We start from the raw sequence: 72,089 nt of genomic DNA on the forward strand, positions 1-72,089 counted from the left end.
AAATGGGGGTAGAGGCTTTCGACCCATTATGTGTGTTTCTTGGGTTGTCTTGTGACAGCCAGATGACAACTGTTCAGTGGCGTACCGTGGGTCAAGACATGGGGGGGGGGCACCGCGTTGAAAAGTAATTTTGAGGGTGTGTATGTTTGTGCGTGCGTGCGTTTTTATGTATATGTGTGCGTGTGTGCGTGGGCTGTCAGTCTACGTAATTAATGGGGACTATAATACATTATGTAGATGATGACTGGCGGGGGAGGGAACATACCGAATGTTCCACCCAAAGGGTTTGAAATGCCATTGAGGGAAGTTATAAGTCCCGAGGCGAAGTCCAGGGACCTATAGCCTCCCGAAATAGCATCTCAAACCCTGAGGGTGGAACGTTTGGTACATGTGTCCGACAACAAAAGTCATCATCTGTTATATTATATGGGTTAGTCAAATACGTAAAAAAAGTCAACGTCAACCACCAGCACAACGCACTCGATCGCTCGCTCGCGCAGAGCCAAATTTACTGTGCGCGCGTGGTCTTAGGCGTTCTGTCATTTGTTACGTGAAAATGTTTTCCCATGGGAGAACATTACAAAAAATGTTCGCCCATAGGCGAACATAACGAATGTTCCTCCATCACGTGACTGTGTTTAGCCAATCGCTAACCGGTATTTGACTAACCCATTTAATATAACGGAATGTGATACATTCTACAACGCAGTCATTAAGCAACATTGCCACGAATAGGACTCTTCCTTTTACTGTACGTATAGTCAGGGGCGGATCCAGGAATTCCGTAAAGGGGGGCGCGCGCACACACACACACACACACACACGCACATATATATATATATATATATATATATAACTGTATACATATATATATTATATATGTGACCCTGCATCACAAATCAACAAAAAGTCGCCAGACATGAATTTTTAGTTAAGGGCAGATTCTGAAAGAACAGGATCTAAGCTTTAAAATGATGTATAATATGAAAAATTCAAGATTGACTTAGTTGACCCATTTCACCTGTTTTGAGTCCTCACGTAAAATCAAAGGGTGCGACTTTTTGTTTGTTTTGTGATGCACGGTCACATATAGTCAGCCCTCTCCCCCCCCCCCCCCCCCCCCAGCACCAACCAACCTCATTGGCTTGCAGAATGCCGATAATGCCAAAAGGCAAACAGCAGCACACAGTGACTATGATCGCAAACCACATGTGGCTTCTGATATGCGGTTCTGCCTGGCGGGTTATTACAGTCGTGGTGGGAATTCCCTGTAATGGTAGTATACATAATTATATACATACAAATAAAACATCAAGATCAAAAATCAATTTATGATAAAAAAAATAGATATGTATATACCTCCACCTATACAAAATGGGTTTACAGGACGTAATGATGATGAAGTTAAAATAAGACACTTGATTGGTACCAATCAAATATGATGGTATCAAATTTATTAGGTGTTATCATTTTTTTTTTTTACTTGCTTATATATATATAATATATATACATATACATATATATAGGGCCTATATATGTTAGTCATGAATTGATATACTTGATTACGAGGTTTTTTTTTTTTTTTTTTTTCAAATCGAGCTGCACTTTCTATTAGAAATCCTGTATGATGATCTCTTCCCAGGTGGAAACCGAACCATTCTTATATCTAAACCAATAGTCCACAGAACCGGTGGATGTCTATCATACATAATGACTCGACATTAGCTTGCCTCGGCTAATTTAAATCTCATGTCGGGCGAGAAAAAAAAAAAAAAAAAACCTACAAAATTGCATCTGCTTGAACCATTGCGCAAGTAACTTTTTTTCTCTATAGTAGAACAAAGCTGCAATATAACAATATAAAGAAACTCTAAAACCAATCCATTGTTATTACGTTAAAAAGCAAATAAAAGTAAAAAAAAAGAACAGAAAAGAAATGCACACAGATGCATAAAAACACAATGTTCATACATTGCATAGGGTGAGAGAAGGGAAGTGATGGTTAGTATAATAGCTCTCAGTAGTCCTCTCAGTAGTCCTTCTCTCCTCACCTCCCTCATTTCCTTCTTTTCCTTCCCTCCTTCCTTCTCCCACTGACCTGTCCCTCCCCTGTTTCCCATTGCTTGTCCATGTCTACGTTCTTGTTTACTGTGAGCGTCTTGTACCTGTAGTGTGTGTGTGTGTGTGTGTGTGTGTGTGTAAGGGGGGGGGAGATGTTTCCGTACCCTTACATTTGTTCTATTGTAAGTTCGATGTATTGAGTTGCCCGCATTCCTACAAGCTTGTCTTTCAAGTGGGTCCCTCTTTACCATTAACGCAATTATTTTAAACAATTAGTTCCATTATGCATATTCATTTGTGTGTGTGTGTGTGTGTGTGTTTTGAATCTGTGTCGGTAACAAACGTGTTATTGGAAATGTAATTTGAATCGAATTGAATTGAATTGAAATGAATTGGATTGATTTGAGTTGAGGGTGCAGTGGCGGGAACTGCATCAGGTATCGGTCATCTACAAGACACAGTCAATCTAAGTAACAGCTTACCATAATCTTAAACAACATAATCGAAAAACCAATGAGGTGCAAGTGCATAAAATTGTTTTGTGTTTAACATTTACGAAGGGCAATCACGTGATTCAGCACAATGATTAGGTAATCACACAAAAAAGGTGTGAGGACTAAATGAAATTAATTATCCATACAGTTTACACGTAGCAAAATTTTTTATTATTTTCCGCCATTATACTTATCCATCGTTGATCTCTTTGGCTTCAAAGATATTACAGATATCACTGCTTTATTTTGGCAACTTGTTTGCAAAAACCGATAAGTCCATTTTTGAAGATTTTAAAGTACGATCTCTGTCATAAAGTACAAAATATTACCTTTTAAATGATATATTCGTCACTACATATAAAGGTATATTTTTGAAGTTATGGTCAAAAGAAGCAAACATTTTCTTATTATTCTCTTTATTTTTCTTCACCTTTAATCGCAAATATCTCCATTTGACAAATATGGACTTATCGGTTTTTGCAAACAAACTCTTCATATGTAAAATAAATCATTAAATCGTTTTCTGCCTAGTGATCTAAGAAAAGTTGGGTATATCATGTCATCTTCCCCATCGATGTTCTGCCCCTTTCCCTTACCTCCTACCACAGCTGTTTTGAATAGCAAATAAACACAGTGTTTACATATGTAATAAATTGCATCTCTTGCAATATATCAGATACCATATTAAAGGTCATCTAATTTGCTATGAGCTTAGTAGGTCAATACAAATGACAATTCCACGGATGAGTGAACACTTTCGTGTTTACCCTAAAGAGCACAAAAGTAAAAATTGCCACAAAAAAAGAAGTGGCATGTTGTCTTTCATTTGCAGTATATATCCTTCAGGATAGAAATGATAAGAAAAGACGAATTTAAGACAATGACAGACATGAATGAAATAGCAAAAAATTGCCTGTTTATTACCCAAAACAAATTTTAAAAAAAAATAAGAATTCTCTGTCAACTCAAGCGTTAAATGACACAGAGAGTAAGGGCACAAAGATTATCATATGAATAAATTATTTTTTTATTTCATATACTTGATTTAGTAATTTCAGAATTCATGCGATGAATTTTCCTGACTTGAAAAATCAGATTTATCCCTCATTTCATTTGAATTACGATTTGACAGAAATTCTTTATTTTCCGCCATTATACTTATCCATCATTGATCTCTTTGGCTTCAAAGATATTACAGATATGACTGCTTTATTTTCGCAACTTAATTCATGTTTTTGTTGCGTTGGATTTTTCATTTGTTCTTATTGTTACTTGGCAGAGCAATTGCGCATGATTGCTAACATGTTTGTTGTTGTTTTTTTTTTTTTTCCTTTTGTGCCTTGGCAGGGAAAAAACACAGCAATTTAACAATAAAGGTGTTCATTCATGCTTAAAGTTTCCCTGTTTATATACCTTCCAGGTTGGAAGTCATCTAGATTACCTTTCATATCGTCTATAAAACGTTAACTTTTAGCTAGATATTCTATGAGAAATAACTTGAAAAAAGTGTTTACTTTTCTGCCCGGCCAATGAGATCGACAGAAGGAACAACACGTGTATATTAGGTGACTGCCTTGTTCAAGAAAGTTTCTTCCATTCTACTATCACTACATACTACATGATAAAGACACCGTTCTCTCCACTGTTATGACTTGGAGGTCTCTGCTATATGATATACATTTAATATCCATACATGTCGATATGGAAAGTGAAGAATTACCTGGGTATTAGAAAAAACAACTTGCGACGAAGCTGGGTAGGTCGGCGATCCTGTGTACCCTACGCTGGGAGCTGAAGGTGTGGTAGACTGAAATATCTCGGGACGGGCTATCACAGAGTAAGCACTATCTATTAAATTACAATATGTGAAATAAACCTTCACTCATATATATAGGTGACTATGCGTCAAAAAATACATAAAAACGTCGCCACACGCAGATCTTTTAAGATATAGGCAAATTCTGTAAAGGCAGTTTTTAATCTTTAAAATGATTATATACAGGTAGCTCAATTCAAATGGACTCTTCTAACATATCTAGATATTGGGCAGAGAGAACACACTCTGGAAAAGTCTGCACTGAGAAAAGAGGCTCTATAAGGTCTATTCAAGCGTTTAATCTAGTACGAGCCATGCTATCTGTGTATTGAATGAGAAAAAAAAGGCAACATCACTGAAGAGATCATGAGGTTAAGCTGTCATTCAGTAAGTTGTATGAACACAATCTACTCGTAATTTTAATACTCTAGAAACTTACAAAGCAGTAACATAATTCTTCCAAAAGTTATCAGAATTGAAAGTAAAAAGCCTACAGATCATTCTTAAGAAATGAAAAGGTTCCTGTAAGACATTCCTAATTATACTATTTAGTTAGACCGTTTCACCTTGCAAACTCGGCTTTGTTTTACGAAATGTTTTCATAGACCGTTTTAGCGTGAGAGCACATTGGCACCTGACGTTCGTTTCACATGGTAAAAGGGTCTATCTTGAAGATAGCCGACTTTTACCGTGGATTTCGATCGCATTTATAAGGTTAAACGGTCTATTTGATTACATTTTGTAATAATACTGGATAAAACTAAGCATTTGAGATGACATTTTCTAAACATTTCTTTTATGTATATATTTTCATAATACATTACAATCACAAGCCATTCTCTTTATAAACACAAAAGGCAGACATACAAATCCACCAAACTTTAAGCCCGTTTTTTTTTTCTACGAAGTAACATTTCTCAAGATAGACCCTTTTATCATGTAACGGCCGATACCTGATCGCACTACTCTATCAAGAAAGGTTTGTAGAAAAACTGCTGTAAACCCACTTTCCCATCCATTTTATAATCCCAAACTCAAGAATGATGTAAAGGAACAATAGCTCTTTCAGAAAATACGGAAAACTAACAATTGATTTGGTTGACCCATTTTATCTTCTTTTTTTGAGTCCTCAAGTGAAAAGAAGGGGTGCGACATTTTGTTGGTTTTGTGATGCACGGTCACATTGTAAGATTGTAAGATTTTATTGAACTCTATCGATCCCTGATCGGTGGAGGTATGAAAGTCTTAAAAGGAGCATACATGTTATATTTACAATAATGAGTATAATGTGTATAAAACATGTAAAAAGGAACATAATATGCGATAATAGATATGTATCAAGTGACCATTACAATAATGAATACGCATATTTGCACTGTGCATCCATTACTTTTTAAATCACCACAAGCTTATAATAATATTATTGTTGTTTTAGCACAATTACTTGGAAGACGCACTGGTTGTTTAATCACCCCTTCCACTTCTATAGTAGCTACATTCACTCCGGTAACTTCATTACATTAAAAGACTTTCATCAATGAATGATTTAGCAAAATATGATACTATATTGTAATGATCTTTCCATGTCTTTATGGCACATTTTATCTGCACTAGAAATCTACTTATGTGGTTAAAAAAACAAGGTTTTGTGAAATATTACTGGGAATGCATATTTGTCTTACTGTATACGGTACTGACGGATTTCCTATCCAATTTCCTTCAGCGAACACAGTACCCAAATCATTGGGGGGAAAATTTATTTTTAGCAATATCTTTATAGCCCCATACCTCACACCAGAATGTCAGTCTTCGTTAAATCAAATAATCCACACTGCGTATCAATTTACATTTGATTTTCTTTTTCTTTCGCCAATAAACTGTTTTCCTTGCCTGGAATACCTATTTTGTGACTGTTAATTTGAACTTAGCAGTATGTTATATAAATCTAAATCCCAAACAGTCATCCACAAACTCCACAACATCGCAACTCAGGTTGAAAATTGGTATTTTTCTCACCTTCCCCCGAGGAAATATAACGATTTTAGTCTTGCAAGTATTTACGGTTAGTTGCCCCTTCTGACAATAATCATTTGGAGCTGGTCTGAATTTTACATTAGAAATATAGTGTCGTTTTCATACAACAAGCAATAGTATCCAAAATCTTGCTGGGCATCTCACTAACCACATACTTTAGACCTTCATAACATGAACCAATATACTGTATAGAAATCATTCAATGAATGACAAGCAATAATGGGGATAGATTTTCCCCTTGTCTTACACCTACATTGCAAGTAAGATACTCTGACAAATTTCCCCTCACATCTATACATGATTTTTTATGCTGGTACATGTTCTTAATCGCATTGAAAATGTTATTACTAAGTCCAATCTCTAAAGGAAAAAGGATAACGTTTCGCTTTATACAAGGCTGGCGAGGACCAAGACTGATAACGTTGAATCTATAACAAAACTTAAAACTCACTTCACACGAATCATTTTATTTTGTGGCATCAATTTCGAGCTACGCTTTAATATTATAAAGATAATAAAAAACATGCTTCAAAACAAAATGTCCAGCAGAAAGTATGCCCTTGCATCAAAAACTGTTGATATCAAGTTTGTTGTTTTTTTGTTTTTTTTTTTTAAGTGCACGATTACCTATTAGACTTCACCGTGAATATTGTTTTTGGAAGATTTATGTCTCACATGTTACGACTTGTTTTCTTTGTTTTATCTAATAGAGAGCAGAATGTTCCTCTAAAATATACGTAGGCCCTACAAAGGACAAATATATAAATAGAAAGATATATTTTAAAGCTTGTAACTTTCGTGCAATATTTAGCTGTCAAGTTCACAAAATCGGTCCCTCATCTTTCGGAAAAGACTGTAAGTCACGATAATGTCAAATTGCATTTAAGGAAGATAAAAAAAAAAACAGATGAAAAGTTGCTCATGAAAGAAGAAAGGGTATTTGAATCGTTTCATTTGAATGCTCACCTTCCATTTCAATGTCCTTATTCTCCTCCTGATGAAGATTCCTTTGTTTAAATGCTTAACTCTTTAAATTGTTTGTCGCAGGGGCTTCACTTTAATGATGTCTGTGAAACTCGAAAACTACAGTCTCTTGCAGTTTACAGGTGAAACTGAGCCCGTGATTTCCCATCTGATCCAGATTTACATGGCCCTAAACTTTTCTTGCAACTTGCTAAAGACTGGACAAGACCCTGATTGGTAGGTCACGCGCAGATCATCATTAAAATTGTTGCCTGCTTGTGCATGTAGGAGACAGTGAAAGTAATTGCAGAATACCAAGGCCAGTACTGTAGCCCAGCTGCGTTGTCAAGTGACGCCTATGAAGTTCTTGATGCTTAAGCTTTGCATATAACACAACAAAGACAGGGAAAGTAGTATTCAATGCACTTTACACTTGTCAGAACAGTGTAGGTGTGCAAGCAAACGGTGCAGGCGAAGGTTAATACAATTAGTTCATACAAGTGTTTACTTTCCGCAAATGAAGTATGTTTTTTTTTTTTCATCATTTTGTAAAGAAGAGTTTCCGCTGTGATTTACCGTTTTCATTTTTTTTTCTTTCATGACTTTCGTATATACATATCAACCCATTCCATAAGGGAACTTGATGGCCTGTGTATTAGGTCTATGGGGATTTCAGAATTAAGTATGGAAAGGTTTAACATAAATGGATTCTTGAGAGACAAAGTGTGACAACACTATGAAACCATAACTCGCAGAACTGGAGGTAGTTCTTTTTTTCATGCTTACTCGGTTCAATTCAGTTCAACACAATTAGATTTAATTTCACTTCCCATCCACACCTTATAACAATAACAGAAAAGTGCGTGTTCACATTGCTTGCTCAATGAGAGTAATGACAATATAGATAACATTTATTTTTCAACACATTTCCTCATCCATTCAGCGTACACATGCTCTAAGAAGATTGTTCAAAAGAATCCATTCAAATGATAAGAACCCATGTAAACTGCGCCATGCCATGTAAACGAAAAAAAATAAATCAAAGGAAATCAAAGCTCCCTGTAAATGATATTAAATAATATTCATGATACTGTCAATTTACGTGTTAAGTAAGAAAAGAAAGCATTCATTAAGAAGGAAAAAATATACATGAAAAAAGCACAGTATGCCTACATGACAGTAATGATTACCTTTTAGAAAACGTGTTAATTTCAAGTAGTCAGATCAACAATTAATAATCACCTTACGATGATGACGAATTCGTAACCCATGCTCGGTATCCTCCTTGGAAAATTGTACGCAAAATTTATATCATACCTAAAATCAATCAGTTTCATTATACTTTTATACAAATTACACATAATAAACATAATAAATATCGCTTCATAAAATTAGCTTTTAAGTAAGGCGGATTCTGAAAGAAACAGATTTTAAGCTTTAAATTTATGCATAAAACTCAGTTAAATGAACTCTCCTATAATCTATCGAGTATGAAAATATTGGAAAGAGACCACACCCTGGAAAAGTGTGTAAGGATTAGTCGACATTAAATGATAATAATATGGAAATTATACTACGCATGTGTTATGTAGGCACCAAAAAATGTAGACAATTGAATATTAAAGTGAGTGCACGTGTTGCATGAAAGTATTAACTCGTTGAACACCAGTCTGGAGTGTACTTAGGCAGGTGACTACGGGAAATGCGTGTTATAGCGAAGACAGCCCGTCCTGAACGGGTAAACGCAAACTTTTGATAGGGATGTGGTCTCCAGCATTTCGATAATGTTCTTAAAACTTCTTTATAACTGTTCCTATTCACCCTCGACGATGTGCAATATACGGTTCTATTTAGGCCGTGTCACACCTTTCCGGGCAATCCTTGCGTGCGACTTGCGAAGAACAATTTTTACTACCCGGAAGTCCCCGCAGATAACCCGCACATGACAGTACCTAGCATGTATCTCACCCGTTGTCGTCCGGAGGTGCGCACGCAAATCTTCTTACCCGCAACCACGTTTAGGCCCAGTCGCATCTTTCCGGGCAAGCTACGCGGGCTTGTTGCATGTTGGGATTTTTCAGCATACCGGACAATTTCTGAGGGCAGACAATGATTTGGGAGAGTCAGTGCATGTGTCTTACTTGGTGGACGCGTTCTACTTTAATTCTACTGTGCGACCTTCATACAAGGCGCGTAGGGGCTGACAACTCAGTGAAGGAATTTCTCTGACGGACTTGCAGAAGTCCCATAGAATGTCATTATCTTGGCCGCATACTGGGACTGCGAAGTACCTGCGTTGGAGTTGTCTGCGAGGTGCTGCCGCGAAGGGCCTCCTACTGGAGTTCTGTGTGGACCCCTGCGGGCAATCCCCGCGACTCACCCGGAAAAGGTTTTGGTCATGCTCAAAACTTGGCTGCGGGTAAATCGGACTTGCGTGCGCACTTCCGGACAACTACAGTCGAGATACGCGCTAGGTACTGTCTGATGCGGAACAACTGCGGAGAGCTCCGGGTAGAATTTTTTTTTTCCCCGCAAGTCAACCCGTAAAACTTCCCCTAGATACGGTATGACAAGGCCTTGAGCATGCTCAAAACTTGTTCCCAGTGAGTCGCGGGGGTTCGCCCGCAGAGGTACACACAGAACACCAGTAGGAGACCCTTACCGGCAGCACCTCGCAGACAACTCCAACGCAGGTACTTCGCACTACCCGTAAGTTGCTCGTAACAGAAAATGGATCGGTTGCAAAGCCCTCACGCAAGTCACAAGGAACTCACGTATGTAGCAGGTAAGTAGCACGCGTCTAGCAGGTAAGACACAAGTAGGAAACTCGCAAACATTCTCCTGCGTGTTGCAAAATACATACTCGCCAAAAAAGTGTGACACGGCCTCTAGAGTATGCCCCCCCCCCCTCAAGAAAAAAAGAAATACAATGAAATTTTCGCATTGATAACACCTAAAACGATTAAACTGTCTAAATGCTACTTCAGGGTCTTAAAATATAATATCTTAGCTCTATTTTGCAGAAAACCTCATTCAATTTGGTTAAGCGGTCACAGAGAAATGTGGAATGTCGGAAGGCATGTCATGATTTAGATTCTTCCAAGTTTAGCACTTCGATGCTTTTGTGTGTGAATACAATAGACAGAACTTACAGGGAAGGGATTCTTGACATCCTCTACAAAATTCCTCATATGTCTTTGACCACTGAAGCAAATCGAATTGGGTTCTGTGTAAGGTGTGGGCAATGAGTTATAGTTTTATACCCTGAATGTGTATTTAGATTGATTTACTATTTTTAAAGATATCATTGCGGAGGGTCCCGTTGTATTTTTCTTTTCTTTTCTTTTTTTTTTTTTTTTGGACATACGGTACATTTGGTCCTACGACAATTGCTCCCACGAAATATCTGCACGGTTACCCACAAAGGACTCTCATGTTTCCATGTTTTCATGTTTTCTTGGTCTGCCTGACCGTTTTTCAGTAACCAGAAACAAGCTGTCACAATAAATTCTCGTATGGCTGTCATGTATTGTCTACACGTGTATAGAGTTTTAAGTAGTTTAAGTATATTAATGCTATACGCACATGTGGAAATAAAAGACGGTACCGCCTGAACTACATGAGGTAAATGAAACTGAAAACAATGATATAAAAAAAAAAACTATGATGAACAAAACTCGCACGCGATGGGAGAAGACAATACACTGTTTTTGAAGAAAAAAAAAACGTGTAGTAGGGAGATTAAAGGGTGAAAACAAAATGATGAGAGAACCGACTATAAAGAGTGGACAATGAAATTAACGTGGGTGAATTCTATTGCTTTCTAATATGAAAATTTCGACTAGTTAAAGAAAAAGAAAACAATGATAACAGTAACCAGAAGAGCCTTCAACAAAACAGACTCTCACTGTTTTCGAGGTTTATTAACCCAGAAATAGCAAATGTGTTGTTAAAAGCAGAAAGTTCAAAAGACTTTTCTCTGTTTGTTCTTTATTTTGTTTTTGTTTTGAATGTCTTCGTCTATATTTCTCTAAAGCTTAGTCATCAACCGAATACAAAATTTAGTTGTTGTTGTTTTTTTTTTACATCTTTCTAGAAAACGTGTTTCTAATAGGAACCCTTTTCATTCTTTAAGAACCGTCTTAACACACAGTTTACTTTAAACTTCAATAAACTGGAAAAGTTTGTGATGCTACTTCCCTAAAAGTTAACAATACTTAGTCACGAATAGAATGTGTTCATAAGAATGTTTAAATTCACCTTAATCTGATATTCCTTTCATTATGTTCCAATGGTGAGTTCGACATCCTGTTTTTGTTTTGTTTTTTTTTCAACTTTGCAGAGCGCCGAGCGCAGCTTTGTAAAATTATACTTGAGTAATCTTATCAAAGCTCATTTTTTTTTTCTTCTCAACAAACACTTTGTGAACAAACGGGTTAGAGGAGTCACCTTGTCAGCTAAGTTTGATTTCACTAAGACAAACTCTAGGATCTTTCTTTTTATCTTTATAACCTAACATCTATATGCGGCATTATTGTTCGTGACAAATTTCCATAATTAAATCAGAAAAATCATACATCGACAAGCAACAATCTGACAACCCTCTGTATTAAGGAATTCCGTCTCTTGATAGGCATGCTGGCCTTCATTTTTCATTTCATTTCATTTTACTGTTTCTGTATGGTACAATATAATCAACTCTGATCACTTTCAGAAATAAACACATGATTCATAATAATTCATGGCTGATTTTGCACATGACAGGTAATCAAATCACATTGACAAAGAACGAAGACATAATGATAATAAACAAAAAGACAAGGTACCATACCATCTGGTCCTTGATATCTTTAGATATCACAACTGTATTATGACATGATTTCCAAACAATCAGCTTTTTCCTGGTAACCCCAACTGCAATGATTTTGCTTTTGCCAACTCACTTTACTCACAGTCAGATTCAGCTCTTGACCCTTTTTTTACCCATTGCTTTGAGTTTGGTAAAAGACTTCATCGTTTGGCGTATAAATTCAGCCAGTAGAATTTTATATTTTCATCAGTTGGATGACATTGAGACGATGATATCGTTGTGCAGTTGACACATGATTGTGTTGCTTTGATTTATACATTCTCATAAAGAAGAAAATTTTACATTATCATAAATTTTTAAGAGACAGGGTCTAACACCTAAAAACTGCATGATGTCAAAAATATTTATATATATATGATGAAATTTTGCAGGAATGACATTTGATCATGCCACATTGATTACTCCCGTGAAATAGCTTCATACCGAAGTCCTCGGAGGAAAATTAACAGGACCGGTTTGTTGCAGCAGTAAATGTGACCCTGTGCACCTCAAAACAAACAAAAAGTCGCCAGACATGAATTTTTAGTTAAGACCATATTCTGAAAGAGCAGACTTTAAGCTTTAAAATGATGTATAACTCAAATCAAATGGACTCTCCTAACCTATCTAAATATTGGAAAGAAAGCACAAACTCAGGAAAAGTGTGAACTGAGAAAAGAGGCTCTGAAGTACAGTGTCTATTCAAGCACTTAATCTTTACCAAACCGTGTTGGCTGTGCGATGAATGGGACAAAAAACAGGAAGTAAACCACCAGAGTAACAACAATGAAGGAATTATCAGATTAAAATGAAATTAAGCATGCCTCATTAACACATTCTGTCCATAATCAATGCCAACTTTCAAAGCAGTAGCACTATCCTTTCAAAAGTTATTAGAGTTGAAAGTGAAGAGTGTGGACAAGGTTTTTCAGAAATGAAAAAAGGGATTCTAAAGACACACCTAATCACACTATTCTACCAAAAATGTTCGAGATAAACTGCTAAAAAAAAACACACTTTCCTGCCCGTTTTATGATACCAAATTTTAGCATAATGTAAAAGAAGACCCGCTCTTTCAGAAAAATATATATTAAAAAGTCAGGTTCGGCTAGGTTGACCCATTTCACTTATTTTCAGTCCTCACGCAAAATCAGTGTGTGCGACTTTATGTTCGTTTTGAGGTGCACGGTCAAATATTGTCAACATGTTACCAAAAAATTGCACGTAGAATTTTAGTCGTGTTTCAAAAATGGAAGGATAGTATAGCTTTGTTGCATTTTGTAATATGTTCAAGTAGAAAACCCAATAAATATGAATTGGAATTGGAATGTGAAAAGGGAGAGATGAATATGATGTCGCACAATCTATTTCCCCATCTTAAACTGAGACCCTATATAGTTTCAGAACGTGTATCTGAACCTTCAGTCTTGTCTAAAGCATCAGAAATCATGAGTCATGTCATTTCCTGGTATAGATAAACTGAATGAGCTATGTGCAATACCATTTTGGCTCGTGACGACTCCATAAGATGGAACTTTAATTACCCACTTTCGATACAATGTTGTACTGGTAAAGAGGAAAAATGAACGCGTTGAAGAAGTACCGCCAGGTTTTATTTTGAAGACTACTTATAATGCCCGTACAAAGTCCTGGCAGGATAAGACCAAAATCAGCACATTAATACGAAAAACAATTTTTTTCATAAGAAGCATAACTTCTGTTGTGGTTGTTGCCGAATACTGCTAACCTTTAGATCTTTAGACATTACAATGTTGTTGTTGTTTTTTTTTTTTTTTTTCGTTTTTGTTTTCGTTAGTGTAGCGTGTAAAAAGAAAGAAAGAAAGAACAAGAGTGTAGGCATTACCGGGAGCCAACACTCTATGATCAGGCCGTGCAAATACATGCAAAAAGATACGATATATATGCTTTGGTATTAATTTCATCGTAAAGCAGGTCACATATAGCCTATCAGTTCTGTGAATGTAAGTAGCATTGTCTGTTTTTTACCTTGATAATTATAATAGAAATAATATAATGCACTAGTGTTATAAGCTTACAATATAGGCCTACTGGGTGCATTGAGTCAAAGAGGTGGTATGCTCACAAATACACAAGCACAAAAAAAATGGTTTAACAATAGTGTGTATAGTATAGTAGTAGTATGTATGTTATAGTATAGTATAGTATTATTCAAATAATACAAATTCAATAATAGGTACCGCTGTACAAAGTAACAAAATGATTTGTCACCTACATGTGTATTTACACAGGTAACAAAAGCAATGACACGCTTATTGTTTGCTTTTTTTTTCTCTTGAGTTTGCACCATGAATTTGAATCTACAACCAGTAATCCAATCAACAAAAAGGACGAAAAAAAAAAAAACAATACGTGTTGCAATTTATCAGCATGCAGATTTTTGAGAGTATGAACTCGTTGCAAGCAAGCATATTGGAGAAAAGGTTTTTGAATATGATAACGCACAATAAAAACATCATAATCAGATTGCCGCCAACTATACAGACGATGATGTTTCCTTTGCTTTGTTTTGTGTTGTTTTGTCGTTGTTGTTGTTGTTGTCTTGATCAAACAATTTTTACACTCTTGAATTTCTGACTAAAGGAAATGCACTAAAACTGAAGTATGCAACTAAACTTGTCTTTTTCTTTGCCCCTTCATACATCATTTAATTCATGATCAATTTGCATATGACAGCAATGAATATCTCGTTGTGTAGTCTACATGGAACACAAATACAAAATGAAGTCAAAGTGTGACTAGCTAATGTGCTAAAATATATCTGTCCGCATGGTTTATTCGTATGTTTGTTTAACTTGGACTAGTATTTAATTATCCCTAGCGGTACGTGCAATTACCATTATCTTTATTCAGAAGTGCAAAGTCTCGTAATAATTCAAGACAAAGGGCCTTCTCGCAGGAGTGGATTTGCAACCTGTGCTGCCTGTCACAGCGGGATCTGTACAATTCAGCAGGAGTGGCCAATCTGTTGTGTCTCATTTTGAAATTTAGCAGAAGAATTAAGTTGCTAAGAATCTCCAGTTCTTAAAGAGCTATTTTGTGTTGTTGTTGTTGTTGTTGTTGTTGTTGTTGTTGTTGCTGCTGTTGTTGTTGTTTTGTAAGGTTCCCTATACAGAATAGAAAACAAACAAAACAAAGAAGTGTCTGAAGTATTTCGAGTGTATAACACTCCATGTTCAGCCCGTCTAGTACAAATGCAAGACGATACGACATAGGGATTTCATTCTTGATCAGGTTATATACACTTTCGAATGTAAGTGACGTTGTTTGTCATTAACCCTATTCTCATTCCTCATATTTCATACTCTTTTTTTTCTGTTTCTTTGATACATTTCATTTTTGTCCTAATTTTGTCCAACACTCATTTTCATTTTGGCCGAATGCATTGACGATAAGGAAGCTATGGCGACTGTACAGCTCCCTCCCGTGCAACCAACAGCACAAGTGGCTACAACCGTCACGCCACATACGAATGAGGGGAGGCTACGGGCAACTCAAGAAAGCGTGAGGGTGAGCCAGAAGTTACAATTCACTCTTCATGAATATTAAAGCTGAGGTAGAACACTGTCAAATAGATTATTCTGAGAATACTTTGCACAGTGGCGTATCTTGCCAGGGTGGACGGATGACCATCGACGCATTTCTCATAGTGACTTCCATTTTCCTCTTTGTGGTGGACATTTTTCCGCTGGTATATTGCGCCACGTACGTCAGAATGACTGAAGGGGACTCTAGCTCGTGTGCAGCATGCTGTGCACAAAATTGTTCCTGCTGTGTTCCACCTCCACCGCCTACAACGGTGGGTTGATGTGATGTGATTTGATTTGATTAGACTTGATTTGATTTGATTTGTAAACATTATTAGTCCTTATGTTTTTTGAAAACTATCGTCTTTTCAGAGGATAATGTCCTTCACACCTAAAACTTGCTCATAGGCTTTTCGCAGCTTTACCACACAAATCTAAATTCTTTTCCCAAATTAGCGGTTTATTTGCATTTTTATTTTTTTCTATGTCATTTTGATGGTTTGTTTTGTTTCTTTCATTTACACAAGGCCATAATTACAGCTGGAGGACCACCATCTCAACATGCTGGTATATTACCACCCTTCAAGGTATGTCTTTTTTACACTGTTGATTCTGTAATCACCTTATTGACAAACTCTCTGATCAAATGTTGAAAAAGCAAAGCCTGAATTAACACCTGTCAACCTCTGTCTTCACCGCATCGTTGATCTTCCATGCCGTCCAAACAATAAACATAACCTAATTTTGAAATAGATGTGCCCTTTTGTGAAAGAGAGAAACAGAAAAAATCATTAAGTTGATAGCCATATAGTTGTAGGAAGTAACTCACTTCTTTCTAAATCCTTTTAAAAGAAAATTGAAGTTTGCGATGACATATGAATATTTTCCTTGAATGAATAATATTAGAAGAAACATTATATAATAGTATATTGAAATACAAAACAGTGTACAAGAGATTCATATAGTAATTTTGATCAATGTTTCTTTGAGTATTGCCCTTATCTAACAATCCATGTCTGGCGACTTTTTGTTGGTTTTGTGATGCAGGGTAACTTTAATTGTATTCATTATCTTTCTGTTGTTTTCCGTCTCGCATTTTTTTTTTCATTTGGATGAGCAGTTGGAATACCCAGTCAACCCCAGCCCGTGTATTACGTCGTGCAGCTAGGACCAGTTCAGGGCCAGCAGATTCCGGGAGTCATGACAACATACCCAACTCAACCGTCTTTAGGTGGGCAGCCAAAACTGGCTGAGCCGCCAGCCCTGTACTCCACCCGTCTTCTCCGAACACCGCCCCCAACGTTCACACAAGCCAACCGAACTACTCCCCTCCGCCGTACTCTTCTTAGCGACGACCATAAAAATTAAGAAGGGAGTTCACGGTTGCAATTTGCGCATGTGCAAAGTCAGGGTCAAGTCAGAACATTTGTGTTTCTTCAAATGACCAAATCAATAAATGAAAAGAACGCTAAGGCAAATTAGGATTTGGAATGTTGAGCACTGTGTTTTAACTAATCGACTGTGGTAAGCAACATTTCATTTATTATAAAGATGGCAAGCTTCAACGAGGACTTCTTCACAACAATTCTTTTTTAACGATATTCGAAAGTCTCTGGTGTATTGGTGAAATGAAACATCTGTTGAGCGTGACCTCCCTTTTTAGGATCAATTCATAACACTTTCTGGAAACGCGTGCCTGTTATAACCTCCATCCGGAAAGTCTCACTATAAGAAATAAAGAAATAGATACATTTGTTTTATTTTTTTTCTTAGTACATAAGAGGTTGTTGTCGTTATGATTTCTTTTTCTGTAGTTCACGTGCTTGCTTGCTGAATTACTAAGTTGTTTCGAAATAATATGCCATTGGAATCTTGTGAATAGAATTATTTACGGTATACTTTCAGTCCGACCGATAGCCGAGCAATGGGCTTTAAACCATTATCATTCTGTTGCCGTGCTCTTTTATCTTTTTTTTTTTATTTTTGTTTCGAATGTCACATTTTCCCCAGATATTGGAAATAGTTCAAAGCAATGACAGGAAAATAGATGTTACCAGCTAGTAATTAGTATTGATATAATGTTGACCATGCGGCCATAGGGAAAAGGTGAAATGCTAGTACAAATGATAAATTCCCATTATACCTGCTCTGCAAAAATGTAGTCATCGATTCAAACGAAACCTAAGTATCCACTCAACATATTTGTGACAGACATGTCATTTTAATTTTTCTTTCAGTTATAACCACGAAACTGTTATTTCACATTGTAATGACGTATTTTGCAAATATTTATAGAACCATGCATACAGGCATACTACTCTCCATGACATTTTTTTTTTTTTTTACTTTTGTTATTCCTTATCTTATTTCAATTTTTAAGTTCGCTAACAGCAAGCAAACATGTGAGAATGTGTACATAATTTAGTTTTGTTGTGGTTAACTTGCACTATTGGATTGTAATTTCGAATACATGTACATACGAAATCTAATGCGGTATAGATAACATATTTCATGGTATTCAATTGAACGTGTTTTGTATTATCTATACTTTCACTTTTCATGCTAAACTAGATTTAGAACGATCAAATCTCAAAAGTTTAGCCCCAAAGAAAGTAGGTGGACGGTTCTGAACTGATTAGAATCTTTTCTTGCTTTGTATTAGAATAAGAAGAAAGAAGAAAATTCAGTAAATAAGCGTATATCATATCTTCCATGCTTGATGAATCGTGACGTATTGTAAAGATTTACGTCGTCTATAATGTATTGGAACATTGATAATTTCCTAATATGACGTAATGTGCAACCACAATCTACTTCACGACTACCAAAGAAACACTTCGGTCCACTCATGTGCTTTCATTTCCGAATTTATTAATGCTCATAATGCTATTCACTGCTGCATTCGATTTTAAAGTCAGGCAACTTCTTATGTTCACAACTCACATGTTTCAAATAACCTGTAGGCACCTTTTAGTTGTTTAATATTTCACCTACGAGGACAACAGCTAAAGTGCAAATTGATGATTTTAACTATTTGCTAGGTATATGTCCGTTAAAGGGGATGGCTAGTAACTGATCAGTGTGAATCAGTGGGATTGCTGAGGGATGATTTTTCCAATCCTCCCAGTTCCAATTCCCACTGATCGATTACTAGCCATCCCCTTTAAGAAAAAGCGTGAAACGTACAAAGCCTACCATTTCAGTTGCAATGGCTTGTGGTAAGAAATCAGTTTTTACCACGGTACATCTTGTTTTACATGTCTGAAAAATCCCCCTTCTCAAAGATGAAATTCTATCAAATGCATCTAGTGTTGTCATTCTGAAGCCAATTAGTTACAAAACAAAATTAAGTAATAGCTACTTCATTTTTGTGTTTGTACGGTAAGACACTATCAGAGAACTTTGAGAACTTTTCAGAGATTATTGTGAAAACGTAGAAAGAGAAAAAAAAACTATGATCATTGGCTCTTTTTAATTCAATAACGCAAGCTTAAGTGAATGGTATGTCCACGATCCGACTGATGAAAAATATATGTAGCAACGTTATGCCTCATCAGAGAAAAGCAAGGAGAAGGGTTTGTTCCGTAATTAAAGGACAAGTCCACCTTCATAGACATGCGGATGGAGTGAATGCAGCAATATTATTAGAACACACCAGTGAGAGTTTGAGACTGTTATACTTTCTTTTAAGTTTCTGCTCAGTCACTGCTGGATGAGAACACTACTACAGCTTGTGATGTCACATGTGTACAACAATAAAAAAAATAAAGAAAAATTAATATACTTTCACTTTTCTCAAATGATAAAACAACACTTGACTTGCCTCTTTCATGAATATGGCAGGGGAAATAACATGACCTTTATCATACGTCAGTGACAAGTAGAGGAAATGTGCACTTGTTTTTGCAAAAAAAAAAAATTAAAAAAAATAAAAATATATATATATATATATATATATATATATATATATATATATATATATTGTGAAATTCTCTTTTCATTTTTCCTTATGTCGTTCTACCCATATGGCATCATACACTGTGATAATCTTCCTATCCAGCAATGACTGAGCAGATATTTTAAAAATGTATAACTTTTGAACGGATTCTCCGATTTTACCCAAACTTTCACTGATGTGTTGTACTAAAATTGTTGCAACCACTCAATTCTTATGTATATTAAGGTGGATTTTTCCGTTAACTTGCAAAAAGTGTTAGATAGATTATATAGATTAAATGTGAGAAATCGGTAAAAAAGGGATGAATATAAGGCAAGACTGAGGCAAGCTGTATAGAATAAGGTGTAGGGATTGGAGAGCAAAGGAGAAATGAAAATGTAAAAAAAAAAAAAAAAAAAAAGAAGGCTAGAGGGGGTCGGTGGCTAAGTCATTTTTCATTGAGATTACTGTTCCTGGTAATAAAAACATTGCGATAGGTATAATTTACTAGTCTCTATTCACCATTATTCATATAATACAAATTCAATAATAGGTATCGCTGTACAAAGTAACAAATTTATTGATCACCTATTCAAACAAGTAACAAAACCAAAGACACGCTTATTGTCTACATTTTATTTTAGTTTACACCACAAATATGAATCCTATTAATGAATCCATTCAATAAAAAAAAAATACCTGTTGTAATTTACCAGCACGTGGATTTTTTATGATATGAATTCAATTGCAGACAAGTATATCGAAGAAAAGGTTTTTGAATATCTTAACGCACAATCAAAACATCGTAATTAACCTGTCTCCAACTATACAGACGATGCTGTTTCTTTTGTTTGGTTTTGTGCTGTTTCGTTGTTGCTGTAGTCTTGATCAAACGATTTTTACACTCTTGAATTTCTGACTGAAGGAAATGCACCAAAAATGAAGTATGCAACTAAGCTTGTCTTTTTCTTTGCCCCTTCATACATCATTTAATTCATGATCAATTTGCATATGACAGCAATGAATATCTCTTTGTGTGGTCTACATGGAACAAAAATACAAAATGAAGTCAAAGTGTGACTGGCTAATGTGCTAAAAATATATCTGTCCGCATGGTTTATTCGTATGTTTGTTTAAATTTGGACTAACAAATTATCCCTAGCGGTACGTCGTGCCACTACCATTATGTTTAGTCAGAGGTGCAAAGTCTAGTTAGTAATAATTCAAGACAAAGAGCCTTCTCACGGGAGTGGATTTGCAACCTGTGCTTCCTGGCACAGCGGGATCTGTACAATTCAGCAGGAGTGAACAATCTGCTGTGTATTATTTTTGAAATTTAGCAGAAGCATTAGGCAGGTAAGAATCTGCAGTTATTTCAACGTTGTTGTGTTGTTGTTGTTGTTTTTGTTTTGAATGTTCCCTGTAAGGAATTGAAAAAAAAAAGAAAAGTGTCTGGAGTATTTCGAGTTTATAACACTCCATGCCCAGCCCGTCTAGAATAAATTCAAGACTATACGGTGTAGGGATTTTATCCTTGATCAGGTTATATGTGACCGTGCATCACAAAACGAACAAAAAGTCGCACGCACTGATTTTGAGTGAGAGATGAAAATAGGTGAAATAGGTCAACCTAGCCAATCTTGACTTTTTCATATTTTATGAACAGAAGAGCAAGTCTTCTTCTACATTATACTAAAGTTTGGGATCATCAAGCGAAAGGGAAATTGGGCTTTTGACAGTTTTTTCTGGAACACTTTTTGGTAGAATGGTGTGATTAGGTGTTTCTCAAAGAGTCCTCTTTTTATTTCTTAAAAACATTGTCCATGCTCATCACTTTCAACTCCAATAACTTTAGAAGAGATAACGCTACTGCTTTGAAAATTAGCAGTGATCATCAACAGAATGTGTTAATAAAGCATGCACAATTTCAGCTTAATCTTATAATCTCTTCATTGTTGTTGCTCCGGTGGTGCTCATGCTGTTCATTTGCTCCATTCATCGCGATTAAATGCTTGATTAGACACTGTTCTTCAGAGCCTCTTTTCTCAGTTCACACTTATCCCGAGTGTGTACTTTCTTTCCAATATTTAGAGAGGTTAGGAGAGTCCATTTGGATCGAGTTAAATATCATTATAAAGCTTAGAGTCATGTCTGGCGACTTTTGTTGGTTTTGTGGTGCAGGGTCACAAATACACTTTGGAATGTAAGTGACGTTGTTTGTCACTTCCCCTATTCTTAATCCTCTTATCTCATACTCTCGTCGGTTTTTTTTTCCTTTCTTTTTCTTTGGATCATTTCATTTATTCCTAATTTTGACCAACACTCATACTCATTTTGGCCAAATGCATTGACGATAAGGGAATTGATGGCGACTGTACAGCTCCCTCCCGGGCAACCGACAGCACACGTGACTACAACCGTCACACCAAGTACGAATGAGGCGAGGCTACGAGCAACTAAAAAGAACATGCGGGTAAGCTAAAAAAATATATATAAAAAAAATATATATATATATGTCAAATTCTACTCTTTGTGAATGAAAATCAAAGCAGAAGTGCACCAGCAGCAAATATGTATTATACATAATTCTCAAAATACTATCTAAATCAGTTGACAATGTGTGCTATTTAATTTTAACTCAAGTAAGGAGCGCCGGGAATACGCTGATTTCATACACCTTTCCTTATACATAAATCTGCCTAAGACCTAATTTGCCAGTGTCATGTAATGGTGGCAGTATCAGAAGTGATGTCAAGGTAACGTCCTACTTCCACTTCTTATGTGATGCATTTGCAGCATATATCAATTTACCAATAGACCGCTGTCTATTTTGACTTGAAGCCGTAATCTAATATAGGTTCCTACAATTTGAAACACAATGACTTCATTTTGTATGCAGATTCTTCAACGACTCATTTACTTGAACAAATCTCAGAAAGTGCATTGAGAAGCAAACAATAACTGGAGAATCCATGAAAATGGAACAAGATGTAAATATAAGCAAAACAAAACATGACTCTCAAAAAAGCCTATAGGCCAAAAGATCTCACACTGTTGGGCCATTCGGAACAGTCTGCATTTTATACATGTAACACAATTATACGGTCTGTTTTTACATCGAACGATTCTAACATGATTGAAGGTAGCGCAGAAAGGGTACTGCTCCATCCAAGTTGAAGTTGAAACAAGTTGAGACATGTTGCAATGATTCAAGTTTCATCTCCAAGATCGGGACAAATGACGATGTGTAACGTTAACATCTTGCTATCATTTTTTCGGTCATAGTAAAGTACGTCAAAGAGAATCATATTGAATATATGACAAAAGGAGAGACCACAATCGTTAACGATCCTTTATGCCCCCTCATTGAGAAAGATGTGAAAGGAAATCTTGAACCTCAATGAAAAATATGTGCATGAAATGTACCTCTCCAAATAGCCTACATTATACATCGAAATGAAACAAGAACTTTTTCTTGTTGAAAAAAAAAAAATAGTACGTCAGGTAGTCATCAAAGACCAAGAAATCTACAATTAAGAATGGTTTTCGGGACAAAGTCTACATTATTTGTGGGCAGGGATATAACTTTGAAAGCGACGGATACTATTAAGACATAGGTGTGAAGTACTTGCGAATTATTGACTCGAGATATAATAGCATTCCAGCATCAATTCTTCTTTACATTTTTTTTTCTGTGACATCTCAAAAATTCATACAATTGAATGGCAGAAATATTTACATGTGTTTCATTATTTCTTAACGTGTGTATAGCCAATGCAGCTATCATCCAACTGTATTAAGAATCATAAATAGGTGCCAGACATAAAATTAATAAATGTATCTATGTAAATCATGTTTCAACAGGTGCAAAGTATACTGCAGCTGGTTGGGGCAGGCCTCCTCTGCCTCTTCGGCGTCATAGCAATTATCATCATGGCAAAATATTCATACTTTGCCACGCCAATTTGGACTGCCGTTGTGGTAAAGTCACTTTCAATTCAATTTCATCTTATTTCCATCCAACGAAAGAACATGTATGGTGCACTGTAAACATTTGACAAATTGTATTTTTATATCGTTTGAAGTACAAGAAAACAAAGAAAGTACATTATTATGCACGCATGAATGTATAATTAGCGAATGAAAACAATTTCAGTTTTGACTTATATTTATTACGTTAAATTGTTGAAGATTGGATCAAATCAAAGGGAAATGTAGCAAATATCCCTTGTCCACCCACATACTCGTATCAAACAAATAAGTAAAAAGGACTCAACTGCGGCAAACATGCTTAGTTTTACACATAGCACTTCCTAATGTTAAAATAGTTTCATATGTATAGAATCTGCATTGTATTTCACGCATTTATGAGATCTCACAGGACGCAATCTATAGGCATACATCATTGAGGGAAATTAATATAATTATCATAGAATCATGGGCAGAATATTGGATGAACGATTTGAAGGAATTGACTGGGTGTTATATCTGCATACTATCGCAGTGTCAATTCATCTGATAGTTAATTTGAGATAGCCAGACTAAATACCATCTTTTGTGTTGGGAGCGTACGTGGTCTGTGGAAGTTAATTCCTTTAATCATCACATGTCAATGTGCGTATTTGGATGACATGGATGGATATTTGTGTGAGTTTCGAGGATAATCTATAAAGCAAGTTTATCATTAACCCAAGCAGAGGATCGAAAGTAGACTTTGCACTGTCAAAATTAGAATATGGACATTCTTAGGCGTGCGGACTGTAAAGTTATATCATTAGGATGTGCTTCATTACCTTTTATAAACAATATGGATATATATGAAGGGTTTGTTTGCAAAAACCGATAAGTCCATTTTTGAAGATTTTGAAGTACGATCTCTGTCATAAAGTACAAAATAATACCTTTTAAATGATATATTGGTCACTACATATAAAGGTATATTTTTGAAGTTACGGTCAAAAGAAGCAAAATTTTTCTTATTATTCTCTTTATTTTTCTTGACCTTTAATCGCAAATATTTCCATTTGGCAAATATGAACTTATCGGTTTTTGCAAACAAACTCTTCATATATATGTGGCGGTGCATCACAAAACGAACAAAAAGTCGCATAACTTGATTTTACATGGGGACTCAAAAAAGTGAAACTGGTCAACCAAGTCATTTATTGAGTTTTTCATATTTTCTGAAAGATCTACCCTCCTTCTATATTGAAATGAGATGATTGGAAAAGAGCATTTTCAGCAGTTTTTCCACAAACCATTTTTTTTTTTTGTAGAGTAGTGAGATCAGGTACGTCTTAGACTCAGAGACCCCTTTTTATTTTAAACCCTTTGCACACTCTTCACTTTCAAGTCTAATAACTTTTGAAGGAATAAGGCTACTGCTTTCAAAGTTGGCATGAATGTTTTAATGATCAGAATGTGAGCAGACTGTAAGTTTTAAAATGATGTATAACTTGATTCGAATGGACTCCCCTAACATACCTAAACACTGGAAAGAAAGCACTCACTCTGGAAAAGTGTGAACGGAGAAAGCAGGCTCTGAAGTACGTGGACAATTCAAGTGCTTACTCTTAACCAAGCCCTGCTACCTGTGCCATAAGAGGGACAAAACACAGGATGTAAACCATACGAGCAACAACAATTAAAGGATTATCAGATTATCAGCTGAAATTGAGCATGTTCTATACAACATTCTGCCCATGATACTTTCAAAGCAGTAGCGTCATCCTTTCAAAAGTTATTAAACAAGTAAAGAGTGTACAAAGGATTTCAAGAAATGAAAAGTGGCCTCTAAGACATACCTTATCGCTGTACTCCCACCCCCCCCCAAAAAAAAAAGGGATTGTAGAAAAACTGCTAAAAATACACTTTCCAATTCATGTTAAGATCCCTGACTGAAGGGTAATGTAGAAGAAGGAGAGCTCTTTCAGAAAATATGAAAAACTCAAGATTGACCATTTCACTTTTTTTGAGTCCTCACGTGCGACATTTTGTTCGTTTTGTGATGCACGACCACTTATATAATCTACTTAAATGAGTGTCTTCTCTGTCAGTTAACTGTAAGGATATCTTGCAAATTAAGATTCACACACCAAACACACAGAAAAAAAAATATTTTGGTGAAAAGGAAACACTTATTATGATTGCTTGCATAATGACCTCATTTACGTGTTCACTATTTGTTTGTCTTTATTCGGTTACCGATCAATTTCTTAAATTGCTTAGTGCATGTGTTTGTATGATATATAATGTTTCTGCTTTGTTGTTTTTGATTTGTTCTCATTCAAGCATCTCTATACATGTTTAGGTCAGTATGATTGTCTTTTTATATCTTTTCAGTTTTTCACACCAGGAGGCATCTCGGGTCTTGTTGCGTCCAAATCTCAACGGAGATCTGCGGTAAGTTACATATTTGATTTGTTATCTGCGAGGATAACCATTTTCAATTTTTGTTGGATGTTCTGGAATGTTACCAATGACTACGGTTTAATTCCTTTTGTTGTTGATGTTGTTGTTGTTGTGGTAAAATACAGAGATTTGACGTGTCCAAACCTGTTTCTGACATATGTATGAATTTCTGAAGCATTTTCCTGACAAAATAGGCAAATTAGGAGAGTAATCTTTACCTCGTGATTAAACCTGTTCTCTTTCATTTTCCAAATATATTAGCATAAACTGGATAAAAGTAATAATTGTAATTATAATAGTAATTATAACAATAATAATACATTCATACACGAAAGCTAATTAATAACATCGCTCTCTCTCTCTCTCTCTCTCTCTCTCTATATATATATATATATATATGAAGAGTTTGTTTGCAAAAACCGATAAGTCCATTTTTGAAGATTTTGAAGTATGGTCTCTGTAATAAAGTACAAAATAATACCTTTTAAATGATATATTGGTCACTACATATAAACGTACACTTTTGAAGTTATGGTCAAAAGAAGCAAATATTTTCTTATTATTCTCTTTATTTTTCTTGACCTTTAATCGCAAATATCTCCATTTGGCAAATATGGACTTATCAGTTTTTGCAAACAAACTCTTCATATATATATATATACATATATATATATATATACACACATATGTGTGACGGAGGAATGACTCGCAGACCTTGCAGTAATGATCGCTATGGCCTTTTCTTCTCCCAAGCTTTCGACTGTGTAACAAGTCTTTTTCAAGGGCTTGATGAGACATAAACATAAAAGCAGAAAAGCAACCAACTTGCATGCATTTGAACAGAATAAGGCAAAATAAGAATAAAAAAATGATAATAAGAGGCTAATCAAACGGAATATAGACAGCAACATGACATTCACACCAATGTACATACATTTAAACACAATGAGGCAAAAACAAAGGTAAAAGAAAATCAAAGAAATCAAACAAATATAAAAAGCAACGGAAAGGCAATACTATCCCATACACTTTCAGTGAAAATAATGGAACAGTATTATCAGTATAGTATAAACAATAATAGCGGTAATCATTGCAATGAAATCATTGGAAATACCAACATAAGTTAAAACACACTGGTTACCTTTTAAGGCGTTGGGATATGCTTGCTCTGTGTGGTGTGGTGTCAGAGGGATGGGTGTGAGGGGGTCGCAAACGTAATGTGGGGGTAGTGAAGTGTGAGGGGTGATGTGGCTAGGAGTATTTGGGACGTTGATGGCGCAAAGAACTTGAATCAGATTAATCATTATACTCAACTTCTTTCTTACATTAATTTGTCCAAGATCATGCAGTGAATGTGTGCGTGCAGTGAAATACACACAAACTTTATAAGCAATGTATATGGGTGGATGTGTACATACGTAAGTATGTACACACAAGTGTATACACTCTCGTGCACTTGCATACATATATACAATTATCCACGCGCTTTCAAATTATACACACGTATTACGAAAACACACGTGTGGATAATACATAGATGTGCTTTTAATACAGAGGCAGATATCCATACATGAACATATCATAATGCGACCGATCCTAGATACATAATATAATTATACAATCCTTACTCAGAAAACATGAATATTATTCCTATTATTTCATTCAACCCCTTTATTCTTGACATTGTAAACATAAGTGAATACGCAATAATCATCAACACTTTTCATAGGTTCTGGGTGCTAGGTTAAAACAGGACCTATGAAAATGATGAGAGGGTGGCGAATGAAAATTTAAAGGGAAAGCAGACCCAAAGAGCAATGTGGATTGAGTGAAAGCAGTAACATTAGAAGAACACATCAGTGAAAGTTTGAGGAAAATCGGGCAATCAATGCAAAAGTTATGAATTTGAAGATTTGGTGTTGGAACTGCTGGGCAAGGAGACTGCTGGAGGTTATGAGTGGACTACAATGTCAAGAAACTATAAAGGGAATTCAATTTTAAAAAAGTCATTTTTCATGAAAATAACACATTCCATCAACTTTATACTGACATAATGTTAGGGTTTCTTTATATTGTTGTCCACTCATACGTCATAACCTCTAGTAGTCTCCTCATCCAGCGGTTCCAACACCAAAACACTTAAATGTGTTCTACTAATGTTAATGCTTTTTAGTCAGTCCACATTGTTCTTTGGGTTTTTGTTCCCTTTAAGGATCGGCATTAATTCCATGTGGGCGTAAGGTGTGTAAATTGGATGTCCAATATAATTCTCGTTTGAGTATGATATGGCTTTCCTTCTTTTTGATGAGTTGTGATTTGTACATCCTGAACTGAATTATTTGGTAGGTTGAAGTGTAAGGTGTAGGGAAGGATTTTGCGGCTGGAGATGTTGTGGTTGATAATCTCAGAGCGTGTGTTGTTTAGGCGGGTGTACAGAAACGTTTGAGTTTTTCCAACATACTGTAGGCCACATTGACAGCATGTGATGAGGTATATTACCCAAGAGGATTTACATTTTGTATGGCCTGTGATGAAGTAGGTTTTCTTTGTTGATGAACTAGTGAATGTGTGTGTGTCTTGGATGTGCTGGTGCAGGATGCATTTTTTGACTTGCATTGGTACAAACCAGGCGTTGAAGAGCTGATGTCTGTAAGCGTAATGTGGATCTGTGGTGGGGTTAGGTGGGGTGGGCTTAGAGAAGTGTGTGAGTTGGTGTTTGTTGTGCTTTCAGAGCTCTGTAGGGCGTCTTCGTGAATTGTGTCTACAAGCATGGATATTGTTTTAGTTTGTGTATGTTATTCATGGTCTGTGGCTGGAGTGTGTTGTTTGGCTGATTTGGCATTCGCAAGCATGTCCCGTAGCGTTCTACTACGTCGGTAGGATGTGATGGGTGGCCTTGGAGAGATACTTTGTAGGGTATCGCACTCGCTGATAATGGAAAAATGTTTGTGGATGATGCGCGAGACGTTGGCTGTGGCGGGTGTGTATGTGATAGGAAAGTGTATGTTGCTTGTTGTTCTTTCTTTGTATGAGAGAAGATTTCCCCTAGTGATTTGTGATGCTCGCGAAATTTGTTGGTTTACCACTTTGGGATTGTAATTTCTGTCTTTGAGGTGCGTCTTTAGTTGTTCCAAGTGGTGAGAGGTCTTGTCAGGGTCTGAACAGATGCGGTGAATGCGTGTTGCTTGGCCATATGGCTATGGGATGCTTTTGAAGACATGTTTTGGATGACAGGATGAGGGGAGTAGGTAAGCATGCGTATATGTGGGCTTGGTGTGGAGTTGTGTGTGTAAAGTGCCTGCTTCCAGATACCTAATAATATCAGTCAGGAACTTATTATTTCTTAATAGAGTTATCACAATGATTGTTTCGAAGTAATAAACTTATCGAATCCTTCCTATTATTGCATAATTATTTTGGATCATTTCACGTCTGTTTTTTTTTTCACTCTCTGCGGCTACCCCCTCACCTTTGTTGAAGATAACGGCCTGTATCGTCTTTTCTTCACTCGGATGTGCCTGTGCCTTTTCCCTCTTTATCGTTTATATCTGCGCTGCAAGCTGGGAGCCTGTTGAGAGACACTTCTACTACGGCAATTGGTATTGCGTGCCGTCCAGCTATTGGTACTACTGTGACTACTCTCCTGTAAGTTTCTGCTAAGTTCATGTTATTAGTATCATTACATTGTTATTATTATTATTATCATCATCATCATCATTATAATTATGACTACTGACGAGGCGATATATTTTCTTCAAGACACTAATATTTTGCACTCTACTCTCTAAAAAAAAAAAAAATCCAGTGAAAATATTTACTCTTGAAGGTGTGAATAAAAAAAAAGTGAGTAAATTTAGAGTGAAATTGGAGTGAATTTTCAGTGAAAATGTTCATTTTCACACGTTTTAGAGTGCCCTCAATGACCACTCCAAAATCTTCGATTGACCCCTGAGGTCACTCCAAAATGAGTGAAAATGAACATTTTCCATCAAAATTCATTCCACTATCACTCTAAATTCACTCTTTTTTGTATTCACTCTTTCCAGAGTGAATATCTTCACTCGAATTTTTAGAGAGTATATCGTAATTGCTGATTCTAACACTGCCCGCGTCAGCGGACAAACAAATAATTTCGTTATGTTACCTGACCCAGAACTGTTCAAAATATTACGGCTTTGATCCTCTTTATAAATCTTTAACAAAATACATCTAGTACGTCAGTAATACATATATATATATATATTATATATATAGTGCATGAGGCTGAATGCACTATAACAATATATAAGCACCGACAAATTCTGAATTTGTCCCGAAGGCCAGTTATATTCAATGAGGCCGCAGGCCGAATTGAATATAACTGCCTGAGGGCAAATTCAGAATTTGGAGGTGCTTGTATTGTTATTGTGCAAGAAGAACTCATGCACTATGTGTTATATAAAATAGCATACATACCCAGGTGAATTATAAAAATAGGTAGAAATAGGGAAGTCCAGATCACTTACCAATACCAGTTTCTTTCAAGCTGTGTAGACAAAATCCGGAAGTAACAGTAGAAACTCTTAACAGTCAACAGTTAATACGTAATTAACGCTCTGGAACACCGAACACAAGATCCAAACGTGAAATTCCATAATGGCATAGTTCTAGGCCTATAACATGAGACCATGCCCATCACATCGTCATTGAGTTTGTTCGTTTACTTCTGATAATAAATTTTGACTTTGCATCCATGAAAATGAAGTTGCTGGTGAGTAGATCTACTTATGTTGGAACTGATGTTGATAGGAGAAGTGTGGGGTGACGCGAGTCCAGCCGTAACGTTAGGACTAGATGTAGGCCTAGATCTGCGAGCGACAGAGCTAACGTTAGTAGTAGTAGGAGTAGGACCAGGTCTAGGCGCAACCGGATTCAAGCACGTGCTTGTGGCAGGCATTGTAGGCGTCGACTGGACCCGAGAAATGGTCAAACTCATTCGTCGCTTTTGCTCTTCCTCAACTCGAGAATAATGCTTTATGCTTGTCTCAGATTTGTGCCCGGAGATTGCCATTATATGGCGTGCTTCGAATCCAGCATTATCGAGTTTGTGAATTGAAGTTGCCCGAAGGCAGTGGTTGGTATACACTTTAGAACAATGCGCTTCAGCAGTAATCGACGACATTTTGTTCGCAAGAGTATTCACACCTACGGGAGAATTGTCGTACCATGGATGGCCAGGCCTTGTGGTTGCTTTTGGTCGTTGCCACAATGCATCACAGTGTGGATGTAGGTGTGAGACATATTTCACGAAAGATTCAACGGGGCAGTCATCCTTATGGGTCTCATACATACGACCTTGTTGACTTTCTTCGTCATCAAGCCCTTCCCCACGGTGATTCTTGGTTTTCATGTCTCTAGCCAGATACACATACCTTTGATTCGAAGAGTCAGTTGTGACAGCAAAATCTCCCTTGTTCATGTTGCGGAGATTTTCTCTTCCTCTGTTGCAGAAATGCAACATTAGATCTAAGAAAACCTTATTCTGGAGACCCCTTGGTGTCGTAGGTGAGACGGCAGGTGAAGATTTGATTTTTGACATATCTTCGTCGGTGATAGGGTCCTTATGCCGTACGGATCCTTTCCCAGCCTCTTTCACTTTGTGTAGCACAGCTTTAAACATATCATTTGCACCTTTGAAGTCACCATCGCTACAAATGTTTACGTCAAGCGTTTGTTGAAAGTGTCGCTGAAGACCATAACGAAGTGTGATCAGAGAGCGCTTAGCGTATAGTTCCCCATTTCCCCTACGCACCTCCGCGTAAAATGTACGCAGAAAGCGGCACAAGTCTTGGGCTGACTTGCTTTCAACATCCGTCAGGCCGATTCCTTTTTCCGAGCAGTACGATTCCAAAATTCGAAGCGCGTATTTTATGACATCTTTAGTTTTCTTTGCGTCCTTATTGTCCAAGATGTCGCTTAGATCAGTCTCTGTTAGAGTAGCAAACCTGTTGTTTTCAGCTTCCATGTTTAAATCTACCGCCGAACTAGTCGAGTCCCCCATTACAGTACTACATAGTTGCTGGCGGCGATGGATCAAACTTCGATAATAACGATAGTATCGAAAAAAGGTATCGTGATTGTGGCGCAATCGCGTCGATAAGGTGCGGGATTCAGTACTTGATGATTGAAATGAGGGAGCAAAAACCGATATCAAATCGATAGTGGGTTATCGTTGGCAATCGTTATATTTTACGTGCACTATAACTTTTGTCATGCACTGCCGGCCTGTATCATAAGTATGTATGCTATTTTATATATATATATATATATATATATATATATATATATATATATATATATATATATTTGTATATGTATATAAACCCTCAACGAAAGATCAGCAATATTTTACTTAAAGGTATTAGCCCACATTTGTAAACCTGCAGCAATTGGTCTCATAGGTAGCATGGAGTTTGGGTATGATTGCAGTAACACCTGTGCAAAATTTCGTTCCAATTCGTCCGTTACTTTCATAAAAATCAATGAAAATGCACCGTAATCCGTATGCATGCGTATAACGCTCGCTAGCTCCGGTCCACGTACGTGTTACATGTACAATGTACGTAGCTATAGCCCGCGCTCGTAATTCGATTTTGGGTCGGGTTGACCCGGTTTGAAAATTGATTTTAAAACGATGATTTTCTCTCTTTTATCGAATGGTATAGACAAAGAGCGACAGGTGAGGTATGTTACTGTTATAACTTATACTTCAAGTCATATTGGACCTGTTTTATGCAGTTTTGATTTTCGTGGGTTTGCAAATGTGGGCTAGTACCTTTAAGGCGCAGTCCTGAGACCTGACTTCTCAATTTTCTGTACAAATTAAAACATGGGTCTACTGAAAATAAAATATCTTTCTGTAAAAAAAAAAAAAAAAAAAAAAAAAAGGGGGGGGAGAGGAGTTGATGAAAAACTGATTAAATATCCGGTGGAACTCCTTCAAATAGGTACAGGATATTTTGAGTGTTATTGTGTTGTAGTGTCATTGTGATTACTCAAATACTCCAACCTTATCATTATGATCAGTAAGATCAGGTACTATTTACCGTCGAGAAGTGATTTATCCAAATTCGATGCATATGTGTTGGCCAGTTACATCACAAAACATTCTAAATGTTGAAATTTTGCAATGAAGCCTAAAATATGAGGAGATATCATGATTTTTTTTTCCTCAATGACGATGATTGTAGATGGTTTAGACAGGACGAACAAAAAGTCGCACCCTTTAATTTTATGTGAGGACTCAAAAAATAAAGGTGAAATGGGTCAACTGAGTCAATCTTGAGTTTTTCATATTTTCTGAAAGCGCTACCCTTCTTCTACAATATTCTTTAGTTTGGGATCATAACATGAATGGGAAGGTGCGTTTTCAGCAGTTTTTCTACAACCCATTTTTGGAAGAGAGTAGAATTATCAGGCATGTCTCAGAGGCCCCTATTTATTTCTTGAAATCCTTCGCATACTCTTCACTTTCAAGTTTTATAACTTTTGAAAGGAAAATGCTACTGCATTGAAAGTTAGCATTATTCATGAACAGAATGTGTTAATAGAGTATCTTTAATTTCAGCTTATAATCTCTTCATTGTTTTACATCCTGCGTCATGTCCCTTTCATCATACATATAGCACGGCTTGGTAAAGATTAAACACAAGAATAGACTGTGTACTTTAGAGCCTCTTTTCTCAATTCACACTTTTCCAGAGTGTGTGTTTTTATCCAGTGTTTGGATAGGTTAGGGGATTCCTTATGAATTAAGGTATACAACATTTTAAAGCTTAGAGTCTGCTCTTTCAGAATCTGCCCTTAACTAAAAAATTATGTCTGACGACTATTTGTTGGTTTTATGATGGAGGGTCACATATACATTTCCGTTCCAACTGTTGTTTTAACGCTCGTTGTTTCTATCAGTAACTCACAATGTAGAACTGTTTCGAAGCAATAAATTTTGTTTGTTTATCTGCGTAACGAAAGTAATGCTTTCGTAGAGTTTTATAGTATATTTTAGTAATATTATCACTGTAGAAATAGTCCCTCTATGACGGAAATTATTTCTAAAAAAAAAGAGACATTGCAAAACAATGAGAGACAATTGTTATGCCATATATTTTCTGTCCGTATCTTGCCAGGGAGGACGGAAGACCGTCGACGCATTTCTGATAATGACATCCATTTTCCTCTTGATGGTGGACATTTTTTCGCTGGTATGTTGCGCCACGTACGTCAGAATGACTCAAGGGGACTCTGGGTCGTGTGCAGCGTGCTGTGCACAAAATTGTTCATGCTGTGTTCCACCTCCACCGCCTACAACGGTGGGTTGATGTGATGCGATTTCATTTCATTTGACTTGATTTGATTTGATTTGTAAACATTATTAGTACGTGTGTTTTGTTTTGTTTTTTAACTATCGTCTTTTCAGAGGATAATGTCCTTCACACCTAAAACTTGCTCATAGGCTTTCCGCAGCTTTACCACGCAAATCTGAATTCTTTCCCCAAATCAGTGGTTTATTTGCATTTGCATTTTTTTTTCTTTGTCATTTTGATGGTTTGTTTTGTTTCTTTCATTTACATCAGGCCGTAATTACAGCTGGTGGACCACCATCTCAACAGGCTGGTATCACAACACTCCAAGGTATGTCTTTCTTACACAATGGATTCTGCAATCATCTTATTGACAAACTCTCTGAACAAGTGAGTTGTTTTGCATTCGCTCTTTGTTGAAAATGAACGACTGAATAAACACCTGTCAACCTGTGTCTTTACCGCATCGTTGATCTTCCATGCCGTCCAAACAATAAACATAAGCTAATTTAGATATAGATATGCCCTTTTGTGAAAGACAGAAACAGAAAAAAAAAATAATTTGATGGCCATAGTCGTAGGACGTAATTCACTTCTTTCTAAATCCTATTAAAAGAAAATTGAAGTTAATGATGACATATAAATATTTTCTTTGAATGAAAAGGAAGAAACACATTTATAGAATAGTGTATTGAAATATAAAGCAGTATTAACATATCTGAAAATCTTATCTGAAAATCCATGTCTAGCGATTTTTGTTGGTTTTGTGATTCAGGGTCACTTATCCATTAAATTTCTGTTGTTTTCCATCTCTCTTTTTTTTTTTTCGATGGGTAGTTGGAGTACCCAATCAACCCCAGCCGGTGTATTACGTCGTGCAACCAGGGCCAGTGGTCCAGGGCCAGCAAGTTCCGGGAGTCATGACCACATACCCAACTCAACCGCCTTTAGGTGGGCAGCCAAAACTGACTGAGCCGCCTGTACTCCACCCGTCTTCACAGAACACCGCCCCCAACGTCAACACAAGCCAGCCGAACTACTCCCCTCCCCCATACTCTTCTTAGTGACGATAATCGAAATAAGAAGGGAGTTCACGGTCGAGATTTTTGCATGTGCAAAGTCAGCGTCAAAATAATCAATCGACTGTAGTAAGCAACACTTCATTTATAACAAAGATGACACGCTTCATAGAGGAATTCTTCATCACAAGTCCTTTTCATAAAATAATCATTTGAAAGTCTGCGGTGTATGCGGTCTGCGGTGAAATGAAACATCTGTTAAGCATGAACTCTCTTTTTTAGGATCAAAACAAAACACTCTCTGGAAAGGCCTGCCTGTTATAACCTCCTTCCGGAAAATCTCACTATAAGAAATAAGAAAATAAATACATTTAATGTATTTTTCTTAGTACATAAGAGGTTGTTGATGTTATGATTTTTTTTTTATGTCTGTAATTCACCTGCTTGCGTGCTGAATTTACTAAGTTGTTTCGAAATAATATGCCATTGAAATCTTGTAAATAGTATCATTAACAGTATACTTTCAGTCCTAACAACAGCCGTAGTAATGGGCTTTAAGCCATTATCACTCTGTTTGCCGCGCTTTTCTATTTTTCTTTATGTTTCGGCCACGAGGTGTCGCCGGAGGCATTTCTTTATTTTGAAGGGGGGGGGGGGGGGTTGTCCGTCCGTCTATCCATCCATCCGTCCTTCATTCCATCTTTATGTCAATAATTAACTTTTTGAGGAGAGCGCAACTTAGTGAACCGTTTGAGGTATCCAAATGAAACTTAGAATAGTATGTATGTGTGAGTGGACGAAATTGTGTCCATCAACTTGTGGTTGCACATGCTCAAAGGTCAAGGGTCAAAACTCAAGGTCAAATTCTTAAAATTTCGATACTTCCCCCATATCTATGGAATCCTGAAAGTACTTTCGTGACACTTAGTGTTTGTATGTATTACCAGATAAAGATTCTCTGTGAAAGCTTTGGGCCATTGGATTAAAGGTTAAAGGTCAAGTGAATTAAACCATGCTTGAACTTCCCCTTTTTTTCTCTCTCAATTTGTCGGAAATGACCCAAAGTATCATCATGAAACTTCATACATGTGCCTTTACTACCTGACAGTGATTCTCTTTGGAATTTGGGACCATGGGTTCAAAGGTCAAGGTTGAAGGGTCAGGTTAAAATGCTAAACTTGTACTATTTAATACTGAAATTTCCATTTCCCCCATACCTTGGAGATTACTCAGTGGATAAACTTTGAAGGTACACATGCATTTCCTTGCAATGCTTATGTAAGAACAGGTGTACGGTATGATATGGTCAAAGGTCAAGGTAAAATGTTCGAATGTCACATTTTCTCCAGATTTTGGAAATAGTTCAAAGAATCAACAGGAAGATAGATGTTACCATCTATTAATTATTATTGATGAATTGCGGACCATGGAGTCACAGGGGAAAGGTAAAATGTTCAAATCCATAATACCTGCTCTGCAACAATGTAGTCATCGATCCAAACGAAACCTGTTTTTTTTTTTTTTTTAACCATTCAACACATTTGTGAAAGACATGTTATTTTAATTTTTTGGTCAGTTATAATCACGAAACTGTTATTTCACATTGTTAAAACGTATTCTAGACATATTGGTAGAAACATGCATACATGCATATCACTTTCCATAGTGACGTTTTTTTTTTATTTTTTTTTACTTTTGTTATTCCTAATCTTATTTCAATTTTTTGTCGGTAGGCATTAACTTGCAATAAAATTCACTGAAAGCAAGCAAACATGTGAGAATGTGTACATAATTTAGTTTTGTTGACATAGTTACCTTGCACTTTGGGATTGTAATTTCAAATAGAAGTATGTACGAAAACTAAATCGGCATAGATAACATATTACATGGTATGCAATTGAACGCGATTTGTATTATCTATACTTTCACTTTTCATACTTAATTAGATTTAGAATGACCAAATTTAAAGAGTTTAGCCGCAAAGAAAGCATATAGATGGTCCTAAACTGAATAGAATCGGTCTTTTCCTGCTTCGTATTAGAAAAAAAGCAAAGAAGAAAATATAGTAAATAAAAATGGCTCATTCGACTAATTTCATTTTTCCTTTTATTCCACACAAGAACGTATATCATATCGTACATGCTTGAGGAAAATTGATGTTTTGTAATGATTTACACCTTCTATAATGTGTTGGAACATTAATAATTTCCTACATTGATATGACGTTATATGCAACCTCGATACTACTAACCAAAGAAACACTTTGTTTGGTATTATGTGTTTTCATTTCCGATTGTATTAAAGCTGATAATGCCATTAACTGCTGCATTTGATTTCAAAGTCAGGCAACAAAGCGTATCATTTACATTGCAATGGCTTGTGGTAAGACGTCGGTTTTTACTACGCTAAATTTTGTTTTACATGTCTGAAAAATCCCCCCTCTGAAAGAGTAAATTCTGTTAAATGCATCTACATGTAGTGCTGTAATTCTGAACCCGATAAGTTACAATAAAAAATTAAGTAAAAGCTACTTCATATTTGTGTTTGTACAGTAAGACATTATCAGAGAACTTTGACAACTTTTCAGAGATTATCTTAAAACGTATAGAAGGAGGAGGATACAATGATTACTGGCTTTCTAAATTCAATAACGCAAGCGCAAGTGAATAGTATGTCTACGATCCGACAGATGAAAATATATGTAGGCCCTGCCAACGTTTATGCCTCATCAGAGAAAAGCAGACGCAAGGAGAAGGGTATATTGCGTAATTAAAGGACAAGTCCACCCTCATTGACATGTGGATTGAGTGAATGCAGCAATATTAGTAGAACACATCAGTGAGATTTTGAGGAAAAAAACTCTCACTGTTATGATTTTTTAAAGTTTCTGCTCAGTCACTGCTGGATGAGAAGACTACTACAGCTTGTGATGTCGCATGTGTACAACAATATAAAGAAAAAGATATAAAGAAAAAATATACTTTCCTTTTTCTCACATAATAAAACAACACTTGACTTGCCTCTTTCATATGGCAGGGGGAATAACATTACCTTTACCGTACGTCAGTGGTGACAAGTCGAGGAAATTTGCCCTTTTTTTGGCCAATCCCCCCCCCCCCACACACACACACACAATTATATTTTTTTTGTGAAATTCTCTTTTCATTTTAATTACATCGTTCTATTCATATGAGATCATACCCTGTAATAGTCTTCTCATCCAGCAGTGACTGCGCAGATATTGAAAAAATTCATAATTTTTGAACGAATTCTCCGATTTTCACTGATGTGTTGTACTAAAATTGCTGCAACCACTAAAGATAGGAATGAATATAAGGCAAGACTGAGGCAAGCTGAATGGACGAGGATGAAGGGATCAGAGAACAAAGGAGAAATGAAAATGTAAAAGAAAAGAAAGCCAGTGAGGGATGGTGGCTAAGAAGAATAAAGCGTGACCAAAAACTTGTGAAATTGTATGTGGAAGAAAATGAAAACATTATGTATGCTTTCCGTTACGTAACGACTTCATTTCTTATGTTACCTTCAATGACTGTCCTTGTCAAGGTCAACATGCAAATATTATATTTCTCATGGATGAAGGTATGTTTATAATTGTTATGAAAAGTTGTTGTCTGTTTAGGTATTAGGACGGGTGTATGTTGTGTGTGTGTATGTGATTTTTTTTTTTTTTTCGTTTTTGGTCTACTCCTAAATACATGTAGAGACAGCATAGCTACGGTCCGATATCCCATTGCTCTTATATTGTTTACAAAACAGAAGATGAATACCAACCTCTCATTATAGCTACAATATATTATATACAATACGTGGGGGCAGAAGAGTAGCTTAAGTAAGTATGCCTAAATTTCATGGAAATTGAAAATGTATGTGTACAGTGCACAATGTCTCACTTTGCAGCCTCAAAATTTCAATATAACATGTTCTCTATATGGGAAACTACATATCTTCAAACTTGTACCCTTAGGTCTAAAAGGCAAAAGGAATGTTTAATCAACTTTTTTTCTTTCGATTGCAAATTCTAAACAAAGTGTAATTACACCCAAACACAAATTCTATCATTTTTGCCGTCAGGAGGCCGATAAAATAGCTTTTAGATTCTTTAAACTGCACAATGCTCACGTTCCACGTATCCAGATTTTTTTTTTTTTGATTCATTATCTTTATTAAAGTACTCCCAAAGGACCAACATTTTGCTAGCATTTCTGGATGAAAAAAAAAAAAATATCAGTGTAGCCTATACTAAACTATTACGAAATATACAAAACATGAACAACCGTTTTTATCAAAAAAAAAAAAAAAAAAAAACACCAAACAACATTTCTGGCATAAACATTTTAGAGTTAGGGTTTACTGAGAAAATTGATGATATCTTTCTGTACTAGGGGCTTTATTGTGAAATCTAAATATTGAAACGTGTTTGGTATTGCAATACATCATATACAATTATGATCATTCATTTTTTTTTTCAATCAATGATCCCAATTTCAATTGGCACTCGTTCTTCTCATAGAGGTAAGTATACCTATCTCTCTAACGTTTACTTACCTTTAAATGGCAAGTATATCGGACAGCCATCGTACTTTTCATCCCTAATGTACGTCTGAGGTACAAAGTATAAGGGTCTGCCTTGTCAAACTACCAATGGATGTCACAGATATTAATATCACACTTGTGTGTGTCTGTAGACATATGTTATTGTGTATGAGTGTGTGTGTGTGTGTGTGTGTGTGTGTGCAGGGAGACAATCGACCGTCGTCAGTACTCAACTCGATACACTGGCTGATGGCAACCCCAAAGAATGCACCTGGTGTTCAGGACGGATGATATTTCTAGTGAGTATGTTTTTGTCTTCCTTATTGTGTCACATTACGATGAAAACACTGGTATTTTTTTATCATTCTAACCAAGCGTGCGATCAATTTCTTTTTCACAATGACTAGTACAGTTTAATTTATTCCTGGCGTAACTTTTGTTCTTTCAATGTTTGTGCTGTTGTTCTTCCCAAGGAGTTGTTTTCATTTCAGTTTATTTTTTTTTCTCGATGATTTTCAATATAGGTAGCTTTAAAGACATTATTAAACATTCACAGATGAAAAAAAAAACAGCTTTACTAACAAGTTCAAAATAATTATAAAATGTGAATAGGGATAGAAACAACCAATGTTAAAACTTCAGTCAGTATAATCAATCTTAAATATACAAATTTATGCTATTGTGAACAACGGTAGGCCTAAAATCTTTTCTAGACTAAATCGTCTACAGCTATGATTTATTGAGAAGAAAAGGTGATATCTCCTTGTATTTTAGCTTTAATGCGACATTCTTAAATGGTACGATTTGTTGTGATATAATTGACCTAGTATATGCATCAAATGTGAGATCTCGAACATTTTCATTTTAAATCACTGCCTGCTCCCTATGGTAAATAGTACATTTAATGACCAGGTGATAGTTTGCAGAATATCATTTGCGTCACAAAAGAAAACTCGTACTGCCTGTCTTCCATTACTTTCCATCTCATATATTCCGTACCTTGTTAGCTCACTTTCGCTGTGACATACTTGGTTAGCCATGACAACTTCAGGTCAGCAACAACTGCTGACTTCCATGTCGATCATTCTAGACCGTCGAAAGATTAGACGGAATAAGTTGGGCCTACAGGTAAGGCACATTTCACATTGTTCCCTTTATTCAATTCCATTCCGACTAATGACTTATGAAATATACATTAACTAAGTCAGAGCGCGCCATGCATTACGATTGAAGCAAATTAAAGCGGTGCGTCATCGAGGCGTTACCCAGTTTTTGTATGCAATGTGATCTGGATATTTAGACCCGTTTAAAATGAGATTGAAAAAAAAATCTCACAGAACTTGTGAAATAATCATAGCAAAGCTATTTAGCATAGGGCTAAATGGATTTTGTTTCTCCTTAAAAAAGAGCAATACATGAGATATTCAACACAAAGTATTGCTCCACTCGCACGCGTGTCACACATTCTAGCAATATTATGCCAGGAAAGGTAATGTACACGCAATGCAATATGTAAACAGGGAGCAAAGATGACCGACATCATAATCATAACGATAGAGTTTGACCCTATTCCAATGAATGACAGTCTGAATATTTGATGAGCAAATTGCAAGGAAAATGATATATTTGCATATACTTCATCTTTATAATCTTATATCATATACGTATAGGTCTATATAAAAAAATTATGTTCATATTGTATTGCAAATACAATGATGATATAATTATGCATAATAAGTGTTGGATAAAAGTCATTTTGTCACAATCAGTTGCAATTTACCAGTTTGATTAGACTTTCACAGCGATCGATCTGAATAAGTCTACAGATCCAGCATAGGCGGAAGTCTATTCGATTGTGAAAAAAAAAAGAACTTTTATTCGCCATTCCAATCATATTTTTTTTCAGCCGTATATAAATGAGTGTGCATGTGTGTGGATGTGCTTTCAAATTCCGACTCAATATTCCACTAGGTATCGGGATATCTTCACATGTTCTGTGCAGTGCTCTTACTCATATGCGGCATAGCGGCTATAATACTCCAAGCATACTTCTCATACTACGCCACCCCGGTATGGGCTGCCGTTGTGGTAAGATATGTAATTCCTAACAATACAAACTTTCCTCTTCCTGAGCCATAATATAGTATCTATTTTCCATGCGGTTTAATACCAAACATCAAACAAAAGTAAACATCATCAAATCATAATGAAATTTCAAAGATATTCAGTGCAATATTTTGCTCACCATACCTGCTTACTGAGTGTGGACATTTCAAACTGATATTGTACAATAGTTCATCTTTAATTCAATATCAATCTGTCGGAAAGAGGCAGCACAATCGCTAGAAATTCAGCAAAATTCTGTCCCGGTAATTAATTTGAAACAAAATTACTTTAAATTCAGTGCCCCTTCATATTAACACACTTTTTTGTTTTTTGTTTTGTTTTTGTTTTTAATCAATGATAATACGTGTATGATTCTTTCATATTTACATAGAAATATTTTAACGAGTGCTGATGACGATTTCTTGGCTCATGCTTTGTATTTAATTCGTTTCTGTTTCAGAAAACGCGGTCTTCCTTTTCCTAAAGCATCTTTCAAGTTGAATAATCATTTTGTTGAACAAGAAATCCTTTTTTGACATTGCTGAGTTTGTTGTTCTATTAGAAAAAGCTCAGAAATCTTTAACCTTTCATCTAAACGGTAACACTGTGTATATGACTGATTTCCGTTTATGTTCTAAACGTAAATATGTTCCAATCTCTATACGTAAAATTAGAAATAAATGAGAACTGAACATCAAACTTGAAGAAACTATTACATTCATTAATAGCATTTGTTGAAAAAATGATTAAAGCAATAAGAAAGACCACATAGGCTTTAAAGATAATAAAAAGTTTTGGTACCTCAAAAGTTTCCCTGAATTTCCTTGTCTTGGTTTGTGTTTCACGTTAAAGTACGTTGTCTGTGAGAATTACTCGCCCCAAAGTGCTCTCATGTCTTAGTAATCATGCAATAATGGTTTCGTACCAGAGCCGTCGCCGTACAGCGTCGATAAATATTGTACGAAACCACTGACTGCGACCAGCAGCGTGCAGCCCATTGTACGCATAGCTAACTGCGACCAGCAGCCCCATACGCATAGCGTAATGGGGCTTCGCATTGTAACATACAGGATCATGACAGAATTAGTATCGCGGGTAAATGTCAATTTAAAATCCCAAAATTTCTTCGATTTGAAGACTTACCAATTAAGTTGAAGTATTGAAAACAGGCTTCGAACAACGTTTGGTTCTGCCAATAGTCCCTTTCTTTTCGAATTGATGACTGAATGTGACTCGGTCGAGAGGACCTTGGGAGAGCTACATACACCATGGACCGATGCATACACTGACTACTACGGCCAGCGCATGCGCACACAAACATCTTATCCGTTGATATGGGATTTGAAATTTGTGCGCATGTGATGTGTTCGCATGCACTGGCTGTGGTATTCAGTGTACATGGTGTATGTAGCTCTCCCAAGGTCCTCTCGGCCGAGTCACATTCAGTCATCAATTCGAACAGAAAGGGACTGTAGGCAGAACCAAACGTTGCCCGAAGCCTGTTTTCAATACTTCACCTTAATTGGTAAGTCTTCAAATTGAAGAATTTTTGGGATTTTAAGTTAACATTTATCCCGTGATACTAAATCTGTCATGATCCTGAATGCTACAATGCGAAGCCCGATTACGCTATGCGTATGGGACTGCTGGTCGCTATGCGTATGGGGCTGCTGGTCGCAGTTAATTGCATGATTACTAAGACATGAGAGCACTTTGGGACGAGTAAGTCTCACAGTGTTAGTTATAATATGAAAAGTACTTTAACCTGAAACACAAACTAAGACAAGGCAATTTTTGAGGTACCAAAACTTTTTATCTTTAAGACATTTCATAATACTGACTATCAGAGATGTTACTTTGTTCTTCGTGTTGCGCAAGCTATGAAAAACCATGACATTAACATGAGAAAAAGAGAGGAAAAGGGATAGGAAAAACGTAAGTCATACTTTTTTCCCCTACTCTGATTTGTAACAGGTCTACTTTCCTTGCGGGTGGCTCGGAGTTCACTCTGCACATCGCGAGGGGGTGTCACCGGTACGTCTAAAAATAGCAAAAAATGCACTTACAGACATTCCAGAGTAATTAAATTGTTGCCATTTATAATTACCTACATTTTCTGGTAACTTGCTTCAAAACGATGCAGACACGCATAAAAAAAAACGCCCTAAAAGTGCCATTTTTCATGTTTTATATAAAACAAAATCAAATCTTCGTTAAAATCATTATGTTACTTATATATTGATTACATTTATGCTACTTTGAACAAAGAGCACACTCATTGGATTAGGAAGTTAGGTGCAGATGCTGTAACAAAGAACGATTTTTTCGCCTATACAAGAGGAAGAAGAAGAACTGCTTTCCTAAAGTCGACTTAACTGTGTGGCTACGAATTCTACAGTATACCCCCTCCCCCTTTAAAAAAATAAAATACATATATGTATATATACAATCCAATTTTTACATTGATAATTTCAATTATTATTTCAAAAGTGTTCAAATGCTATTTGATGGTCTTAAGTATAATTATTGTGTATTATCATCGGAGCTATATTTTGCAGAAAACCCATTCAATGTGGTTGGGTGGTCGCAGATGAATATGGATCCTTATAAAGCGTGTCACGGGTCTGATTCTTCAAAGTTTAGCACTTGGATGCTCTTGGAACTGTATTGTAATAAGTGGGAAAAAAAATGAACAGAACGTGTGGGAAGGAATTCCTGACATGCTCTACAAAATTCCTCATTTCTCTTGGACCACCGAAGCAAGTCGGGTGGGGTTTCATATTATGAAATTGTATTTTGATTGATTCACTATTTTTACTGTAAAACGTCTCATTGTGGAGGGTCCCGTTGTATTTTTTTTTTTATTTTTTGATATACGGTATATTATATTTCAACTCCACCCGCTCTCTTTGTCTTTCTTGTTCTACAGGCTATTACCTCGATTATCTTCTCTGCCTTTGGAGTGGCATTGTCACTTTCTCTGTTAATTATGTATTCCATTGCGTTGGCTTCCGAGAATTTTGACTTGGGTGATTATCACAACTTTTGCATGCCAACGCCCTATATCTACAATCATGACTGTCATTTCTACCTGGTGAGCTGATCTCGTGATATAGGTTCATTATGATTATCCTCGATGATATTCTTGCAAAAGGGTACAAGATGAAAGGGAATAGTTTGCTGTATAAAGCTGCATAGAGTGTCTGACTATAAACACACGTTGTGTGTGTGAATGTTTGTATATGTTTTAAGTAATAAAAACAAGACCATAAACTTGATACACTTGTATTAAACTGAGACTAAGACCAAGGGTTCCGCTGAGTATTTTCACGGTATTTCTGACAGTTTGTTTGGTATGACAGTTTGTTTAGTTTCAATGTAACCTTGTTGCCAACACGGTATCCATGTCTGTGTAAATTTTATTTAGTTTCGTTTCACTTGATTTTTTCAAGTTTACACACGAATAACAATTACAACACACATCTAGAGATAATTGAATAGTAACATATTACATTCGAAAGTTCAGTGTAAGCAGACTTGAAATGGCATTTCGCGTTAGAAATTGGTTTTAAATCAGTCTAGAGTGTTTTACATTTAACGTTACATAATTAATAATGTGTGCGTGCATCCTACAATAAAGCAGACGCTATTGGGGGTAGGTCCTTAGAAAATTAGTCAAACGCAATGACTGACGCCCGCGTACATACGCTGCAGCACGCAAGTTCACGTGGGCTCTTTGGTTCTCTCGCCTTTGAAGACGAATGTAACCCAAATACACATTCTGTTAATGCAGCATTACTTCCAAGAAACATCCACGAAGTTTGAAATTAATTCAATAAAGAGTTATATGAATTGTTAAAGTTTTGGTGCTCATCACACTCTGATGAACGTCACCTATGGACAACGGTATCTATGAAATATAAGGAAAGCCCCACTATATTCCATTTTTGATAAAGAAATAATCATTCCATCGGCTTACTACTGACAATAACCCAATATCAGTTCAGTGACAACACAGACCATATTACGCTGATTCTAAGCCGACACAATAGCAGGAACTCTTATTTTAATACGTTTCTTCGTTGACAGGGTGATCGACGACTGATAGACGGGCTTATCCTGAGTGAGTCTTTTCTCCTCCTTGTCGTGGGCATTGTTGCTCTCGTGTTTGGAGTTTTACACGCTCGTTCGACGACTAAAGATGGGTGCTCTGAAAGCTGCGAAGATATCTGCTGCTTTTGCTGCCGAAGGCCGACCGTGGCTCAAACCTTGGTGAGCAGGTCCAACTTTCTTCAACAAATAATTGCACTATTCCAAGTTCCCTGTGATTTCTGATCTTTACTGCAGTGATTTTTGTTGAAGAATGAAAACAAACAAAAAAGTAATATCACACATGATATATCATAAACATTTTGTGACCGTGCAATAGGCCTACAAAACCAACAGAAAGTCGTTCACACTTTGTCGCAACTCGAAATAGGTATGATGGGTCAACCCATGTGCATTATGGTTGAATAATAACACTGGATCATAAAACGAATGGAAATTTGTGTTTTTCGAAGTTTTCCTACAATGTTCTTTTGTTGCAGAATAGTGTGATTAGGTGTGTGTTAGAGTCCCCTCTTCATTTCTTAAAACCGTCACACTCTTCATTTCCGACTCTAAAAACTTTTGAAAGGACGATGATACCGCTTTGAAAGTTGGTAATAGTCATGGATAGAAAGGTTATTAAAGAGCAAGAACAGTTTCTGTCCTATTCATCACACAGCTAGTAAGGCGTGGCAAGATAAAGCACATGCGTAGACCATTAACTTCAGATCCTTTTTTTTTCAGTACTTTTCCAGCATTTTGTCCAGAGTATGTGCATTCTCTTCATTATTAAGATGTTTTGCGAAACCAGAGTTTTACATCACTTTAAAGCTTCAAGTATGTTCAATCTGTCCTTAAAAGCAGGAATCTATATGTAACGACTTTTGTTGGTTTTGTGGTGCAGGGTTATGTATGTAAAAAAAAAAAAAATGCATGTATCAGGACAGGACATTGAAGAAAGACATAACTATGTACAGAGCTAGAACATTCATGCAGAAACCCCTTTAAATTACCATGGAACATAGTCACTTTGAAGCACAAAGTTTCTCTTCTCATTACAATTGTGTCATATGCACTCATTCTGCACACATCTCAACGCACAGGTTATACGCGTAGACCGCACACAGAGGGTCAAAAGCCATGACTAGCGTAGAAGTTTGTTTATTTGTTTGTTGTTTGTTTGTTTTTGTTTTTTTTTTTGATGTATGCATGCATGATGATGTAAAAAAAAAATTATTTCTGTCAATGTTCATGTTCATAGTGCACTACATTGTAACATATGTACTGATTTAAATAATTCATTACTGATACGCCATTTTTTTTTCATACCTACGATTATAACTACAATCTATTCAAATCAATTCCTTTGCATAAATTATTCTAGAAAAAAGTTGGAGGTGACTGCAATTTGATTAAAAAATGAAGTGTAAAGCAATATAAATCTATCATTACCCTATACATTTCTAGTTTTGACAACGGACGACAGCGCAAAGAAATGTTGAGACTTCCACTTGCATTATATTTCTTTAATATAAATAGATTCGTCATTTGTAAGTTTGGTCGGTTTTGCTAAAGGAAATTTCTTCACGTATGTTATAGACCCTGTACATCTTGTAACCATACTATACATTTCCAGAATATATTTATTGCAGAATGTAAAGTTTGAACATTATCAAGAGAAAAGATCAAACCAACCGGTTTCTTTTTCCTTAAATGTACGTGACAGCCAGCAGAGACGAAGTTATCATTTTTGTTTGTTTTATTGTCTTTGTTTTCTTCCAGGCATTTTATGCCTCCAACGGACAAAGTCATCAACAAGGTAACCATGTGCTTTAAAAGTTCTGCATGCACAGGATTTCTTCGTGTTTGCGTGTGTGTCGTTATTTTTTTTAGTGGTTTTTGTTGTTGTTGTTGTTGCTGTTTTTTAGATATTTAGATACATACGACATGGCTTTATATATAATATATACATACATTTTAATCTATGTTGTATGTACATTTTTATTAGGGAGATGTTGCCCGAGCAATATGAAATTTTGCCAGTGTATTTATTATCATTACTATGATTATCACTATTATGTTTTTGGCTTTGTTGTGTGTGTATTTCACTATGCTAGATGGTGCATGCGTCGTTACCCAGCAGGGGACAATTGACGGTCCGGAGAATATGGTTCTTCAAGAATAGCCTCTTGGCGCCCATTATCGCCAAACAGCTCGTCCTCAGCCTGACGCTAATTATACATCACATATCTCCAGACTTGCCTCCGCCATTCTTATCACATCACCTGAGACAATGGACATAACGAACCTGAATATTAACAGAAATATCAGAGTCGGTACTTTCAGTTAATTTTGACTTCTTTAGCCATGACTTTATAAACATTACTCTACTGATCATTTTCTCAAATAATTCATTATATCAAGATCAATTTCTTAGGTGTGTACACTCACAATAGGCTACTTGTCACAATCACATTTTAAAAAATCGATGGTATGACAGGATGTTGACTGACTCACAACGGGAAGGGACTTTGCTGTTAAGTCGAAAGCGTTTACATTTATGCCTTTCAATCAAATAAATACTTAAGTAACATAATAGTTTATTGCAGATCAAGTTTAATACCACATGTTTAAGTGCCATATGCCGGCATGTGTCTCTGTAGTGAAGAGGTTCGATTGCAAGCACAGATAAACACCGTTTTATTCTATTTTTTTTTTTAACTAAGGTCTTCACCAAAAGGAGTACAATCAAGTTGTTTTTTGATGACATTGCCGCCATTTAGCAAGAAATAAATTAGTTTCAATATTATCACATAGGCGTAACAATTTGGTCTTTTTTTTTAGCTGTTATAATGTGAAATCTCCAATTGACACTTCATATAATCAGTTTTATGTATATATATATATATATATATATATATATATGAAGAGTTTGTTCGCAAAAACCGATAAGTCCATATTTGCCAAATGGAGATATTTGCGATTAAAGGTCAAGAAAAGTAAAGAGAATAATAAGAAAAAAAATTCCTTCTTCTGACCATAACTTCAAAAATGTACCTGTACATGTAGTGACTAATATATCATTCAAAAGGTATTATTTCGTACTTTATGACAGAGACCATACTTCAAAATCTTCAAAAATGGACTTATCGGTTTTTGCAAACAAACTCTTCATATATGTATATATATATATAAACTTATTCATTCATTCGTTGTTTATAGATTTCAGCGTGAATATGACACATTGTAATATCACGTTGTTCACTGTGTGTGTGTTTGTTTGTTTTTTTCTTAATGCGTTGATCATACTAAATTGCGTAAGAGTGTAGGGTAAGTGAATTATCTTCCACGTATGAAAATCTATAGGATCCATTTTGGGGAAGAAATAGCAACGTCAAAAATTGTAATCAGTATAATCAACGTTTAGTATTTTTGAATATACAACATATTATGAACAATAGTATCCTTAAAATACTTTCTGGAATACACCGTCTACAGTTAAGGTTTATTAAGATAATTAGTGATATCGCCTTATATTTACGGCTTTGTTGCCAAATCTTTATATGGTACGATGTTTTGTGATACAACTGAAATCTACAAAGGGCTATGCATCGAATGTGAAAATATTAATATCTTTTAGTCACTGCTACAGATGGTATCCAGTGGCTTTAAACTTAATGGTGTGTATAATAAGCGTGATATTACGTAAAAGCGTAATCTCATATACACACACTCACAAACACACATTCAGATATGTGTGTATATAATGAAGAGTTTGTATACAAAAATAGAAAGTTTTTCAAGTAAGGTCTTCATCACAGAGAGTAAGAAATAAAAATCTTTTAAATAATTCTGCTCCTGTTACATATCAAAAATTATTGTGAAGATATCATTAAAATCATCGTAATCATGTACCTTAATCGTCTCCTTTGTCTTTCGGCAGCTTTATTCTCAAATATCTTAAATTGCTAAGAATGGATAGGTGAATTCTTGATTATCTTTTCACAAATATGTATATATATATATATATATATATACATATAGATGTAATCATAATAGATACTTAACAAATTTAAAAGTAAGATAAAGACACATTGCACAAACACTTACCATTTACACTACTAATATTACTATTACTTTAATACCATAGGTTTCCCCGGCCAATTTCGCACTTTTGTCAGTCCAATTGCTAATTGCTGCATTCAATTTAGCAAAAAATTAGCGTAGATGACTGTTCGGTATTTCAATTTTATGATTTCTTCATTCAAATTCATTTTGGAGCATTAAAATTACCTTTAGCCTCATTCTAATTAAAACTTTTTCACCTGAAATTCGTAAAACAATCACCATTTCGTTATTCGTTCATTCAGTTTCGAATGGTATAGTCACGTGATCACGGACATGCTGCACTCGTTCATTGGATTTCATTTGTTGGTATCCAATTTAACATCTTTTGCATTCAATTAAGCACGCATGTTCATGCTTTAGTTCTTTCTTTATTTTTTAACATAGTTATTGTTTTGCAAGCGTCATTACATTTCATATTTTCGTATTCATTTTAGAGATTTTGGAAACAGTTTTTTTTTTTCTTCAACGTGCTTATTTAGTCTTCCAGTCCGAAGATAGTACATGTCATGCATGTGGCCAGAACTTATCAGGCCGTTGAGCGCTTTATTCCGAGTGTGTCGGCCATCAGTTCTAAGAAGTCAAGGTTATGATCATTAAAATGTTCCTATAATTCTTTTTCTGTCTTCTTGAGATATACGTCTGTATAAAACTTGTGCTGTCATGACTGTAAGAAGATGAAGTTAATCTGTAGTATTGGTACATGTAGGCCTACAATGACATGTATGAAAGAAAACGGGCGTTACAGAACAAACTCGAGTTATAAAAATGTATAGGGTCAAAGATATGATACTTTTACTGCTTAACAGTGCGTGGATGAAAGAAAAAGTAACATAAAAATACGCGTTTAAATGTTCTCACCTTTTCAAAAAAAAAAATAGCATGACTTTTATTTGAATGAACATGTTTGGAATTTGACTGCCCATACGCGAAATTGAATGACTGAATAACCTTTCGGCCAGTGCTGGCGAATTTGAAAGACTGAAGAGCACGTGTCAATTTGAATGCCCGAATTACGAATTCGAAAGGCACATGTGCAAATTTCATTGATCGAAATGCTAAATTGAACGAACAACTTGCAGTTTTGAATGACGGAATGTGCAGTGACGAGGATTTTCGCTAAATTGAATGAGCCTTCTATCAAAATGGACTGACAAAAGTGCAAAATTGGCAGGGAAAACCTATATTACTACTAGATAAGCACGGGTTTTCAGGTATTACATTCAGTTAAAGGGATCGTATAGTTTTGGTTGAGACGTAACTTCAGGTTTCTAATATTTTTTGGTGTGATAATGAGAAACCTCTATGACATACATAAAAACATGTAGGCCTAATCTTAAGAGGGATTCAACGTTTATCTGATGAAAATTGAGTTTGAAATGGCTGAGATATCTTAAACAGAGCAATCCTAATGAAAGATGGGATCCACCTTTCATTAGGATCGCTTTGTTTTAATTCGTTTTTGGATGTCTCAGCCATTCTAAAACCAATTTTCATCGTATAAACTTTGAATTCCTCTTAGAATGGTATGGTCTGTATTATTTCCATAGTGGTTTCTTGGTATCTCGCAGAAAATCAAAGCCCAATTCCCATCTCCATCAATGCTTTACCACCCCTTTAAGCATGTCTGAAAAGAGGGGTTTTTTGGTATATAACAAAACTCAAAACACCATGGATATCAATATGTAGCCAGATAAAATCGGTCTTGTTATTTATGGTTGCTTTGTTTTTTTGGCCCTGTTTTCTATATACAAAGGATAATGAAACTGTAAACTTCGGACTCGAAGCTTTAAAAAGAATATGAAACTATTTTTTTTTTCTCTGCAATACCTCACATTTCATTATTTTCACAAGAAAACTTTATTCTCGCACGTGATCTCCAAACAACCAAATCGGATTTGATTCAAACAGACAAGTAATGAGTTCATTTTTTCCTCTTTTCACAAGTTATATGCTATTCTATCTCATTATATGAAGTAGACAGCATATGACCTAATGTGACCTAATGACCTACCCATATGTAGATCTGCTGAAATTCGGTGAATGCTTTTTGCTAGATTTAGCAGGTTCCCAATATCGTTGATATTATCGAACATCTCACATTGTAGCATTGTTTGGGCAACTACAAAAAGTCACATTGACATTATATTGCTCCTACAAAAGAACGCTATACGTATATGCACCAATTCAGGTTATCGGTCCATTCAGATCCTTTGTTCGTAGAATCAAAAACACTAAAGGTAAATGACATTATGTTTTGTTTTTTTTTGGAAAATTCGCTTTTTTATGTTTCGTTTGTATAAAGGTCAGTTGCCATCTTCTTTTTTCTCATTATTTCAGTTCAACAAGGACATACATTCTTATGCCACCATGCAATCTGATAAATTTCATTTACAGAATCCTAAAACGGTGATGGCTCTGAAATCTATCAGACACACTGGACCCGATATTTGGAACTCTCTTCCTTCTGAATTTCGAACTTTAAAGTCTATGCACTCTTTTAAGAAAGCTGTAAAGACAATGCTGCTCTCTGCGTATCAGTGAGGTTATAATGTCATGGTAATTGTATTGTATATGAAATTCCCTCGTGGAAATATCGCCATTCTCAATTTATTGCGTAATGTTATGTAACCGACCATGACCTGTAACTGTTCACCTGTACCTTGGTGAGAAAATACTTTGTCATGCTTTACTATTCAGTGATCCAGGTGATCTAACTTTGTGTATTAGCGAAAGCAGACAGACCTCTCCTCTTTCCTTTCTTCGTTCCTCCCTCCTATTTTCCTATATGTTATGTATTATGTACGAGGGCTGCATGCAAATCAAGCAATGCTTAAGCTGTAGCCCTTCTGTGTTATTCATTGCATCGCTGAGATGTTTTGTTGTATATACATTGTAAAGGCAATGAAGTTTTTTTAAGTTTTTGAGTTTACTTGTATGTATTTTTAAAGTCATGTCTAGGGCGATTCTTCATCGAGATTGGGGTGTTAGTATTAGTATCATTTTTTTTTATTTCTCCTTTTTTTCTTCCATGTAGTTCAAGTTTAATTTATATACATGTAGAATTGTAATTTCATTGATAATAAAAGGTTATAATTTTGTTTTTTGTTTTTTATGGTAGGGCTCTTCTGGTTTTAATCTGGAGTGTAATTACTTTGGATGTATGTATGTGACAACTGTATTTACCTTTTGATTTTTCCAGCTGATTTGTTTTTTTGTGTTCTGTGCCAAACTTTTTCATTTTGTTACATGATTTCGCACTTGTCAAGACTGTTTTGCTTGATTTGAAGTCTTGACTACTTGTGCACTTGCTCTCTTCAGTTTTTTGTCTCGATAATACTGTATTTGTTTTCTTTTTCTCTCTTTTTATACATATTTTTCATTGTTACCTCTTTGTGTTTTTTTTTTTCTGTGACAAGATGTGTTTTTATTCAACTTTTTTTTGTATACTTCAGATTATTACAATCTGGTTAGTTTTGTGTATATGTGTGACATTCAACCAATGCACTTTATGTTTTTTCCGTGATCCGCGTTGGTACTTTTGTGTGTTTTTGTTTAAAGAACAATGGTAGTGAAATTAAGTATTTTTAACTGTAGGGGTTTACAAGACTTTGTAAAAAGAAGAAAGATTTTTCATTATTTGCGAAATACTGAATCTGATATAATATTACTACAAGAAACTCATTCTGCTAAAAATGATGAGAAATTTTGGAAATCCCAATGGGGTGAAAAATGTTGGTTTGCAAGTTTTTCTTCGAATAGTCGGGGCGTAGCAATACTAGTAAGAAACTAAGTTGTTTTTAAAGAAAATGCAGCATTTTATGACGTTAATGGTAGATTTTTAATTTTAAATGCTGTTCTTAATGATATACCTGTGACATTAGTAAATATTTATGCCCCAAACAAAGATGACCCAGATTTTTTATTAGAAGTTTTTGCAGAAATTGATAAATTTGATACGTCTGTTTTAATTATAGGTGGAGATTTTAATGCGGTAGTAAGCCATTTAGACTATCAGGGTACTCGTCAGCAACATTCCAACGTTAGGGTTAGCAATATATTTTCTGATTTTATTGAAGAATATAATTTAATTGATGTTTGGAGACATTTTCACCCAACACTAAGACAGTATACTAGGCACCAAAAGACACCTCAGGTGTTATCTAGATTGGACTATGTTTTGGTATCAAGCAATTTCATTGGAAACTGTATTAAATCTAAAATTTCTCCAGGAATTCAGTCGGACCATTCAGTAGTCTCAATTCATTTTAATGATAATCTTCCTTCGAGGGGTAGAGGTTATTGGAAGCTTAATTGTCATTATTTACACCATGATGCAGATTTTATTAAATTGATTAAAGAAAAAATAATTGAATTTAAACAAATTCATGAAGAGTCTGATTGTAACCCTAATACTCAATGAGACGCCCTGAAGTGTGTTATAACTGGAACTAGTATTGAGTATTTTGCTAGGAAAAAAAAAGAAAGGAATAAAGAAAAGGAACATCTTATAAATGAAATTCATAAAATTAACTCGCAGTTAGGTGAGGATGTCTCAAAAAATAAACATTTGTTATTAGATTTAGAAAAATTAGAAGATAATTTAAATAAAATTTATGATTTTGAAACTAAAGGTTTGATTATAAGATCTCGGGTAAGGTGGTTAGAAGAAGGAGAAAAAAATTCAAAGTATTTTTGTAATTTAGAAAACAGATCTTGGCAAAAGAAAACGATTAGTAGAATGAAGGATGAAAAAGAAAACTTGATTTCTGACCCTGACACGATTTTGCAAGAAATACATGCTTTTTATAGCAAACTGTATTCCAACCCTGAGCATCAAAACATGGCTGATGAAAATGTACGTCATGATTTGTTCAATGATTTGAATATTCCAAAATTGACTGATGATGAAAAACAAATTTTGGAAAAACCTTTATCTAAACAAGAGATATTTGATGTTATCAAATCGATGAAAATGAATAAAACTCCTGGATTTGATGGACTTCCTATTGAATTTTACATAGTATTTTGGCCTGACATAAGTGACATGTTGATGAACTCTTATAATTTTTCTTTACAAAATGGAATGATGTCTGTATCACAGAGAAATGGTGTTATTACTCTTCTTCCTAAAAAAGATAAGGACCAATTGTTGATAAAAAATTATCGTCCTATTACACTATTGACGGTTGATTATAAAATATTAGCAAAATGTCTCGCAGAACGTATTAAGATCTTTATGCACTCTCTCATTCATTCAGATCAGTCTGGTTTTTAAAAAGGCAGAAATATAAGTCATAATGTTCGATTAATTTTTGACATTATTGAGTATACTCAGGTTAATGAAGTTCCTGGAGCTATAGTATTACTTGATATTGAAAAGGCATTTGATAGTGTTAATCATAACTACCTTTTTCAGGCATTAAAACAGTTTAATTTTGGAGATAAATTTATTGAGAGGATAAAGACATTTTATTCTGAAAGGAAGTCTTACGTTCTAAACAATGTTTTTTTTAACCAATCGTATATCCATGCAAAGAGTTATTTTTCAGGGCTGCCCCATATCTCCATACTTATTGTTGTTTGTTATTGAGGTCATGGCCTTATTAATAAGACAGAATGAGCAGTTGAATGGGATAAAGATAAATAATCATGAAGTGAAGATTTCTTTATTTGCTGACGATTCTGTATGTTTTATAGATGGAACTAGAGGTTCTTTTGGTGTATTGTTTGATATTTTGAATAGGTTTGGTAGATATTCTGGATGTAAGATTAATTTAACCAAAACAGAGGCACTTTGGATTGGGTCAAAGAGGGGATGTAAAGATTTTCCTTTGAGAAATCAAGGAATCACATGGAAAACCTCTGAATTTAAATCCTTGGGGGTTAATTTTTCTTTGGATTTGGGTTTGATATTTGATCTTAATTATAAAGAGAAGTTAAAAAGAATGACACAGACTATAAACTGCTGGCGGATGAGGGATCTCTCTTTAATTGGTAAAGTATGCGTAATAAAGTCCCTTGTTTTGCCACAGTTAATTTACCTTTTTTCTGTGCTTAGTATAAAAATCCCTCAGAAATTTTTTAATGATTCGAATAGTCTCTTTTTTAAGTTTATTTGGAATGGTGGTAGGGATAGAGTTCAAAGAAAATGTTTGTATAATGACTATATTCAATGTGGTCTTAAAATGATTGATCCATGGGCTTTTGCACTTGCTCCAAAAAAAATGACATGGGTTAAATGTTTGTTAGATGAAAATTATGAGTCTGTCTGGAAATCTATTGAATTATTGGCCCTAGAGAAATTTCATAGAGACCCCAAGATTCTTTGGAAAGCATATGCCCCAGAAACAATTTTGCGATCTTTGCAAAATTCTCAAGTGGCTGAGTCATTACGTACTTGGTATATTTATAGAGAATATGCCACTTTAGAATCCTATAATTCTAAATTTTCTGAGATTGGGTCTTGTCAAGTGCTGTGGTTTAATAGATTGATTCGTTCAAAATCAAAAAAGTATTTTTATTATGAAACTTGGTACGAAAAAAAATGTTTTGGGAATTTCCGACTTGTTGAACCCACCCCTCCCTGGTCATAAATTATTTGAAGAATTGATTTTAGATTTCAATATTCCCCATACAGACAGAAGAAAATTTAATTTCTTATTAAGGAATATTCCTAATGGATGGTTGGACGATACTGCATTGAATAATTTAGATATTTGTGATTCTTTGGTTACTATTTTGAATGCCCAGAAAAAAGTACCCAAACATGCTTACAAAATATTAAATGTGCTACATGTCCCTGAGAAAAGATATGAATATTGGAAAAGTCAAATAACAGTCCCTGATGATGTCATTTGGGATAATGTACACAAGATTAATTTTATTTGCACTATTGATACTAGGCTACGCTCTTTTTATTTCAAAGTTTTTCACAAATCCATAGCTTTGAATGCTTTTTTGTATAAAATTAAGAGGAAAGACTCACCAAACTGTACATTTTGTGGGAAAATGGAAGAGACTATGGTTCATTTGTTTTGTGATTGTGAGAAGGTTGTTCAAATTTTTAGATATGTAGTAAACATAATAGGAATCCATATTAATAATTTTAAGCTCTCCAATTTTGAAAAAAAAAATTGTTTATTATCAGATCAGTTTTTAACATACCTTGTATTAGTTGTAAAATATTGCCTTTATATTTGTAAATTTAGGAATGAAGTACCAACTGTCGATTTTTTTAAGAGTTTCATTAAGAAGCAAAAAGAAACAGAGTATTATCTAGCTAAGAAAAGAAATAAGCTTACTTTACATTTTAAAAAATTGAGATTTGATTTATGATATGTTTAAATGTTACTTTAAAATTGTTTCATACCCCTTGGATTAAGTTTATTTCATACTGTGTATTGGTATGTTGAATACTTGTCATTGTATTTTGCTCATTGGAATCACCATGATCTGTCGCTGATACAAAGTAGTACTACATTGTAGTTAGTGAATTTGCCGGCCCTCTATCTGGCCTTTATGTTCTCTCCAGCTTTGTTGGCGCGCCTTGGATATGAATTATTTGAAGAGTTTATTCGCAAAAACCAATAAGTCCATTTTTGAAGATTTTGAAGTACGAGCTCTGTCATAAAGTACAAAATAATACCTTTTAAATGATATATTGGTCACTACATATAAAGGTATATTTTTGAAGTTATGGTCAAAAGAAGCAAAGATTTTCTTATTATTCTCTTTATTTTTCTTGACCTTTAATCGCAAATATCTTCATTTGGCAAATATGGACTTATCGGTTTTTGCGAACAAACTCTTCATTTGCGCAATGGTCTGGAATTTTTTTTTCTTTTTTTTTTACAGCCTATAAAACTATATAATGTAATCTTTTCCAGGGATCTCCAGGTCTGATTTAGGCTTTATGTAGTGGTTTGAATTGCAATGCTAAAGATGTCTCGAGATGAGTTGAAAATGTGTAGTTTTGAGGGATGATTAGATGAGTAAATTTTGATTGTGTAGGATAAGGTGTGACTTTAGTCGTTGAGTAAGAGGGTATGGTCCTCTTTCAGACCTGGGGACCCCACTGGGAGAGCCACTCTCCCTGGGTGTGCTATGAGACAGGGGTCTTTGAGGAAGCTTTGCCTTACTACTTATTGATGAATCATGGTGGTTCTCTTTTTATATTATCTCTGAATTGCTCTTGTCACTTTTTTTTTTCTTCTTTTTTTCTTTTTCTCGTTTTTGCTGATTGATGATTATTTGTAAATATTGTGATTTCATGTGATTTCGACATAAAACATATAAATTAAAAAAAAACATTGTATATGATATATGTGCATGTATTTGCATGAGCAATGATATAATGCAGGAACCAATAATGCAGGAACCAAAATCAATCAATCAATCAATGTAAATTCTCCTTCGGTAATGAGAGTATATGCTCACATCAACAATTAAAGGGTGTGTCAACATCTTTGTAATTAAATCCTATTCAAGATATTGCTTCCGTCATTTTTGAATATATCTTGGGCTTTCTGTTTCTGTCCAAAGATACTTCCGAAACAGATGTGACTAAGAGATATCGGATATTTTATCCCTCAAGGAATAGGAGAAATATTCCTCAATTCCTCAATGGCAGCAGGATAAAGGCGCACTATTTTCATTACATTGTCCTTTGGAAAGGACCTTTCAAGAAAAACTAAAAAAAAAAAAGAACACGCTTGTAAGTTACTGTACATATGGAGAGAGAAAAAATAAAAAATGAAAATAAGAATAAAATGAAAAACATCGGAGAATGATATCCAAGTGCTTATATGTATGTATTTCACTATGGACTTTAATTTTGACATATTCGTCCCCATAGCCCAGACAAATAAAAGTAGATTAAAAAACAGCCTAACACGACGTTTAACCTCTGATAACCATGGTATATCACTACCAGCTTTGCAGCTTTGCAACTTTTTTGTCTGTCTTGTTTTTGTACTTGTTTTTGTTTTTGTCTTTTTTTGTCTTTTGGTTTGTTTGTTGTTTTAGAGCTAGAGATTGAACTTCATATGACAAAAGAGCAGTTGGGATTTGGGACTCATCGCAGGTAATGTAACTAGCACCCTGAAGACTACAGGGTAAAAGACATTATTGAACGCACGATGGCTTCTGTTTATAAATTTTGCGAACCTCAGAAGTTCCCTTGACTTTAGTTCCTCCACAAGACATGTCTTTGAACGTATACCACTAACACATGAAGGGAATGTTAAGTTATTTGTTGTTGTTGTTGTTGTTGTTGTTATTCCTCCATATTGGAAGGCATAATAAATTATATCTTTCTGAACGGAAGTCAGATCAATATCAAGGGAAAATTAAATTTGGCTTGTTGTTGTTGTTGTTGTTGTTGTTGTTATTGCAGATTAATTGAATGCACACAGACAGTAATTACGATTATACACCCGTCTGACCTGTGGTCAAAATGTCTGCCAATGGTATTGGTATTCTTTAAAACGTAATATTATGTACGCCATTAAGACCACCATCTTAGAATTTTAAGACATCATAAGGGTTAATATTGGCACTTGTCCTTTAAAGGTATGTATGCTTATCTCTTTAATGAAGGCGGTTAATCTTTAAGTGAGAGAGATGTCAAACAGCCATCACACTTTTCTCCTCACGTCACAGGTACAAAGTATGATGGTCTGTCTCGTCGAACACCCAAATGTCACAGCTATTAATATGACTTGTGTATGGGTGTGTTATTGTGTGTGTGTGTGTGTGTGTGTGTGTGTGTGTGTTTGCGTTGTGTGTGAAGGGGCATGATAAGCCAAACGTCCGTCAACGAATTGTGCGAGAGGATCGACCTGTCTCCAATACTTAAACTCGATACACTAGCCGATATCAACACAGAAGATTAAAATACGCCTGATACTGATACTGAGGGAGAAAAATCTCCAGCTTTGTTACTTTGGGTAAGTTCTTTAATTTTTATTTCTGTGTGTGTGTGTGTGTGTGCATCATTTCACTAGAGTTTTCCTCCCTTCCTGTTGTTCTCACTGCAAATTATAGAAGGATGTTGACTCCGATTTTGTCAGCACAGATCAACATGTAATGGGAGGTGAATTTTTCCAAGATTCACAATGCAGTTATGTTTACAGAACAGGTAATAATGTGCTTTACCCATTCAATAAAAGGGATGGTATAGTTCTGGTTGAGATAGGGATTCAGGCTTTGAATTTTTGTAACATAATCAGAAACCACTTATATGAAATAATACACAAAATACATTTCTAAAAGGGAGAGTTTATTTGATGAAAATAGGATTTGAAATGGCTTAGATATCCAAAAACAAAGCAAAACAGAGTGGTTCTAAAAATAAGTGGGTCCCACGGTTTATTATGACCTTATCTCATTCTCATATAGTTCTCATATATTTCATCTCATATTTTATGTCATATATTCGGTAGCCATGGCAACCCCTGATCAGCAAGAACCACCGACCACCATGTCAACCGGACCAGATGAATGGAAGATTGCAATGAATAAGATGGGCCTTCGGGTATGCACTTTTCTCATTGTACACTTTATTTCATTCCATCCACATCTCAACAACTTATCATGCAATATACATTTCCCGAAATAAAGTGTACAATGCAATGTAATGGTATATCACAGTACGCGTCAATGCAGTCTGCGCTGCGGTATAATCACAATTTGCCACCAGCCCCTATACACCAGTGTTCGTAATTTCACTTTGCGCGAGAGCAGAAAAGGATCATTTGTAGCAACAGGCATTTCGGGTTTTTAATTCACTGAGATAACCATCTCTGATGACGTGATGATTATTGATGTGATCCTTATATAAGTGGTGTTTGCCACCACATCCAACTGACAGGAAGCCTGGTATTCGGCAATATCAAAAGAAAGAAATGGGTTGTTACTGCATTCAATACAAAACAAAAGAAATTGGTGCCTGCCATGATGTCAACTGACTGACTATTCTGGTCACCTGGTCTAAACCCAAGTTAATTCATTGTTTAAACACGAATTACACAAATTATCATTGTGCATTATGCCGTTTTGAAAACGAGTGAAGTCCCTAACCCACTGAGAGAAAAGAAACGTCATTGGTAGCAATGTGCACATGAGCTATTTACGAACTGGCTTATTATTCAATGTCATATGTATTATTCTTCCAAACAGCTACGATTTTGCTAGAATAAAACGCTATTTTAATGAGATTCCACATCTGTTCGGAATATATAGTTAGGTACTTGGACACAGGACCAAGAACAGAATTTATTTTTGTTCGTATTTATTTACCTATTTATATTACAAATAGAGTAGCATCTCATATTACTGAGTATAGAAGCATAATGCAAGATACTGGTGATTGATTTGATTTGACCTCGAAGTTACGTCTGCGTTTTTCACAGACTTAAAGAACATAAGGAAATATCGAGAAAATTAATCCAACATTACAAAAATATCACGTACACCAACCGCAAACAATACTGCACAATTATAAAGTGAAAAAAAATCGTTTACATTTTTTTATAAAAAGTAAAGAAAACAAGGAGTAGAGTGTAAAAAAAAAGAATAACAATGAAAACAAATTTCACACAAGCGAACATCCTTTATTGTATCAGTATCGTGCTACGAGAGAATATCTACAGCCCAATCGTAAGATGAGAGAAATAAAATGCCGATTCCATGATTTTGTATATGTATTGATACCGTGTGTTGTGATGTCTGTGTATATAATTGCGATGTTGACCAGCACTTTTGAAGCTCGTATATTATCAATATTCCACTCAAGGTATCGGGCTTCCTGCACGTCTGTGGTGCACTGGTCTTACTCGTATGTGGTATCATGGCTATAGTAGTCCAAGCATACTTCTCACACTATTCCATCCCAGTGTGGTCTGCAGTTGTGGTAAGACATAATCTCTATCAACACACATTGGCCACATCGTTCCGAAAGGATAATGAACTTGGTGTTTTGCTTTACTACAACACCGCTACTAATGATATGAATCAACTACAATTTGGTCCAGTATGATGACGTGATAGGTCAAGTGCTGCGAAGATGAAGAACACACTTACAAGGCACTAACTATATATAAAGACCTTGATCGCAATTTTGGTACATTTCAAAGTAATTCCATCATCAGAAAGGAAAAAAAAAAAAACCCGCAATAATAATTTTCCAACCATACGTCACTGTTTGGACATTGTTTTATCATTTTTTTTCTTTTTACGGGGGGGGGGGGGGGTTAGCAGCTTTAATCGCAAAAACTCCAAGCGACTACGTTTTGAGCTGATATGCAATTAAACTCTTCATATTTGAATCAATCAAATAGATTTTTTTTTTCCAAACTGAAAATAAAGAGTCAATATCTTAATATGAGTTGCAGTCTGGTACTTACGGCTTCATATTCCAAACCGGTTGCAACTTAATTCAGCATGTTTCTAACAATTACACAAATTCAAATACTGTTGATACAATATCGTCCTGCAGTTTCGTATGAAACATACCTAATCACGCTATTCTACAAAACAGTATTCTCGAAAAACTGCCCCCAAAAAAATCTTATTCGTTTTATGATGGCACACTAAAGAATTATTTAGACAAAGAATTGCTCTTTGAGAAAAAAAAATGTATATATATGAAAAATGAATATTGATTACGTACACCAAGGTCACCTTTTTTGAGTCGTCCCATAAAATCAGTGCGCGCGACTGTTTGTTGGTTTTGGGATGCACGGTAACATTTATCTATTTATTCATTGCCAAGCTGTGTCGAAGAAAAACGGATTATTCATGACATGTCATTGGAGAACGAGAAAGAAGAAAGGATGTGCAAACAACGAAAACCAATTCACTGATCAAAATGTGACTAGTTTTCTTTTTCCTTATACTTCTGTGCAACAGGTATACACACCATGTGGGATTTTCGGAATTTATTCATCACATGGCATGGGAAAATCACCGGTAGGTCTCATGATTTATTGTGACAGACATTTCAGAGTAAAGTTGCGTAATTTAATTGGCGTGATTTTTACTTAGATTTTTAGATTTTTAGATTTTTTTTTTCGAAATCTCTTCCAGGCAGTAGTGCAGAAGAGTAAGGTTAAATGTTCAGGTCAGTGACAATGAGTTGTTGTTGTTGTTGTTGTTGTTGGGTTTTTTTCTGACATGTAAAAATGCAAACTTGAAATTATACATACAGTGGACTCCCGTAAAATGAAGTCCTCGGGACCGGCAGTTTTCTTTCGTTATATTGAAAATTCGTTGTAACCGAACAAATAAACAATAAAAAACAAAGAGCGGATAATGTTACGGCCTGAATGTTTATTTCGTTATAAGCGGAATTTCGCTTTCCGTGTTCGTTATAACGGAAGTGCATTTTACGTATATCAGTGAATTGTACATTTTGGAGACACGAACGTAAAGGAGACGCTTTCATGTCTCTCTTGCTTTCAAGGTGTTTAACAGTCCAAGCAAAAACCCTGTGAAGGATAACGCCGAAATACCCTATAGAGGATAAAACGGGAGAACCGAGCGAGCTCGCCGAACCTGACTCAGTGCCAAGCGAATCGCCTTCACGTGTAAAGTCTATGGGAACCGACAAAACCGCTTCGACATGCGTGTGTTTAAACACACACGGTGTATTCTGCTCTCCGCGGATTGCGCTCCTTTTCCCTCAGAGTGAAGATTATTAGTCTTTCCTTTCATAGACCCTTTTGCAGGATAATCCGCGGGGAGCAAAATTAACACGCTCTCTGTCATAGCACAACATGATTGAAAATTTTGTCCACTTAGTATAATTCAATCCGGTCTGAATTTTGTCACGCTATCGCTAATAAAACAGAGAAAAACGCGCACACACCGCGTGCCTCTGTGCTGTTAGCCCACGTGGAATGGTTATCGTATTTCTCTCTGGCTCGCGTTGCTTGCTTGGTTGCCGCTGTTCGCTGCTGTACGAAGGAACCTCACTCATCTCACATTTGATATAATGTACATGTAATCACAACTGTAAATTTGGGAAATACATTATGTAGGATGAAATCGATGCTTACATCTTTATAGTATGATCTTCAAGGGACATTAAAAGATGGTATCAACGCAGTTTATCAGAAAAATCAATTGTGAACTGATCACGTTCCTGCGTCGTTGGGAAAGTGCTGTGACATTGAAAAGGAAGTCTCGCTCGGCAGTGTCTGCTGTGGAAAGTTACGTACACATACCAGCCAGGGTTCTTCGGTGGGGTGGGGGAGTGATGTTGGGTTTTTTTAATCTTAATTCCTTAGTGGGGTTTCCTCGATACAAGTCAGCTGCCACTGAGACCTGGCATTAGCATGGTACAGTCTATCCCTGTGCACTAACTAGGCATAATTATTCAATTCTCTTTCCACCTCCCTGAATTATGGAATGTACGCTGCCATGACTGCATCGATAACATTTTATGAAGACTAAGATGGCGTTTTGTGTTATATCTACTTGGGACTGTGAGAGAAACATAACTGAAAATACAGCTGTAGTTCCAGTTGAGGAGATGTGTGATACCATCGTCTTTACAGTTCGGCAAGTGTACCGGCCACGGGCAGGTAGGAAAACGAAATCCATTCAGTTGCCAAAACTGGGTTTTGAAATTGCGTTTGATCGTCTATAGAAGATGTTCGTACTCTTATATTATAGATGCGTATATTATGCTAATATCCACACTGCAGATGATACTGGATGTGACTATTAAATACAGATTTAATAATTGATACATCATGAACATGATTTGAAAAGAAAATGGTTATAAGTTCTTCTCAAGAAACAAGTCACAACTGTATCTTGATAACATATAAAATACTCGAATTCAACACTTTCTGAATGATGCCAGTTTTCGTTTTGTTTTTGCTTTTGATGTTGTTGACACCCTTGTGTCTGCTGTGGGTGCTTGTGCTTGTGTGCGTACATGAGTGTGGGGGAACTGTGTATTTTGTTTATTTTTTGTGTTATCATCCTGCAACGACGTGTACTTAGTGTAGTTTAAATTACTTTGGATTTGTGCAAATTGTTGCAATCCATATCTTAGCGCGAGTTACTTTACAATACTTGGTGGATGTGAAGACTGTGTGTGGTATCTCCCCGGCTGGTATGTGACGCTGCGACTTGTCCGGCCTGCATGTGGGTGTACAGGGCCACCCAGCTCATGGCGAGCGTGCAGCGCTCGCACGAGCCAGCAAAATCCGCAGAATTTCTAGTCATAAATCGGAACGACCGGCAATGAGAATAGAGATAACGATCGCAACGCTTCGTTGAGACGCTGAATAGCCCTGAGAGGGTATTTCAGGTTTATCCCTCACAGGGTACTTGCTTGGACTGTTGTAGGTGCAGATTAAAGGGTGTGTACAGTTCTGGTCGAGGTGAGGATTTAGCTTTTAACGTTTTGTGAGATATTCAGAAACCACTCTATGAGATGTCAAAGAGCATGCAGTTCTAAGGGGTATCAAAAGTTTATTCGATGAAAATCGGTTTTGAAATGTCTGAGATATCCAAAAACAAGGTGAAAGAAAGAGATCCTAATAAAGTTGTGGCATGTCGCCTTTTATTATTAGCACTTTTTTGGATATCTCAGCCATTTGAAAACCAATTTTCATCAAACAAACGTTGAATCCTTCTTAAAATTACATGCTCTTTCATATTTCATAAGAGGCTTTTCATCATCTCACTTAGGAATGTTCAAAACATGAATCCCCATCTCAACCAGTACTGTACAGTCCCTTTAACGTACCAAGGATGATCTATGACATTTACAGATTCGGAGAAAAAAAAAGTATATGTATAAAGATTTGAAATAGCAACATCTGTATATGTACTATGAAACGAAAAGAACGTTGATATGCATTATCAACCTTTCAATCTTTTCATCGTTTTCCTCAAATGTTAGACGTATGTACATATTTATATCCATAAGCGTAATGCAATTTGTAAATGATAGTTTGAAACATGTAACTCACCAATGGCGTTTGGAAGTCTTACGTAATGCAACTGAAGCTATGTTAATAGGGTTGATATCAAGGTGTACACAGTTTCTTATTCCGAAGGAACATAATCCAAACATGAAATGTGACCCTGCACCTTAAAACAAACAAAAAGTCGCCAGACATGAATTTTTAGTTAAGACCATATTCTGAAAGAACAGATTTTAAGCTTTAAAATGATGTATCACTCAAATCGAATGGACTCTCCTAACCTATCTAAATATTGGAAAGAAATCACAAACTCAGAAAAAGTGTGAACTGAGAAAGAGGCTCTGAAGTACAGTGTCTATTCAAGCGCTTAAACTTTACCAAACCATGTTGGCTGTGCGATGAATGGGACAAAAAACAGGAAGTAAACCACCAGAGTAACAAAAATGGAGGGATTATCAGATTAAACTGACATTAAACATGCCTCATTAACACATTCTGTCAATAATTAACGCCAACTTTCAAAGCAGTAGCACTATCCTTTCGAAAGTTTTGAGAGTTGAAAGGTTTTTCAGAAATAAAAAAGGGATTCTAAAGACACACCTAATCACACTATTCTACCAAAAATGTTCGAGATAAACTGCTAAAAAACACACTTTCCTGCCCGTTTTATGACACCAAATTTTAGCGTATTGTAAAAGAAGACTCGCTCTTTCAGAAAATATGAAAAAGCAATACCAGTGTGTGCGACTTTATGTTCGTTTTGAGGTGCACGGTCACAAATGGGGTCTAAGGTTCAATATTTCCTGAGGTTCGTTTAACTGAAATTGAACAAAGGTTTGGTATTTCGAAGGTAAGTAATGCGAAAAGGAAGCGTAGTGATTCCGAACATTTGTAAGTACGCACTTTGTTTTCATTGTTTGATTAACGAACCCTATTTCATTTTCGCATTAACGAATCCTATAACTGACGTGATTCTATTTTCGAATTAGCGGACCTTCGGAATAACCAAACATGTTTCATTTTTTGGGCTAGCAAATCTCCGAAATAACGCCAGAAATGTTCGGATGATTGAACTTTATTTCATTTTCAGTTTAACACACATCTAGGTATAAGGATTCGTGTGTTTCGGAATAAGAAACCTTTCGAAAACGAACCTTGTTTCATTTACGGATTAAGGAGCTTCCGGATCAACAAATATCACCCGACATCTAATGTAGGCCTGCAGTGACTCATTTGGTACTAACTATATACGTTTTTCGTTTTTCCTTTCCATTTTCCTGAAGGCCATAACTTCCGTTTTCTTTTTTGCTGCTGGAGTAGTGGTGTCGATCTCTTTGTTAACCATATATTCAATCGCACTGGTTGACGGGGATAATGAAACGGAATATTGCTCACCACGGTACCATCACACTATCTATGACTGCCAGTACTCCGTGGTAAGCTCATCGTAATTGTTGTTAGTCGATTAGTTTTCCGGGATAATCCTTTCAAAGGGTGTAATGCAGTTGTTGCAGAACCGGAGAAGGTCTGTTGCTGCTCTACCCATATGCCTAAGCCACATCTTGTGTTTTTTATTTCTTTCTTTCTTTCTTGAAGAAATTTACAAAAGCTAAGAAACTCTCTAGAGGATATTGTTACATTCAATACCTCTCTGTGGCATGAACATGGGGATACTGTTAGAAGCCATGTGCAAATTGTAATTAGGTCTATGTGGAAATGTGGAAAGATTGAAGCCAAATCTGATACTATTAACGTGAAACTGAAACCCAAGAGTTGTCCTGATATGATGATATCAAGAGAAAATATCAACATTTCCAGAAGTTAACTTTGTTTAGAAAACTTGCTATTAACGTGTTTGTCGTGTTATACGCATTTACAATTGCATATGTCTGAATTTCAAGAAATTTGCTTGGAATTGCGCCGCACGAAGCAACGGAATCATCTTTTCCATTGCCTTTACAACGTATATTAGTTTAGAATAACATGTCTGAGTGAGAACGAACACTATATAATCACTTCCCAAACAACTGCAGTGTACTCCCGTTATAACGAACATGGTTATAACAAGATTCCGGCTACAACAAATTAAAAATTTTGGACGCAATATTATCAGCACTATTTATTTGTATTGTTTATCTGTTCAGTTATAATGAAAGGAACCTGTCGGTCCCTAGGACTTCGTTATAACGAGAGTATACTGTACTCGGTAACTTTTTTTTTTCTCCACTGCCTCGTTATGACTTGCGAATAGTGGGAAATGTTATTGCCATTAAAAAAAAAAACAGAAACAAATATATATGTGACCCTGCACAACAAAACACACAAAAATTCGCCAGACATGGAATATTAATTACTAAGGGCAGATTCTAAAAAAGCAGACTCTAAGCTTTAAAATGATGTATAACTCAATTCAAATGGATTCTCCTAACCTATTTAAATATTGGAAAGAAAGCGTACACTCTGGAAAAGTTTGAACTGAGAAAAGAGGCTGTGAAGTACAAGGTCTATCCAAGTGCCTAATCTTTACCTAGCCGTGCTACCCGTGCCATGAATGGGACAAAAACCTTGACGTAAACCATTGTAGGAACAACAATGAAGGAATTATTACATTAAGCTGAAATTAAGCACTCTTGATTAACACATTCTGTTGATAATGAATGTCAACTTTCAAAGCTAATATCCAACTGTGACATCACGATTCACGAATGGTTGTATATCCAAATATGACGATACTGGCAGTTGGTAAAATGTAGGAATTTTGAACGGATTGTCCGATTCTCCTCACTAAGCTCACTGTTGTGCTCTTCTAAAACTGCTGCATCAACTCGATCCACACGTACACAGGGTGTCATTGCCTATTCACTTTTTCTCAACTGATTGAGAGTCATACACAATGATGTTCATGCTTTCACGGCAAGAAGCTTTCTTCTAGAAGCTATTTGCATTTGATGATCTCATGAAATAGTTCCCTTAGAAAAGTAATATTAAGACGTACATGTTTTATTTTTCGTTTATCTTTTTCTCTCTCCCATCCTGTCCATCTCACTACATGGACATATATATGAAGAGTTTGTTTGCAAAAACCGATAAGTCCATATTTGCCAAATGGAGATATTTGCGATCAATGGTCAAGAAAAATAAAGAGAATAATCAAAAAATTTTTGCTTCTTTTGACCATAACTTCAAAAATATACCTTTGTATGTAGTGACCAATATATCATTTAAAAGGTATTATTTTGTACTTTATGACAGAGACCGTACTGCAAAATTTTCAAAAATGGACTTATCGGTTTTTGGGAACAAACTCTTCATATATATATATATATATATATATATATATATATATATATTATACATTAATGGAAATTCGATAGCTAAAAACATTTCTTTTGTGTAAAACACATGGCTAAATCGTGTTATCTGTCACCACTTGTTCTGCATTTGCGTCTATACTGAGTACAGTGTCTATGGAGGTGCATACTTCACCAGCAATGACAAAATGAAAGGCACTGAATGGAATAGTGACAGAGTCCTAACACAGTATTTAATGCCGAATACATGGGTAGTTAAATACATTTCGTTTTTCCTTGTGCCTTGGCAGGGTGCTCGAAGAGCGGTTAACTCGGCGATCGTGGCGACCGCCGTCTACCTTCTCATAACTGGAATTGTCGCTATCGTGTTCGGCGGGCTTCACGCTCGCGCGTCGAAGCAAGACAACTTCTCCAGATGCTGCGTTACTTGCTGCTGCTGCTACTGCTGCCGAAATCAGTCCCCGACTCAAACCTCGGTAAGCAGTTTTACCACTCAATCGGTCATAAACAAATAATACTGTCTTTACATTTTCCCTAGAGTTTTCTTCTTTCTGATGATTGTTTTTGTATACATATATGAAGAGTTTGTTTGCCAAATGGCAATTTGCCAAATGGCAAATTTGCCATTAATTGCCAAATGGAGATATTTGCGATTAAAGGTCAAGAAAAATGAGGAAAATAATAAGAAAATTTTTGCTTCTTTTGACCATAACTTCAAAAATATACCTTTATATGTAGTGACCAATATATCATTTAAAAGGTATTATTTTGTACATTATGACAGAGATCGTACTTCAAAATCTTCAAAAATGGACTTATCGTTTTTTGCAAACAAACCCTTCATATATATATATATATATATATATATATATATATAATATCAATGTAAAACTTTCCCGAAATACATATCATAGCATATAGTATTATACGAATTCATAAGAATTCATAAAGAACAAACTTTGAATTTAAAGGGATATCACTGCCAAGAAGCACAACGATTCTCTTCCTATTAATCTGTCGGTTTATAGTAACCTTGTCTACAGCCACTATGTCTATTTTCCAATTGGTCTACTGGCATATCGTCTATTACCGATTAGTCTAATACCCATTTGGTCTACAACTCGTTTTGTCCAGTACCCATATTGTCTAATAGTCACTTTGCCCACTACCCGTATTGTCTAATACCCAACTCGTCTAAGGAGCATTTCGTCTACAAAACAATTGATCTAATAGCCAAATCGTCTACACTCACAATGTCTATTTGCCATGTCGTCTAATATCTATTTTGTCTACTACTAGTTAGTCTACTCCCACCTCGTCTACAAGTCATTCAGTCTACATTCACTTTGTCTAGTTATCATATCGTCCAACCCTTAGTTTGTCCATACCCAATATGGTCTATACCCATCTGGTCTACTCCCAACTGGTCTACTCCCAACTGGTCTACTCCCAACTGGTCTACTCCCAACTGGTCTACTCCCAACTGGTCTACTCCCAACTGGTCTACTCCCAATTGGTCTACTCCCAATTGGTCTACTCCCAATTGGTCTACTACCAACTGGTCTACTCCCAACTGGTGTACTCCCAACTCGTCTACTGCCAATTGGTCTACTCCCAACTCCAACCCTAAATAAGCATTTATATGTCCAAACTTCAACACTCCATCCATTCAACTTTGATACACAATCATAAGAATGGTAAAAATGAAAAGGAACACTTTATAAGTACATTATCAGTATTTTTTATTGTCTGGCACGTACTGATGTATGTAAACGGTTAAATGCACCAAAAAAGGTTGAAACATATACACAAAAATATGATTCATGCCAATATATAGCTACTACTAAGATGAATAATTTACTTGCCTGCAATGTACTCAATACACGTTTCGCGAGGAATATTAGACTATTCTAGTTGTTACGATGTGGGCGTGTAGTTGGATGGATTATTATTCTTATGATTGTGTATCAAAGTTGAATGGATGGAGTGTTGAAGTTGGGACATAAATGTTTATTTCCTCACGAAACGTGTATTGAGTACATTGCAGGCAAGTAAATTATTCATCTTAGTAGTAGCTATATATTGGCATGAATCATATTTTTGTGTATATGTTTCAACCTTTTTTGTGCATTTAACCGTTTACATACATCAGTATGTGGCACACAGAATAAAGAATACTGATAATGTACTTCTAATGTGTTCCTTTTCATTTTTACCATACTTATGATTGTGTATCAAAGTTGAATGGATGGAGTGTTGAAGTTTGGACATATAAATGCTGCATGATTGCTTCTGATATAAATTACACATCCAACACAAAAATAACACAGCAAGTTTTTAACACTGTGACATTATCTTTTTTTCCTAAAAAATTGTCATAATTAGAACATAAGAATTTAAACCAAATGGGGCACCAAGAGTGTTCAACCTATTTAATTGGGAAAAAAGAAAATGGATGAAGTAAACTT

The 72,089-nt window shown here is 35.7% G+C and overlaps 2 protein-coding genes and 1 pseudogene across 2 annotated transcripts; 2 read left to right on the top strand and 1 right to left on the bottom strand.

Annotated features, from left to right (window-relative positions):
• The first annotated feature begins 15,658 nt into the window (after nucleotides 1-15,658).
• LOC140226715 (uncharacterized) lies at nucleotides 15,659-17,132 on the top strand (annotated as a pseudogene).
• Nucleotides 17,133-22,085: 4,953 nt separating this feature from the next.
• On the top strand, nucleotides 22,086-35,534 carry LOC140226509 (uncharacterized). The gene is made up of 7 exons (XM_072306967.1): nucleotides 22,086-22,193; nucleotides 23,585-23,701; nucleotides 26,063-26,122; nucleotides 29,612-29,776; nucleotides 34,297-34,479; nucleotides 34,744-34,801; nucleotides 35,308-35,534. Exons 1-7 carry the CDS (start codon nucleotides 22,086-22,088, stop codon nucleotides 35,532-35,534), a joined length of 918 nt encoding a protein of 305 aa, XP_072163068.1.
• LOC140246994 (uncharacterized) lies at nucleotides 30,831-32,171 on the bottom strand. Its single transcript, XM_072326297.1, has one exon. The coding sequence runs from the start codon at nucleotides 32,169-32,171 to the stop codon at nucleotides 30,831-30,833; it is 1,341 nt and encodes a 446-aa protein (XP_072182398.1).
• Nucleotides 35,535-72,089: the final 36,555 nt, after the last annotated feature.

Source organism: Diadema setosum, chromosome 3 (assembly GCF_964275005.1).
Source record: "Diadema setosum chromosome 3, eeDiaSeto1, whole genome shotgun sequence".
Classification (NCBI taxonomy): Eukaryota; Metazoa; Echinodermata; class Echinoidea; order Diadematoida; family Diadematidae; genus Diadema; species Diadema setosum.

Bases quoted from the DNA above. Each gene is read 5' to 3' on its own strand.
- LOC140246994 (XM_072326297.1), bottom strand. From the start codon at position 32,171: ATGGGGGACTCGACTAGTTCGGCGGTAGATTTAAACATGGAAGCTGAA.
- LOC140226509 (XM_072306967.1), top strand. From the start codon at position 22,086: ATGGCGACTGTACAGCTCCCTCCCGGGCAACCGACAGCACACGTGACT. The intron at 26,123-29,611 runs GTAAGTTACATA...CCTTTGTTGAAG, and splicing joins AATCTCAACGGAGATCTGCG to ATAACGGCCTGTATCGTCTT. The intron at 29,777-34,296 runs GTAAGTTTCTGC...GTATCTTGCCAG, and splicing joins ACTACTGTGACTACTCTCCT to GGAGGACGGAAGACCGTCGA.